At 40.1% G+C, this 72089-nt stretch overlaps 1 protein-coding gene across 5 annotated transcripts; it reads left to right on the top strand.

Moving 5' to 3' along the window:
• Positions 1-23648: 23648 nt before the first annotated feature.
• On the top strand, positions 23649-48787 carry LOC131245944 (protein-tyrosine sulfotransferase-like). Of its 5 annotated transcripts, none has more exons than XM_058245755.1 (13): positions 23649-23850; positions 28494-28610; positions 29560-29737; positions 29844-29915; positions 30612-30900; positions 34234-34377; positions 37775-37879; positions 37981-38128; positions 38877-38929; positions 39036-39104; positions 39275-39394; positions 46802-46936; positions 48325-48787. In XM_058245755.1, the coding sequence occupies exons 2-13, from the start codon at positions 28547-28549 to the stop codon at positions 48466-48468; spliced, it is 1521 nt and encodes a 506-aa protein (XP_058101738.1). In that variant the 5' UTR covers positions 23649-23850; positions 28494-28546; the 3' UTR covers positions 48469-48787. The 5 variants fall into 5 exon arrangements, with proteins under 5 accessions (XP_058101738.1, XP_058101740.1, XP_058101739.1 ...); XM_058245757.1 differs by having other exon boundaries at positions 38898-38929; XM_058245756.1 differs by having other exon boundaries at positions 28543-28610.
• The last annotated feature ends 23302 nt before the right edge of the window (positions 48788-72089 follow it).

A 72089-nucleotide genomic window follows, 5' to 3' on the forward strand; every position in this document is an offset into this window, starting at 1 on the left:
AGATCGACATTATCAGGCATCGACTTCTGGCAGCACAAAGCAGACAGAAGAGTTACGCCAATACGAGGCGGTGACCGCTAGAGTTTGAGGTTGGGGACCATGTGTTTCTTAAGGTTTTCCCAATAAAGGGAGTCCTTTGGTTTGGCAAGAAGGAGAAGCACACGCCATGATTCATTGGCCCATTCCAGATACTAGACCGAGTGGGTGTGGTAGCGTACCGCCTTGCTTTGCCCACACCACTCACTGGCGTGCATAACGTATTTCATGTATCTATGTTGAAGAATACATTTCTGACCCTTCCTATATTATCAAATGGGAGCAAGTACAGTTGAGTAAGGATGCTACTTATGTACTACGACCGACACATATTCTAAATCGAAAGGAACAGGTGCTGTATAGTAAGGTTATCCCGCTTGTGAAGATGCTATGGACACACCACACCGAGGAAGAGGATACTTGGGAAATAGAAGCTGAGGTCCGCAAGAACTACCCTCAGATTCTTGAGGAGTACGAAAAGGTACTAATTTCGAGGATGAAATTTTTCTTTAAGGGGGTAGATTGTAACGTTTCGAAAAAATCTGTACAAAGACTCGAGTACCACCTCAGGCAAAAATCACTAAGGACCGAATCCTTTAAAAATTAGACGAAAATTAATTAAGTATTAAACTGAATTGATTGGTGAATTAGCTCGAATCACTTTCTATACGATCTGCAAGACCCAAAACCATTAGAATCGCTGACTCTACATTACCCAAAAACCTAGAATCCATCTCAAAACCCAGTTGCTCTTGGGAGCACATTAAAGCTCCGTATCGGACCTGGACCGCTCGTCGAAAGTCCAATTACCGCTAAACTATATGATTATGACCACCTTCTAGGCTTAACAACCATCTCGGAAATCAAGTCCAAATAGTATCTAGAAACGTACAACTTGAGCCCGGAGCGAAGTGTGTGAGAAACCCGAATATCTTTAGAAAATGAACTTAAACTTAAGTGAATTAAGTCGTTCACTTACAGGCTAAATTTAAGGTTTCAGGCCGTCAAATTCTGACCTAACTACACCCTTAGATCAGGAAAATTTCCCTACACATGTCAGTGTACTTGTGGCCACGATCGAGAGACGATAACCGTTGAACTGAAACTGATCCTCTGTGGTCGATTTACAAATCTGATCGAACCGAAACTTTAACCTTACATAGATCCATTGTCAAAGAATTTTCTTCAAACCGTAGGTGAGCAATGGACCTCCAGATGAGCTCCGTTGGCCCGAAACAGACAACCTTTGGCTATAACCTAAGTATACCATGGCCTTGGGGCCATTGACATCAGTTCTGAGCCTATATAAGGGCCTTAACCCACGCCTCTCTCATTCCATACGAATTACCGAACCCTATGAGAGAGAAGAGAGAAAAGAGAAGGAGAAAGTGAGGAGAAGTGAGAGAGAGTTAGGGTTTGCTGCCGGGATTCGATCTCACTGCTCCACGTGCCAAATCATCCTGCCTGCATTGCTATACCGGCGATTTCGATTCCGTTTTTGGGTAAGAAATCCTAACCCTAATCTATTTTAGGTATCCAAATAGATAGATCCGTGAAATAGCTAACCTATTTCATGATATAGGTTGTCATTGTTCCATAGACAAAGGCATAGTATTCGAACTAAGTTCGTGCCGACTATAAACATTTAGGTTATGATTTTTGTAAGTGCTATGGTCTCATGCTCCCTTGATTGTCAAATTTTGTTGTGCCAAAACCTCTATCTGTGTCTTCTATTTGTATGTTGATATATATATATATAATCAAGACACTGCATCACAATGGTTCAAGACATGTACGATGCTCTGCTTCAAGAAATGTAAAGTCATGTACTTTAAGCGTCAATGTTCAAAGTTACATCGATAAGAAAAGTACATTTCAAGACTCAAGTACATTTCAAGACTCAAGTACAACTCAAGATGAAGTTTAAGTACAAGCTTTCGAAGATCTCAAGATCAAGCTACATCAAGATAGAGATCTCAAGCTTCATAAGGTTCAAAGGTCAACCTACATCTGAAAGGATGAAGTTCAATGTTCATACTTCATGTCCCAGGTATGATAGACCTTAGATTGACTTTAGGGTAGGTCATTTTGTATACATAATTTAAAATGAATCTATTTATATGAATTGGTCTATTCTAAGACTAGTCCTGGACCGTGTTCGACTAGTCTTAGCACTGGTTCCACCAGTCCAAGAAATTCCACGACCAGTCCTAAGTTGTTGAAGATTTTTGAAATATTTTGGTTACTTTACGACCAGTCCTGAGACTGTTCAACCGGTCATAGGGAGGTCACGACTCGACCTTCGACCAATCCTAGAACTACGACTCAAACTCCAACAACCAAACCTGGTTGTCTACGACCAGTCCTGGGTCAGCTACGACCGGTCGTAGGTGGTCCACGACCAGTTGTAGACTTCCTAAGACCAGTCGTAAAACGGTTTTTTAGATCGCGCTCAAAAATTTCAAAATGTCGTTGGTTCTAAGACCAGTCAAAGGGTTCCTAAGACCAGTCGTAGACGTGATCTTTTCATCTGTAAATTGAATACGAATTTCAGAGTTTTTCATCGATTAATTTCAAGAAAATTCAAGCCTCCACTCTGAGATAAGTTTGTTCATTTTAAGCTACGTTGTGCATATTTAATATTCTTTTTGTTAGCTTTTCTTATTTGATTTTATTCCTATATTCCAATCTTATTTGAAAAGAGGAATTGCTATATTCCTTCTTCTTGGAATCAAAATCAAATAGAGCTATACCCATTTGATTTAATTTAAAATCAATTAGAACTTAGAACCATTGTAAAGTCAGTATTGGACATTGAACGTTGATTCGAACATCTACTCTGATTGGTTCTACCGGGCTATTACAAAAAGGAGAAATCCAGGTATTTTACGTTTATGTAAAATTTCTATTCTTTTGATTTTTGTTTGAGATTCACCAGAAAAATCTCATTGTGTGGTTATCTAAGGAGAGCCAGAAAACTCAAAAAGTGTAGGTTTTTGGATTGTGTAAGCCCAAGTTAAAAAGACACAATTGTGAAGGTTTTAGGTAAACCTGTGAAACCTATTTTGTTAGCAAACGCTAATATCTCCTATGTGAGGATATTAGGAGTGGAGTAGCATTCTATGTGGCTGTTGTTAAACAGTTGGTGTACACACAGGTGAACCACTATAATTCTTTGTCTTGTGGTTTGAATGTTTGCTTAAATTTCTATCTTTTATCATTCAAGTTTGTGGGATGTATGTGTGGATGTGAATGTTGTAAAATTTACATTTCAAGCAAGTGTGTGGAATGTTTTAATAATTTAGATTTAAATTCCTGCAATTTATTTCAATTCCATGCTATTTATTTATTTCTCTACAGATTGAGTTTTTGATAGAAAGGACGTTCTACAAATAAGGTTGTCCTGCCATAAACCCTTAGTTTTTATGGTGTAAGGTTGTCCTTAGAACTGAATTCGTATCAACCTCTCAATAATTGTTTATTGAGGTTGATTTTATTTTAGCATTGTAAATTGATTTATTTTATTTGACTATCTATCTATTTTATTTCGCTGTTATAATTATAATTTGGCATCGTCCTATTCATCCCTCCCCCCCTCTAGGACGTATAGCTTGGCAGTTTCAGTTTCAAGGCTTTCAATGTCAGTTAATGATTTATAACTGATTTAATTGCTATCACATATGCTTAGATGTGATGTTTTTCATGTATTACATATATATATGAACTATGTGAAAATAAATGCATTCCATGTGTTTGTTTAAATGTTTGTACGAATATAAAATTGTGATTTGTGCTTGCCATGATTGTTGTTTGGGAATACATGATTGTTATACATGTGGCAACTCCCTTATGAAAGGATTTTCTAGAATATACGTTTTAACTGATTTATTACATGTATGTGATATGTGTAGTCTAAGTGTTTGATAAAATGCCTGAATGAGAAAATGCTTGTTGAAATGTATTTAATGAGGGTGTTAAGATAGGATTCTCAATTCTCTTATCTATAGTTACAGTTTCCCTCATGTAACCTATATCATTACTACGTGCTTTATGGTTGAAATGCCTGTGCATGATAACATGTATATTATGTGTTCGTTAAAATACTCAAATGAGATTTATATTTGGATTGGTTGTCACATGTTGTCTTTGACTATCACATGTGAATGTTATCACTTTGAAGTGTGATTGGGACTACGATGTAGTCTATGCAATCGGTAATGGTTTACGATCGGTGGCTGAACTGTTTTAGCCACGACGGATACGTTTGATGAATCTGAGTCATACGGTAATTATCGACAGTGGTTAGGCCACGAAGAGTGTGTATGCACTCCATGTCGATTAATTCAACGTACGCTCGTACCAGTCATGCTTGTCAAGTAACCCGATTGACCTAATGTATGTTCACCATGTATGGACGCTACTGCTTGAATCTAAGGTACCAACTTACCAGTGAAAAGCCCGTTTAACCTTGGTACCATGATCCGCTAAGACTCATGAGCCAGGCATGGTGGTATGGGACACCGTGGTCTAGCTGTCGGCCTACGCTGGGGTGACATGCCTTACCATAGTGTCCAGTGAGCAAACTAAACTCGTGACCCGAATACGGTGGTATGGGACACTGTATTCAAGTTGTCGGCCTAGGATCAGGTGACGAGCCTCTCGTAGTGACCTCGAGTATACACTAGGACTACGCTAAGGTGACGAGCCTTTCCGTAATAATTTCGAGTATAAACTAGGCCTGCACTGAGGTGATGAGCCTCTCCGTAGCAACTTGGAACTGCCATCGTATGCGACAAACTAGGATTGACGACCCTAGATGGATCATTGTTTGGGTCAATGATATAAAGAGAGGTACCTTAGCTTTCCAATCCTGCTATATGAATAGGTCTAATTAAGAACTTGGCTAATCACGCACATGCACCGCATTGCATGTGCCTTTGGCTTTGGAGTTGAGCACAGCGGGAGTGTTACTACCGCGATCGTGAGATGATGTCGCTGAGGGAGTGCAGGCGAGGGCATACATCATTAATACATATCATCCTTGCATTAACCAGAGTATTTAGGAATGCTTGTTGTATTGCTTTATCATTACTGCTTGATTGAATTGATAACATGTTAACCTTTGCCTTATAGCTCCACTGAGTTGATCACACACTCCCACTCTGGGATGGTGTTTTAAAACACCAACCAGGCTCTATTGTAGTTTCAGGTGATGTTGAGGCTTACGAGGTGGAGCCTGACTTCTACAACAACGAGGAGTTCTCCTACCTGCAACTCTCTAGCGGGTCTATGTAGACCTAGAGTTGCACCACCGGGGCTATAGGGAGATGGACTAGTTGAACATTACACCTTGTCATTTTGTAAATTTTGGAATCATACATGTACTTATTTTACCTGGTGACGTTCATACTCTGGGGACTTACGATCACTTATATGCTTTATATACTTATCACAGTCTTCCGCTTGCGTAATTAAACTGTCTCTAGAGTATGATATGCTGATTTGGTACAATTTCACTCATGTTTAATGCACTAATATGGACAACATTTAATCATCATTATCTATGTTGCACAAGTGATGCGTTGGAACTTGGGAGTTGAGCTTCTGCTTGACCCTTGATTTTCAGAGCGTTACAGGTGTTCACATATAATATGATTTTCAGGTGGTCCAGAGTTTATATGTTGCTTGTCTCTTCATCTTGTAGTGTTCAGTCGTAGCATGATTTTCGGGTGGAGCGGGTGTTCGCTTAGCAATTTTCTAGCTACCTTGCGGTGTTCATGTACGATATGATTTTCGGGTGAACTAGACGTTTTTATGTTGTTCTCTCTTCATCTTACAGTGTTCAGTCGTACCATGATTTTCGAGTGAAGCGGGTGTTCGCTTAGCGATTTCCTAGCCATGATGCGATGTTCACATACGATATGATTTTCGGGTGAAGTAGAGGTTTAAAGCTTTATTTTCTAGTCATTTTTATGGAGTTTGTAAGATTGATCATTTGACTATCTAGAAATGTCCCCTTTCATTGCAATTTCTATTACATTTCCTTAATGTTGAGATTATATTGACTAGCTTATTTCTGAATACATGATCATGATTTTAAATTGCGCTGTTTAATATGTTTGTTCTCATATATTGTGATTTATGCTGGATTATGGATGATGAGTGTGCAATCTTAGAGGGTACTCCTCACTGCGATAGCCATTGACGCTATCAAACCATAACAGTTGATGCAGGTGTAGAGTGAGCCGATGACGTTCACTGGGTCGTTAGAGCAGATCGGGTAGCTGAGGAGCTAGACGAGGTCCCTATGGCCCATGTTGAGCTTCATCATTAGACGCTAGATTTCTATCTTTATTTCATGAACTTTGTATTTGTGATTGTATAAATCCTGTATGGGTGCTACATTTGGATTATTATCATGGTTGGAATGTTTTAATACAATGCATGGTTTAATCTAGCTTCGTTTACTGTTAACTCTGATTAATGATAAGCGGTTCAAATTTACCCTGAATTTTATAGGCTAACACTCGGGTTTTTGAAGAACAAGTCATATACTCGGGTTCCAAAAACCTAGGCGTTACACCATCAATCTGACGAAAATGACTATAACTCCTCGTTACATGTCCGATTTGGGTGTTCTTATGTTCATTGTAAAAGAAATTTGATGAACTTTTAAATGGCTTTAGAATCATCTCATTTATACATTATTTGACTACCTAAAAGTCAGGCTAAGTGTTGGCCTCAGTGAATATTAAAAATCTACAATAAATGATGAACTTTGGTCCCACTTTTGGGCAATGAAATAGTATCAAAATAAGATGATCCCACTGTCATTTAAAATTTCATCAAATTACTTTTCTAACGAGCATAAGATCACCTAAATTGGACATATAACAAAGGAGTTATGGTCATTTTCATCAAATTGATGACCCATAGTGACCTAGATGAACACTGGGCAACTTTTAAGAAATAAAATAATGGCCAAATGATCTGATTCTAAAGTCATTTGAAAGTTTATTAAATTACATTTCCAACGAGTATAAGATCACCCAAATCAGACATGTAACGAGTAAGTTATGGTCGTTTTCGTCAGGCATATACCCCATAGTAAATATCTGCGATCACAGTGAAATATTAGCACTCCATAATGAATATCAACGGTCTGCTCTTAATATCAATAGTCCGCTCTTAATATCAATGGTCAATAGTGAATATCGATGATCTACATTGAATATCGGTGGTCCATAGTGAAAAATTCGATGATCCTTGGTGAATATGGGTGATTCGCAGTAAATATCGATAATCCACCATATAACATTCATCCATTATAACATACTTTCATCTTATCAATCTTCCATTACAAAAATTCATACATCATAATATTCCATTATAAAATTTATCAATTACAACATCATTTCATTATAAAAAGCCATCCATTATAGTATTTTTCCGCACCTATTCCCTTTCACAAACTCCCACCATTCATACCAGATAAAAAAAAAAACTTAAAAAAAAACCATAAAGGAAAGCAAGGAAGAAAGAAGAAGGAAGAAGGAAGGAAGGAAAAAAGAAGAAGGAAGGGAGCTAAAAAGCTCCATTCTCGTCTCCCACGAAAAGAAAAACCAAGGAAGAAGGAAATAACCAAATGACCCTCATGCGGAATGGCTCCACGTTTTGAATCTGTCAACATTTATGTGAGGTCCATTGGGTTGTATAAAAGAAAATTCATCCCGTCTACATGTATGAGATTTTAATTTCATGATGTCGGCCTATGTTTGGGGGAAAAACTGATCACAAATAGACAACACAGGAGAAAATAGTTCAAAACTAATGCATAACATTAGTGTAGATATTGGTCATAAATAGCTTCAAACGTATAACTGGAAAGCCCCTTTAGTGGGTTCATGACTATTCGATTAAAATAAATGGATCAGATCGACTAAGAGGTAGGCCAAATTTTAATTTTAGATGGGACTCGGTCCTTTTTGAAAAGGACCTTTCACTTCCCGAGGTAAGAGCCTACCATAATAGGTGCAGCTGTGGCAATGGGGTATTTTCATTATCTAAAAATTAAAAAGGTGGATTAAGAGTTAGAATTTCTTACTCCCATCCTCATCCGTGGGAGGCTTGATTCAAAGTATGCAAGGGTTTTAACAAAAAAAAGAAATGTACCCATCATAATGATCACAAATAAAATATCGGGATGGGAAAGAGTTCCATCAATCCCAGTTCTAGTTCTGGAAGCAGTGTGTAAGGCCCGTATCCTAGTCCGTACCGTTCCTCAGATTCCCACGATCCTTCCTGTCAAATTTCGGCAACCTACGATCTGTAGAAAATATTTGTGTGCGACCCTAAGTTGCATCCCGTAGATTTGAGTCGGCTCGACTCGAAACTTGTACCTTAGCGACCGCACCATCGCGCCGGTTCCAACGCCGTGTCTTACGCACCGATGCAATACACAGGCCAGGAGATGTAGGACCACGTTTATCTCGAAGAAATATCGCGCATTTGCAATTCCGAGAGAATCTCTACAACTTATCCCATCAATCAATCAAGTTTAGTCAAGTACTCAACCCATCACACCCATGCCTCACATGTCACCTCTCTTACACAACTCATGCCTCTCTTACACAAGCTACCCCCAAAGTCAACATTTCTCTTACACAACCCATACCTCTCTTACACAACCATCCCTCTCACCCATCCTTCTTACACACATCACTCCTCTCTTGTTTAACTCCATCTCATCTCATTCTCTACCATTTTCAAGCAATTAAGGAGCGAAAATCCCAAGGAGAGAAAGAACCCAAGATCAAGGCCCACTTCCTACCCCCAAATCTCACCATCCAACCCTTCAATCTTCATCATCCTCCATTAAAGGGTGAGCTTAGGAGTTTAGCATTCCAAGGAGCTAAAGAAGAGGACCTTAGGTGAGTGTTTTATAGGCATAAATTTTTGTTTTGATGATGGGCCAAGTGGGGCCTACTGATTGATGGTATGAATCTAACTTTGGACCCTAAGTGTGGCCGATGGCCTACCATGATTTATATGTTCATCTTATAATGGGGCCATTCTCCATGGACTCCATCATGATGTGTATTTTCCTAGTGTGAAAAGGTCATCTAGACCTTACATTCTTTGTAGATAAGGGATCTCTACCATTGATTTTGATTAGTGGGCCCACATGTAATGGGAACCACTTGATGTATGTATTGTAATTACTAGAGGAGCTCATAGTGGTGGAGCTCCTCTGCTACACGTCTCTTTCTCCCTCCCTCTCTCTCTTTATTCCATGATTGATGGCCTACTTGATGAGTGTATGAGTTTCGTCCACGCTCTCCATTTAAGCGGGCCAACCCGCTGTCCATATGGGTCCACCTTGCTGCCCATTTTCGGGCAGGGCTGGACGAAGGAAAATCATAAATATCAACTTATTTCGAAGTTTCTTGGGGGCCCACCATGAGGTGGCCAACTGATGGACGGATAGGATCACCCATGTGGACCCCACATGTATGTATGTATCCAGCATCCAGGTCGTCCGTCCAGTGCACCTGGATGCTGGAGCAGGACGGTGATATATATAAATATATATATATATATATATATGTATGTATGTATGTATGTATGTATATAGTGGGTGGGCCACACCACATGGACCCACCAGATGTAAATGTTTTATCCAAGATGTCCAGTCTCTGGACGTGGTCGTAGACCCCACCATGATGTATTATCCACGCCGTCCAGGGCCTAGACACTGCTGCTCGTTCAAAATATATAATAATAATAATAATAATATAAATATAAATATAAATATAAATATATGATGGGCCCCACATGGGACCCTCCGATTCGAACCGGATTGGCTGGTGTACCTCGCACCAGCTATGCAGCTACTGCATGACGTCAGCAAGCTCTGTGGGCTCACCCGCAATATAACTGTTGGAATGACGTCAGTAGGTTCTGTGGGCCCTGGCCATGAGGTATATGCTATATCTAAACCGTCCATCAGTGGGTCCCACCACTACTGGATTAACATCAACAGTTCTGTGGGTCCCGCATGATGTATGTGTTACATCCAACCATTCATTTGCTGGGTCACGCCAGCTATATAGCTGCTGTAGTGACGTCAACAAGTGTGGGCATGATCATGAGTTATGTGTTAAATCCAAACCGTCCATCCACTACTCGGGCTCGTCTTGAGGGTTGAGAAGAAAAATAAGACAGATCTATCTATCAGATGGACCAAACTGCAAAAACCAGTGGAGGATTGAATGCCTAACATTGAAAACTGTTTGGGATTCCAGAAGCTCTGGATCAATATGGAATTTGTTTCCTCTTAATTCAGGTCTTTGTAACCTTATGAACAGATTGAAAAATAAACGTTATGGTGGGCCCTGAGAATTTTAAACGGTGAAAATCATTATCTCCACTATTATTTGTGGTATGGTCCAGATGATCTTTCGATATGATTCATTTTTTTTGAGAAATGCTCTAAATGATCTCTAAAAATAAATAAATGATCTAGCTAGAATGGTGGGCCCACTTAAGTTCTATGAGGCCCAAGAGATGCGGCCCATTGTGATGTATATTAGGCTCGTGTGAGAGGCCCATTGTGATGTATATTAGCCCCATGTGAGAGGCCAATTGTGACGTATATTAGGCCCATATGACGAGGCCTTTGTGATTGTTTATGAGGCCCAATGTATGTGTGAGGCTCGTTATGTGTGCAAGACACACCATGATGTATGTGTGACATACACACCGTTCATCCATTTCCAGGGCCGTGGGCCCCATTGTCTTGGGAGACCCACCATGATGTGTGTGTTATACGCCCAATTATGGGCTGCCTCATGAGGCCCGCATTGATGCATGTACTATACACGCTGCCCATCCTTTAAAAAAAAAAATAGTGTAAGGGCCGAGGGCCTCGTTGTGATTTCGACTTCAATCCCAAATGGGCCGCACCTTAGGAGCAATGGTGGTTAAAGGCCCACCGTTGCAAACTCCCTAGGGCCCATTATTAAGTCCACTTCCACCCTTACCCAGTGGGCTAACCCAAATCATTGGGCCCCCATCAATGATTGTATTAGCCTTTCCTTATTGGGCTAACCCAAACCGTTGGGCCCCATTTATACCTTGAATAGGTTATGACAGTCTAACATGGGTCGTACCATAAAGACTACTTCATGCCTAATGGGGTGTATTGTTCCACTCCTACTCCTTGTATGTGATATATCGGTTAAGACCGATTATTGGCTGTTACATATGATAATCTTGCTAGTTTATTTAATCTAGTAGGACACACTAAGAACATGCTTAGTATTACATCATAATACATACCCATATGCATCATTTGTATGTTTGTTGTGAGGAATGGTTGATCATAGCATACGCCGTTTGTAAGACCCGTATCCTAGTCCGTTCTGTTCCGTCGAATCCCGCGATCCTTCCTGTCGAATTTCGGCAACCTGTGACGTATAATTGACGTTGCGATTGACCCTAAGTCGTATGCTGTACATTTGAGTCGGCTTAAATCAAGACTTGTACCATTGCGGCCGCACCGTCGCCGTGGTTCCGACACCGCGTCTCTCGCACCGATCCGATACCCTGGCAGGAAGATGTGAGCCGGCGTTTATTTCGAAGAAAACGCCGCGCGTTTGTAATCCCAAGAGAATCTCTACAATATGTCAAATCAATCCCATCAATCAATCCCATCCATCACCTCATGTCAAGTACAAGCAACCCATGCTTTCTCTCTCCAAAGTCAACCTTTTCTCACCCTCTCTCTTACACACCCATGCTAGTCAAGTACACATCACCTCACCCATCACTCACATCCATCACTCTCTCTCTTTACATCCCATCTCCCTCTCTCCCTCTCTCTCTCATTTTCTCAACTCAATTCCAAGCAACAAGTGAGCTCACGTCCAAGCTTCTCCATGTGAGAGAAATGTGATTTTGGTGGCCCACTTTCCCATCCCAAATCCTCCATCCTAGCCTTTCACTTCTCATCTTCCACCATCAAAGTGAAGCTTAAGGAGACCGGCATTTCAACGGACCGAGAAGATTGACCGGTGGGTGCTTCTATAGGCTAGATTTTCATGTTCTTATGATGGGCCAAGTGAGGCCTACCGATCAATGGTATGGATCTCACTTTGGACCCTTGATGTGGCTAATGGCCCACCTTGATGCTTAAGATCATTCCATGATGGGGCCATTCTCCATGGACCCCATCATGATGTTTATTTTCTTACATGAATGTGGTCATCTAGACCTTCTAGTTTGGTGGAGAAAGGATCTCCACCGTTGATTTTCAATTTGGTGGGCCCATATGCAATGGGACCCACTTGATGTATGATTGGATGCTTGAAACGGAGGGCCCATAGTGCCGGGGTCCCTCCATCACACGTGTATATGTCTCTCTCTCTCTCCCTCCCTTTCTTTTATTCTTCTTTTCTTGTGATGTTGGTGTGATTGTGTGGCCCGCCCGAATAGACCCCACCATAAGGCTTGTATTTTATCCTAAACCATCTATAGGTGGGACCCACCTTATATGTATTATATCCACAACACTCATCATTTGGTGGCCCACCTAAATAGGGCCCACCTTATGTGTGTGAAAGGCCCAACCGTCCAGCGTCCAGGGACGCTGGACGTCCACGTGAAAACACAAATATAAGCTTGGTTCACAAGCTTCTTGGTGGCCAACTCATATAGGCCTCATCTTGATGTATGCTTCAAATCCAAGCCGTCCATCTCATTTTTCAGATTATTTTAGGCGTTGAGCCAAAAAATGGGACTGATCTAACTTTCTAGCGGGCCACACCTTTGAAAATAGTAATTTCCACCGTTGAAAATCACCTTAGTTTTTTCTACATGCCCAAAAATGCCCAATATTGGACTTGATAGATTTGTTAGGCATGGTAGAATCCATTGGCGGACCCGGATTCAGCAGATGTGGGCCCTACCTTTGAAAAACCATAAAAAAAATAAGTTTTTCAAAAAAAAAAAATACATGCAAACAGCAGCATGTCTGCTGCTGCTGTCAGACGCCAGCGCGCCAGCGGGCGGGCGGACAGCACCGTCCCACGGCCCTAACGTGGGTCCCACCCTGATGTGTATTTGCCATCAAACCCGTTCATATGGTGGGCCACCTCTATCAGTGGGCCCCCTTCAAATTTCAGCCTCATCCAAGACCCAGGTGGCCCACATCGTAGGAAACAATGGGACTGAACGTTTGTAAGACCCGTGTCCTAATCCGTACCATTCTGTTAGCTTCTGCGGTCCTTCCGGTCAAATTTCGGCAACCTTCGCACCGAATTCGGTGTTTGCGCACGATCCTAAGCCAGGTCCCGCGCACCGACGTCGGCTCGATCTGAAACTTATGTCTTGACGATCGCGTCGTCGCCGCGGTTCCAACGCCGTGACTTGCGCACCGAACCGATACCCAGGTAAGAAGATGCCGATCAGCGTTTATTCCGAAGAAACACCGCGCGTTGCGGATTTCGAGGGAATCTCTACGCAATAAGTCCCATCAATCATCATTAAATGCAACCTTATCTCAAGTACAACAACCCATACCTCTTTCTTCACAAAGTCAACTCTCTCTCTCTTCACCCATCCCTCCTTTACTCACTTTTCAAACAAACCCATGCCCCATTAATTACACCCATCACTCCATCACCTCATATCACTCCCATCCTCTCATTTTCTCATATCTCTCCAAGCAACCCCAAGCCCCAAACGTCCAAGCCTCCTCTCCCTCTCAAGTGTGGTCCACCTTCCATCTTCCATCTACACCCTCCCATCTCTCATCCACACCATTAATCCCCCATCAACCTCCATTAAAAGTGAAGGTAAGGAGCTAAGGAATCCAAGGGAGCAAGGAGAAGAAAGATTAGGTGGGTGTTTTGCCATTATTTTAAATTATAGGGCCCACTTGTTGGTGGGACCCATTTGGATGTATGTGATTTAATCAAGAGGGCCCATAGTGGCGGGGTTCCTCTATCTCACCGTGTATCTCTCTCTTTATCTCTCTCTCATTCTTTCCTTGTAATGTTGTGGATCCCACCGATATGTGTTACATCTCCCCCGTCCATCTAAATCAGACGGTGTGGCCCACTCTATTATAGGTGATGATCCACACCCCCCCCTATTGTTGGGATGGGTCCAATGCATTTTTTTATATGTATATATATATATATATATATGTATGTTATATATTATATATTATATGTATATAATATATAATATAATATGTACTTATATATATATACAATATAAGATAAATATTAAATGTATATGTATATATATATATATTGGTGGGCCACATTCACGTGGGACCCACCACATTTCTGTGAATATTTACAAACCGTCCAGCGTCCCTGGACGCTGGACGTTGCAACAATGATCCTTAAAAAAAAAAAAAGAGAAGAAAGGAGTGGTGGGCCACTCATGCAGGCCCCACCTTGATGTATATGTAAGATCCGAGCCGTCCATGTTGTTCCTCAACTCATTTTAGGCGTTGAGCCGAAAAATGAAGTTGATCCCATTTTCTGGCGGGCCGTACCATAGGAAACAGTATCCCTACCTTTGATTTGCTCCCTGATGCTCCTGTACATCTGAAAAAGGTCAATATTGGACTCTATGGGTTGGTATCAAGCCACAGAGACCAATGGACGGAGTGGATCGTACTAAAGCGGGCCCCACCTAGGAAAAACTGCAGAAAAACTGTTTTTTTTAAAAAAAAAAAGGGAAGAAGCAAGCAGCAGTGCTGCTGCTACTGCCAGCGCACGTACAGGCGCTGCCTGCGCTGGCCACCCACGGGCGGACGGGCTGGGGGTTCACGGCCCAGCTGTGGGCCCCATCTTGATGTGTCTCGACAATCAACACCGTGCGTTTGATGAGTACCCTCAGTCCACGCGTCCACGTCAAAAATCAGCCTTATGCGGAACGCAGGTGGGCCACACCATCTGAAATCATATGAAGACATGTCTAAACATATAGAAGTACTTGGTGGGGCCTACCTGAGTTTTAGATGTCGTTGAAACTTGGTCTGTACGGTCATTTAGATGGGACCCACACAATGGATGGGCTGGATTGTGAATCACACCTCGGTGGGCCCCAAAACAAAAAAAAAAAAAAAATAATAATAATAATAATTTAAAACAGCAGCAGCAGCGCTGCTGCTGCTGCAGTGACGGGCGGCCAAGAGGCAGGGACCCCACCCTGATGTATATTCTGTATCCACATCGCCCATTTGGTGGGCCACTATTTGACCTGGACCCTCCTCAAAAATCAGGCCAATCCAACGCTCGGGCGGCCCACATCACAAGAAACAGTGTGAATTGAACTCTACCATTGAAACCCCTTTCTGGGTCCACAGAAGTTCCAGATCAAGCTGAAATTTGCTGTTCCCCTTCTCCCTGGCCCGTGTGACCTTATGAACGGAGCGGATGGAAGATAAACGCTATGGAGGGCCTCGCATGGGACCCTTCCCTGCTGCACGTGAATGTGCAAGTGTGTGCACGTGTGTATGCATGTGGGTGTGTGTGCACGTGTGTGAGTGTGTGTGTGTGGGCATACATACATATCTATATATGTATATACATATATATGTGTATATATATATAATATTATATTATTATTATATATACTATTGTATATGTTTACATATAATAATATTATATAATATATATATATATATATATATATATGATGGTGGGCCTATATGGGCCCCACTATGATGCAAGTGTTACATCCAAGTTGTTCAACCATATGGCCGTTGTTGAGGCCCACCTGGATGTGTATTCGTGGCTATTATTGAGGCCCACCTTGGTATATACATAAGGCCCATGTGATTCGACCCATTTAACATATGTAAAGGCCCATGGGTTATGGCCCATTGCAATGTACATAAGGCCCACTAATGCGGCCCACTTGACTTATATAAGGCCCATATGAGATGGCCCATTTGATGTATCTGAGCACTATGGGTCGAGGCCCAATGAGATGTATATTAGTCCATTGCGATGTGTGATTTCCTATGGTTTGTGTAATGGTGCTTTACGGCGGGCTAAGCCTTGGGAACAATGTTGGTTTGACGTCCACATTGTAAAGACAATGTCGGTTAAATGTCCGCATCATGATTCTCCCTAAGGCCCATTAATAGGCCCATACCTGTAGTATATAGGCCGTCCAGGCCCTTCTTCATTTTGATCAAAGCCCATCACCACATAACATGTTTAGTATAGATTCATGATTCATGATCATTCGCATCATATGTATGCCTCGATGTGAGGAGTGACCGATCACCATATGCCTTTGGGCAAACTGTTTATGGGCTCCCTGATAGGCGAGTTGCCCCATATGAGTGCATGGTACATACAGATTGTTTGAGTGATAGTGTGACTCATGCACTTGCATTTGTGTGATTGTAGTTACTATATGCCCTAGCGACATCGGGGCCATAGCCTCACTGAGACACATCGTGGATGGTGGGTTGAATACCTAAAATGTTTGGTTACAGCATACGGGCGCTATAGATGTCCCCGGGTGAAAGTCCCTAAACCCGATGGTACCGGAGGATGACTCCAACGTCGAGACCGAGTGGATATACGAGCGCATGAAGGCCGAATACCGGGAGGCCGTGTCTCCCACTGTGTTGTGGTCGGTTGGAAAGGGGTGTGGCCTTACTCGCCCGAGGGTAGGGGGCAATACTAAGCTGAGTTTGACCAGCTCGTGAATGGGTTCGCTATCGACATGCCAGATAGGTATTGGAAGACTATTGGCCAGGCAGATAGTGAGGTTTCTTACGCTCACTTGGACTGTGCTGCTAGGAGAGCGACAGTGCCACTTGGAGTGTATTGAACCCCGGTGATTATCCAGAATGAGAACTGTACTGATACATGTTGAGAATTGGCATGCTTGAGTTGCATCTCGCATCGCATGGCTGTGTATGGCCGATAGCATTCATATCTTGCACCGCATAGCCTCGGTACGGCTGATTGCATTCATGTGCTCATTACCATGTTTCCACATCACTCTGACCTTGCATTTTGAGTACGTTTATATTGCGCACACACTTACACCACCCTCTAAGCTTTCCATAAGCTTATGCACGATTGATGCGTGCAGGTGACGTCAGGACGCAGTCGCAGCCATAGTCTCGCTGTAGTTGGAGCGTGCAGCTGAGCTTCTGGAGTTTGCTTCTTTTGTTACATTGTATTTTCCTTTTCTATCGCATTGTACTCAAAAGTTTTTTTATCTTAGTGGATTTTGTGGTGGTGTTCTTGTGGTTATTGTTTGTGGGTTATGCTTTTGTTATGCTCATTATGAATCAGACTGATGATTTGAAATCCTCCTTGTAGTATCCCAGGATCGGAACCTGGTGAATGGGTGCCGGGATCCGAAAATGGGGTTCTACGGAGGCTGTCGGCGCCGGATTCGGCGATCGGGAATTTTGTGAGCCCGGTTTCCGAGTTCGGGGCGTGACAACGTTTGCCTTTGAAAACTTCTTCTGGGCCACAGAAGTTTTGGATCAATCTGAAATTTGTTCTTACCCTTCATCCAGGTCCATGCCACCTTATCAACCGTTTGGATGGAAAGCAAACGTTATGGTGGGCCCCACGTGGGACCCACAGTGATGTATGCATTTTATTCACACCGTCCCCAGCACAGGACGGTGGAACCCACCGTGTATGTGTTCTCTCCAGGCCGTCCACGGCAGTGGACGGTGAGCTCCACCATGATTTATGTGGTTATCCACACTGTCCACTCTCTGGACAATGGACCCCACCATGATCTATATGTTTTATCCGCACCGTCCACCCCGGATGGTGGGACCCACCCCTATAGCTGCCCTGTGTGTGTGCATGCGTGTGTGTGTATATTACATTGTATATATATTAAATATATTAAATATATTATATTTTATAACATACCTGATGGTGGGCCTTCATGTGGACTTCCACCATGATGCATGTGCTGCATCCAAGCTGTCCAATCATTTTGAAAGTCCATTTTAAGGCTTGAGACTAAAAATAAGATAGATCTATAGTTCAAATGGACCCCCACCTTGGTATATATCTAGGGCCCATATGATTAGGCCCATTTGGTATGCATAAGGCCCATGTGATTAGGCCATCTTGATGTATTTGTGGCCCATATTTATGGCCCGTTGTTGAGGACCACTTTGATGTACATAAGGCCCATGTTACAAGGCCCATTGTGATGTCTTCAAAGGCCCATGGGATATGGCCCATTGCAATGTACATAAGGCCCGTTGGTGGGGGCCCATTAATGCGGCCCATTTGATGAATGTAAGGCCCATTTGATACGGCCCATTTGATGTATCTAAGGCCCATGGGTCGAGGCCCAACGGGATGTCCTTAGGGTCCATTGCAATGTGTGATTCCATATGGTTTGTGTAATGGTATTTTATGGCGAGCCATGCCTTGGAAGCGATGTTGGTTTGACGTCCACATTGTAAATACAATGTTGGTTAAATGTCCGCATTGTAACTCTCCTTAAGGCCCATTGATAGGCCCATACTTGTTGATAGTTCATTACTTTATAACATGCTTAGTGCACTTCTATGATTCATGCCCATACGCATCATATGTATGCTTGAGATGAGGAATGTTTGATCATAGCATAAGTCGTTGGGCTGAGACATTTACGGGACTCTTTATGAGACGGAGTACCCCACATGATCGCGTGGTACGCGCAGGATTGCTGCATGATTGTACGGTGTGACTCATGCATCTCGCATATGTGTGACTTGATCACTGCACGCCCTAGCGACATCAGGGCCGTGGCTCCACAGACACATCGTGGATGGCCGTATCGGATACCGGAAATGCTTGGTTCTAGCACTGTGGGCACTTAGGATGTCCTTGGGTGAAAGTCCCAGAACCTTTTTGGTACCAGGAGATGCTCCAACGTCTAGACCGAGTGGATACACGAGCGCCCGAGTGCCGAATACCAGTAGGCCGCGTCTCCCACTGTTTCGTGGTCGGTTGGAAGGGGGTGTGGCCTTATCCGCCCGAGTGAGGGGGCTATAAGCTAGGCTGAGTTTGACCAGCTCGCAAATGAGTCCGCTATCGACGAGCCGGGTAGATATTGGCAGACTACTGGTCAGGCGGATAGTGTGGTCTCTTCCACTTGCTTGACTGTGCAGCTAGGGAGGAGACAGTCAGTGTGAGGTGTATTAGACCCCGGTGATATCCAGAGAGGAACTGTACTGATATGTGTACTTGATGAGGACTGACATGCTTGCTTCGCATCTCGCATATGACATTTGGCTACATAGGCCTTGCATCGCATGGCCTTGGTATGGCCGATAGCATTCATGTCTTGCATCATATAGCTTTGGTACAGCTGATAACATTCATGGACTTATCGCATATTTCCGCATTACTCTGATACTGTACACTTGGCGCTGACCTTGCACACACACACTTACACCACCCTCTAAGCTTTTGTAAGCTTATGCACGACCGTTGCGTGCAGGTAGTGTTGGACAGCAGCAGCACTGAGGCAGGAGTGCACACCAGTTTATTTTGAAGCTTTTGACCACCCTGTATTTCCCTTTCCGCATTGTACTTAAAGATTTTGATTTAGTGGATATGTGGTGATGTTGTTTTGTGACTCAGTTATGCTTGTGGTTATGCTCTATTACAAAAAATTTTTTTTTTTTTACTGAAAATCCTCCTTGTAGGATCCCAGGATCGGAATCTGGCATGAGAGTGCCAGAATCCGAGAATGGGGCACTACGGAGGCTGTCGGCACCGGATTCGGCGATCGAAAATTTTGTGAGCCCGTTTTTCGAGTTTGGGGTGTGACACCGTTGGGCTGAGACATTTATGGGACTCCTTATGAGATGAAGTACCCCACATGATCGCGCGGTACGCACAGGAGTGATGCATGACTAAATGGTATGACTCATGCATTTTGCATTCCATGTGACGTGATTCACCGTGCGCCCTAGCGACATCAGGACTGTGGCGTCCACAGGCATATCGTGGATGGTTAGATTGGATACCGGAAATATTGGTTCTAGCACTGTAGGCACATAGGATGTCCTTGGGTGAGAGTCTCAGAATCTTTTTTATATAAGGAGATGCCCAACGTCTAGACCGAGTGGATACACGAGCGCACGAGTGTTGAATACCAGTAGGTCGCATTGCCCACTATGTCGTGGTCGGTTGGAAGGGGGTGTGGCCTTATCCGCTAGAGTGAGGAGGGTTGTAAGGTGGGCTGAGTTTGACCAGCTCGCAAATGAGTCCACTATCGATGAGCCAGGTAGGTATTGACAGACTACTGGTCAGGCGGATAGCATGGTCTCTTCCATTCGCTGGGCTGTGCGGCTAGGGAGGCGGCAGTCAGTGTGGAGTGTATTAGACCCCAGTAATATCCCAGAGACGAATCGTACTAATATATGTACTTGATACGAAGATTGACATGCTTGCATGAATCTTGCATATGACATTTGGCTACGTATGCCTTGCATCGCATAGCCTTGGTATGACTGATAGCATTCATGGACTTATCGGCATTTTCGTTTACTCTGATATTGTATGCTTGGTACATGCATTGCGCACACACGCACACCCCCTCTAAGCTTTTGTAAGCTTATGTACGACCGTTGTTTGCAGGTGACGTTGGATCGCAGCAGCATTGAGGCAAGAGCACATATCAGATCATTTTGGAGTTTTTTGATTATCTTGTATTTTCCTTTCCTCATTGTACTCAAAGTTTTTGATATAGTGGATATGTGGTGATGTTGTTTTGTGACTTGGTTATGCTTGTGATTATGCTCCTTGACAAAAAAAAAAAAAATCATACTGAAAATTTTCCTTGTAGGATCCCAGGATTAGAATTTGACGTATGAGCGCCAGGAGCCGAAAATGAGGTACTACGGAGGTTGTCGATGCTGGATTTGGCGATCGAGAATTCTGTGAGCCCGGTTTCCGAGTTTGGGGCGTGACACAGTGAGTTTCTCGTAGGACCGTGGCAAGCAAGGGGAAGCAATACACAATTAGTTAAGGATGGGAGCTGCTGCTTAAATGAGTTGAGCGTTGAACTAAACGTCGATGTTTCTCCTTCATCCTCTCGGTATGCTGAGGCGACGACTATCTTAATTAGAAGCTTTGGATGAACATCGATTGCGTGCTTTACAAGATTTGGACATTTCTAAAGACTTCAGCTCAAATCAAGGTGACAGGATTCGAACCTATGATCCCCTGTACCCAAAACAGATGTGCTGACCAGATTGCGCTACACCTCGTGCGCGGAGTCGATGAACCAACCGATGAGCAGCAAAACCCCATGCAGGAGGAGGACTTTTGATATGAAAGTGGTATATTAATTATATTAAAAAAGGGTTATGACAAAGTGTGATGGATGATATACACGCACTTGAATTTATATAACTGGAATATAATTAATTCAAAATGGACCGGTCAAATCATGTAATTCAATGCAGGTAGCTCGTAAGTTTAAAATAATATTAAATTATTATAATGACTGTCTACTAGATATCAACTAATGGACTACAGCGTCTAAACTCCACTATCTGGACGGTTTAAACTCCACTATCTGAGCGCATGCGTATAATACATCATTCTCTGGCAGAAAGAAAGGGGAGTGTTAATTTAATTGATACTCCGGCTGACGATGATGCTTGATATACAGACACTTAGAAAATTGTAAGCATGCATACAGTAGCTCAAATTAAACGGGCTAAATTGTAGAAACCACTGTTTATAAGTCCAAACCCCAAAATTATTTTGGTGGGACAATTATAACCTCTGATTGGTGGATGATAAAATAATTTTCATTTTTAACTGTCTAATAAATGTCCCTCCCTCTTATAGTTGGATAATCAAATAATTTTAATTTTTGTTGCATGACACATCTAAAGGGGAAGCCACAAGTGGCATGGCTACATTTGAATTACTTGTTTGGAGCATATCAGAATTAATAAGTTCTAGGAGCCTGCGTATTCATCCATAACACCCTTGTAGAGTATTTAGCCCTCTAGGGTGGATTCGATAGTGACTCTTCAATCACATCTCACCGGACGCGGATTTCCTCGGAAAGCCTTTTGCAGGAAGTTCCCACGTAAGGATGCAATGTGGGGTCTACCATGGTATTTATGAAAAATCCAATGAATTTATCAATTTTCCGTGCTCATTTTTTAAGACATGAGATAAAAAATAAGGATGACCGAAAGCTCAAGTGGGCATAGGTGATCAAACAATCAGGAAAGGAATGCCTACTGTTAAAACTTTCCTAAACTCTAACTCATTGTTTATATGTCATCTAATTCATTTATAAGGTCATGTTTATAAGGTCATTTTCATTGTGATTAAGTCAAATTAACAAAAACTTAAATTGATACAAAATTTTTGCAGCTATATAAATGTTCCAACGGTGGTAGCTAAATACCCATGGTTTCCTTTTATGGCCCATTCCAATTTTGGATCCACCTTATTTTTGGTTGAGCATTCGTAAAATGAGTTCACAAAGGCTTTGGCGGGGAATGAATGTCCACTGCTAGCAGGTGTTGGAAAAGGCTGCAGCCCTACAACAGTGTATGTGTTTTATCTACACGGTACATCCATTTTTAAAGATCATTTTATAGCGGAAGATAAAAATGAGAAATATATGAATCTCAAGTAAACCCTACAATAAGAAATATTGGTGATTAAACGCCTACCATTGAAAACTTAAGTGCTACAAAATTCTTCAACAGTGTTGATATTTGTATTTCCCTTCATCCATTAATCAGGTTCGTATGATCTGATCAATATATTGAATCTTATATAAACATTCTAGCGGCTTTTAGTATGCTTTTAGTGGTAAGCTTGTAATCAAAATTATTTCATGAGATTTCGGATCTGCCCCCTTTTTTTTTTTTGTTTGGGTGGGGGGGATTTATGATGGGGTTATAAAGATTTTCCAACACTGACCAGTACCGAGCTCGGTACTGGAGGGATCACTACCGAAGCCGGAGGAAAGAAAAGTGCCAACGGGGCACATTAGTGGCTTCCGGAAACGGATTGGCTACTCCCCCTGACACCAGCCCCGGAGCTTATGGTCGGTGCTCTGTGGGCCCCACCATGATGTATGTGTTTCATCCATTCCGTTCATCCATTTTAAAATATCATTTTATATCTTTTTCCGAAAAATAAGAGGGATATATATCTCAAATGGATCACACCACAGGAAAAAAAAATAGTGATTGGATATCCATCATTTAAATCCTCCTAAGGCCTGATGTACTGTTTATTTGAAATCCAATCCGTTTATTAGGTCATAAAGACCCAGATGAATGGAGCAAACAAAGATCAACTTGATCCAATACTTTTATGGCCCCCAAAAAGTTTTTAATGGTCGAAGTTCATTCAACACTGTTTCCTGTAATGTGGTCCATTTGAGACTGGGATATACTCATTTTTTGTACATTACCATAAATTGATCTATAAAAATAGATAGACGGAATGGATGAAACACATACATCATGATGGGCCCACAGCGCACCGACCACCAGCTCCGGGGCTGGTGTCAGGGGGAGTAGCCAATCCGTTTCCGTGGCTTCCGGCGTTTTACTCGGCATTTGAGCCAAAGGGCAAAGTCCCATTCCTTTGTTTCTCAAAAAAGTCCTGTTTTCTTCCCAGCCTCTCCCAGAGGGAGAGAGAAGCTTCTAACGGCGGTTTCGGTGGTCCTGCACCCGACCTCGATTCTGTCTGCTGCAATTCAAACATCTCCCGAGAATTTATGAGCACGATATCTCGGCCTTCGAGATAGGTAAGGAAAAAAACCCATTAAATCTAGTTTTTGCTTTTCGTATTTTATGATGCTCGAATTTTGCTGTTTTTGTGTTTCGCGCCGTGATTTTGGAGAAGTTGTGTGAGGGTTTTTGCGAGATTTTTGTTATCTTTTGGATGCTTTTGGCTGCACTAGTGGAATGAATCGCAAACATTCAGTTTAAACAAAGGAAATACCAAAACAGGATTTTTCTTTTCCTAGTTTTTGTGAGGAGGATGTAGCCATCAAAGCACCTGTTATGTTTTGGGAATTTCTTGTTTCTTTGAGAAAAAAAAAGATTAGATACTCTGGCAGAGTGTGATGAACGATATGCAGGCATTTATAAATTACTTGGAAATTGCTTAGGTTGTAATGCAGGGGCATTTTCACACCGGGCTCGAGTGGGGTAGCCTGTGGGATGCGGGGACACACTCGGGGTGGGTAACCCATGTGATTTGGGGCCCATGGGGGAGGTCTCGTGTTCGAGACTCCTCACCGGGGGTGATTAATGCGCATTTCACACCAGACTGAGTGGGGTAGCCCGTGGGATGCAGGGACACACACAGGGTGGGTGGCCCATGTGATTTGGGGCCCACGAGGGGGGTTTGGCCGAGGTCCTAACCCATGAGATGTGGGGCCTAGGCTATGAGATAAAGGTATTAATTCGCCATACTCTAACAGTTCGAGCTTTTAGAGCAAGTGGTTAATTGTCCTGCATCAAATTGGTATCAGAGTGGGTGGTCTCGTGTTTGAGACTCCTCACCGGGGGTGATTAATGCAGGAGCATTTTTACACCGGGCTCGAGTGGGGTATCCCGTGGGATGCGGGGACACACTCGGGGTGGGTGATCTATGTGATTTGGGGCCCACGGAGAGGTCTCGTGTTCGAGACTCCTCACCGGGGGTGATTAATGTGCATTTCATACCAGGCTTGAGTAGGGTAGCCCATGGGATGCGGGGACACACTCGGGGTGGGCGGCCCATGTGATTTGGGGACCACGAGGGGGGTTTGGCCGAGGTCTTAACATATGAGATGTGGGACCTGGGCTATGAGATAAAGGGATTAATTCGTCGGTTAATTGTCCTACATCAGGTTGCATACAACTAAGTCCAATTAAACTGTCCAGATTATGGTTCCCAGTTCATATATATCACGAACCAAAAATTACACTTAATTGATTATATGACTATAGGAATGGCCCGGCCAGTTAGAAAAATGAAAAATATCAAAAGGTACTATCATCAAACAAGTGTCCATAAATCAGAGGTTAGGATTGCTCATCCAATCTGATTTTGGGGACTGTGACATACAACAATGGGTTCCATGGACCACAATTTGGTCGGTTTAATTTGAGTTCATTTATGCCATGTTTACATTTTCAAGTGCCTGTGTACCAAGCGTCATATGCTACTTGAGTAGCATGTAACACCCCCCCCCCCCCGCCCTTTTTTTTTTTTTTTTTTTTTTCATATTTGTTTTTGGATGCTCAGTCTTCTAGTCTTCAAAGTAGCATATGGACGATCGGAACTATTCACAAGGTTGGTCTTGCCATGAGTAGGTGGTTGGTTAAGTATGAGTGGCCACCAATGGTCCTCGCATTAGGTCTTCAGCATATTAAATCATAGAATGGTCATAGTTTACATGCAGGCCCATTTTTCAATTAGTTGATCATCGTTATAGAAAGATTGCTGCTGTGGCCTATCCATGCTGGGTCAAACATCTTGAAGTGAGTCTTACACCAATCCGTATAGCCCAATTGGCGGGTCCAATTTCACTTTAGCAGTTCAACATTGCCTTTTACCCTTGTTTTTGTGTTGGATGAGAATCATGAAGGAACTTGGCCTTGTTCTTGGAATTGCCTTTCTGGGATGCCATTTGGATGCAAGAAACTTGTGCTCGTCATTGGCTGTTTGGGGCAGATAAGCTGTCAATGATTGGTTTATGGGAACCAAGAAAAATGGGGTTAGTCTGTCACCAAATGTTGGAATAAGCCAAGGATAGCACCATAATTATCGTAGCCTTATTTCAACTAATCGGGGTTGGCTACATGAATCCTTTTACGCCATTCCACTCTATCAAGGGCCATGACATTGCCCTAGCATGAGTTTGAAATGTCATATTGTTGGGATTCATGTTGGAAGATAAGGCATAAATTTGACGCCGGCTGCCAAGTTGAGGCAACCCTCCCCCTTTATCCAATCTAGAGACCAGCAATGAGAGCATCCCATAGGTGCAATGTAATAGACTATTACATAGGTTGATTACAACCAAGCTCTATCTAATAGTCTATTACATAGGTTGATCACAATCAATGAGTTAAACTAAGGATAGCATGTCTTGTGAAACCCTAAACCAAGGAGAGCATTTATTGGGAAAAAAGGTGTGATAAACGTGAGGAAAGATTAGTCCTACATTGGTTGACGTAGGAATGCAATGTTCTGTGCATGTGTTACAAAATGTGCCAAATGTGCTAGTGTTTTGTGCACATTTGTCACGAGATTAGTCGAACCATTGATGTTCAAGCACCCTATTGGTGCCACATGTGCCATCATCAATCTTCTAGCACTTACATGTGCCACGTGTCAGTGTACACATGCATCACAAGGGCTACATGTGCCACCATCCATGACAACATAACCTAGATAGCCTATCTGAGACAACATGACCTGAGTAGTTTCATAACACAACTTTGCTTGCATCTAGACCGCCCCTTGTCAGGCTTGGGCCAGCAAAATGGGCCTGGGCTGTGGTTTTGTAACTAATTCTATCAAGGCCCAGACTAGGCTGGTTAATGGCTGTCATGAGGTGGGGCAGCAAGGTATCAATAACAGTAATGATGGCTGTAACGGCCAGCTTTATGGCCGTTATGCCCCCTGTAACAGTCATTACAGTCCTGCAACCATCGATTTTTTCTTTTTTTAAAAGGAAAAATGTATCGGTCCATTGTGGGCACATATTGGTCGATTGTGGCTCTGTATCAGCCTGTTATGGGCCTCTTTTCTCCCTTTCAAATTGGGTGCTGTAGCCCCATATTATGTAATGGTCACCATTGTTACTGTTATGGTTGTAACGTAACCGTTTTTTAATACCAAAGTGGACAGGGGCTACTTTTTAGGCCCATAGTCTGGACCTGTTCATGGGCACAACAAATAACTAGCTGGAATTGGGCTGATGCTGACTCTTGCCCAAACTTGTCTCATTTCCAGTTTTCCACATTCATAGTGGGTGGAATTTTGAGGGAATTTGGTTAGTAGTGGCCTTTTCTTTTCTTTTGTTTTCTATTCTTTTTTTTTTTTTTTTTTTTGAAGTGTTTTTCTTTAATATTTATATTTTCTTTGTTTAGTTTTGTTCGATTCAGAAATCTTTTATCTTGTATTGTGAACTTGGGGCTTTGAGGTTTTTGTGTCTTGTGCTGGAAATTTTCAAGGAGTTTGGTGGATTTTTTACCTCCTTTTTTTTGTCTTGGAAATTGGGTTGTCTTTTTTTATGATTAATGCATTGGGTTTTGCCTTGACTGGTTTTCTGATGCTTGAGTGTCTTAGGTTAGACTTTTAAGGGAATTTGATTAGGATATTGGTAGGTATTTGTATTTTTCGGAAATGGGTTCTATTATTTCTTTTTCCCCTTTTCATGTGAGAACTGATCTGCCCTTGAAAATGAGAAGTGATCTCCTAAACCAGTTGTATGGTCCAATGCATTTTCCATGCCTTCAGAAATTTTCTTCTGCTTTTGCCCTTGAAAATATTTCGAAGGTAAAAAATGCTTGTAAATGGGTCGTAGTTTAGTTTAGCCTATGCCTGATTTTATGTGAACAATTTCTTTTGATTTTGATTTTTATTTATTTATTTATTCTTCCACTGTTTGAATGAAATTGTTGTTGTGTACTAGATTTTGTGGATTTTTTTACTGTTCTGGGATTTAGGTTTTTCTTTTCATCCTTGTGTCATTTGGTTTTTGGTGACTCGGTAGTTTCTTGTTTTGTTTTTTCTTATTCTGGTTCTGATGCTTGAATTAGTGTCTTTTTTTTTGGACAGAGATAAGAACAAATATTTTAGCATTCATTAGAATCCTGGAGGAGTTCGATTTGGGTTTGGGTGGGTGTTTGTTTTTAATATATATATATATATATATATATATATATTGAAGACACAGGGTGTCCCCACCTCTTTTTTGAAGTGAGACTAATACCTGCGGATACATGCAATCACCCACAACCACATGTATCGGGTAAGCCAAGGAGGGGAATTGAACCCTCACCTATAGGGAGCAAACCTATGGTGAAGATCATTCGCCCAAACCTTGTTGGAAATTGGATTTTCTATTTCATGCCGGTTTCGTTGGGCTTTGTTTGATTTTGTATCATTTGATGCTTGGATTGTGGCATTTCAATGTTTATGATTTTTTTTTTTTTTTAATTTTAATTATTATTATTTTTATTTATTTATTTATTATTTTTTTTAAGGCTGGAAATTCGAAGGGCTTGGGTTGCTGTTGTACTGATTTTTTTGTTTTTGAAATTTGGTTTTCTTTACTTTTTGGTTACTGTTGTACTTGGAAATTTGAAGGATTTTGGCTAGGGTTTTGGTGTCTTACTTTTGTATGTCTCATGTAACTCATTTCCTTTTTATATACGTCTTTTGTAGGTTTATTTGATGTGAAATTCATTTGATTTTGGTTCTTTGTTGGAAGTAGTTGGATGGGAAGGCAGAAGATGGCTTATGCTTGTAAATTCAGCATGTTACTGATGCTTGTTGCTGTGGGTATGTATGCATGTGTACAGTCTTTCTATTCCTTGTCTTTTGTGGGACTGCAGAGGATGAATCTTTGGTTGTCCTTTTTTCTGTCTCCATTTGTTGGATATGTATAACAACTGGTTGTCAAATAATGTTGTAAGTTGGTGCTTGTAGCCCGGATGAAGTGATTTTTCTTTTCTTTTGTTTATAGATTTACTAAGCAAAAGAATGCCTAATCTCAACATCTGGGTATATTTGTAAATTAGTTGTAATGTTGGGTCAAGTTGTTTTTTCCCTGCTTTCCTTTTTCTATGGTTTGTAGAAAAAAGATGTTTCTTGTTTTGTATACGCTTTCTTTCCCCTTTTCTGTCACAACATTTTTTGTTTTCTTAGTGACAAAAAACTATATGTTGAAGCCGTTTCATAAAAAAAAAACTGTATGTTGAAAGATCAATATATATATATATATATATATATATATATATATATATATATATATATATATATATATATAATGATGTTCCTTGCTGCGTATAAGCTTTCTTTTCCCTTTTCTGTCACTACATATTTTTCTTTCATAGTGACAAAAAACTGTGTTGAAGGATCAGTTGCTGATCAATGTATCTATATCTATATCTATATCTATCTATATTTGTGTGTGTGTGTGTTGCAGATCAGTCAAAACCTCAAAACTCTTCTTTTTTGCTCTTTGCCTGGCTGTTTACTGGTAACAGTAGACATTCTGCTATCTGGACATTGTAACTTGTACATATCAGGGGAGAGTTCTATTATTTACAATCTGGATGAATTTTCACCAAATGGTGGTTTTGAATGGATACAGCAGTTCATCCCTGACATTATTTCGTGATCTTAGCCTTTGCCGATTGTACTTCTAAGATAACAGGGGATCTAAAAAACTAATAATGTCACGATGATGAAGGGATTGACAAATACTGGAATTTCTTATGCTGCACAGCATCTGCATTGACAATTGAAAGTTCTACCAAAGATGATCTTCTGCAATGTGAAAGCATTGTTAAGAACTGGGCAGCTTCATCGCTCATCGATGGAGTCCAAGGAGACAAACTAAAACTACGCGACTTGCTATTCTTTCTCCATGTTCCAAGAACTGGAGGACGCACCTATTTCCAGTGGCAAGTGCTTCCCCATTCAATATTCAAAATGATATTTTCTGTCATTTTTGTTGAACTTTCCACCAGCTATAATTTACTGACCACGGGGTATTTTTGGTTCCGACAGCTTTTTGAGAAAACTATACACCAGTGATCTTGAATGTCCCCGTTCCTATGACAAACTACGCTTCGATCCGAGGTAATTATCTCCATCATATGGTCTTTAGTTTTAAAAAGACATGGCAGTGGTTACAAAGCAGTAAAATGCAGAAATTTTTGAAGGTTTAACTAGGCATGACAGTGGTTACAAAGTGGTAAAATGCAGAACATTTTTGAGGCTTCGCACTAGTCTCTGTCTTGAATATGAGCTATTGCTAACTTTACCACAGTGACTAATAGACTTCATAGCCGTTTCATAGGTTGGGAACAATTTTTTTTTTTCTTTCTTTATATATATATATATATGTATATATATATATATATGTATATGTATATATGTATATATATATATATATGTATATGTATATGTATATATATTATCAGCTCATAGGATGGGAACATCACAGTAAGGAAATTTCAAGTCTTTTAGGACAATACGAAATATACATTGTTTGCTCAAGCATTTGCTCAGCCCAATAAACTGTTCACATGGGGGGTCACCTTCTATTGAGTCAATTTGTTCATTTGGTGGACACCATGGTGGATGGGTGATACCTCAGAAACATCTCGTCATTGGTGAGCCTGATGTCTGGTCAGGAAGGTGGGTGCTGCTTTGTACTCTTCATGTCCTTAAGCTCTGTAATCAGCGTCCTTTTTTCCATTCAGTTTACCATAATGAGGTTACAAACAGCTGTTCTTATAAGGAATGAAGGACTAACTTTGGGTTCATTTGCAGCCAACCAAACTGCAGATTGATGGCTACTCATGATGATTATAGTATAATGTCCAAATTGCCCAAGGAGAGCACTTCAGTGGTTACAATACTAAGAAATCCAGTCGATCGTGTCTTTAGTACATATGAGTTCTCTGTGGAAGTTGCAGCTAGGTTTTTAATACATCCGAATTTAACATCGGCAACACAAATTACTGGGCGATTACGCCCTAAAGCTCGTGGAGTTAGTACTTTGGATATTTGGCCATGGAAGTACTTGGTTCCTTGGATGAGGGAGGACCTTTTCGGCCGGGTATAATTTTTCTCAGTTATTCTATGCTGTCAGTATTTCTTAATTTCTGCATAATAGTGTGAGGAGAGTTTCTCTCTCCTAGTCTTACATTTCTTATTACCATTTACTTCCATTTTTGCTTCAATGTGGTTGAACATTCCTGGAATGGGCCTCTATCTAACGTCTAGAGCTAAACTGGAATTCCTGCTTCATATGGCAGTTTATTTGAAGTAGATTTCCTCTTATTGATTTTCATCTCTAATTTCATATAAAACAGTCTTGTAAGGCTGGTTGAAAACCTGGCCAAATACTAAGAGCTTGGCTTGGAAATCTGTCTTTCGATTGGTGAACTCAACCTGGCCAAGTCAGCGAAAACCTCCTGGTTTTACACAACACAAATGTAGGAGAATGCTAACATCCCCACCTTCATGGGGATTTTAACAACATGAAGAGTTATCTTATAAAAGTACATCTGCACTTCATCCACCTGGCTGTAATTATATTAGAAACATCCTCATTATCTTTCTTTCTTTTCTTTGTTTTTGTTCTTTGCTCTTCTTTTTTTTTTTTTTTCCTGGAGAATTGAAACATCGTCATCTTCCTTTCCTCTTGAATAAAAGAGCCTAGTTAACAAAACTAAAGTTGATTTCTAGTAAAAGAGCCTAGTTAACAAATCTTTGAGGAATCTCTTGACAATTGATTTCAACTAAAGCGTCATCTTTATAACTGTTCCAACTAAAGTTGCATTCCAAAGATTCCGTCTTGGTTCTGCTAATTTTTAAGTCTCTGGACTCTAGAACCTTCCTCTAAACCTCCAGTTTAGCATTTTCCGTATCTCGAGTCTTGTCAACCAACATCATACCATTGGCAAAGACATACGCCAATGGACCTCATCCTTGACTCTAGTGATTAATTTGTCTTTAACAAGTGAAAAAACATAAGAACTTAATGCTGACCTCTGATGAAGACTTACTGCAACTGGGAATGCATCCGTCTCCCCAGATGTTATTCTATTTCTTGTAACGACACCCCAATACATCTTTAATGTAGTTCCTTCTGGGACCAATTCCTCATTATTCAAATGTAACCTCTATAGGTATTGTATTGTAAACGTACTCCCAAATATATAAAATGATTGGTAGGTTTTCCTAGCGTGAAGTCCAACTGATTTTCTGATAGCTTAATTCCGTCTTGATCTTTGTTCCACCATCCTCTCCCAGTGCTTCATAGTTTGACCTGTAAGTTTGATTCCCCAATAGTTGGTGCAATCGTGTGTCTCCCTTTTTGTAAAGGTGTTACCATTCTTCTCCTCAACTCATCTGGCATTTTAGCTGTTTGCAGAACCTTATTTAGAAAGGCTAGTTATGAAATTGACCTGATTTCGTCTAGTATCTTCCCTGTTTCTATAGGTATATCATATATCCCCACAGCCTTTCCTTTCCTCATCCTTATTAAGGGTACCTTTGCTTTCGGATGGGCGGCTTTTGATCGAATGGGCGGTCTATGTAGTGGGCCTAAAGGATGTTGATTTTCTTTTTCTTGGAGTCTAGTTGTTGATTGCCTCCTCGGCGATCTCTCTTTTCTCCCCTGCTTTGTATCCCTTTTCCTTTTTTTATATATATTCAGTGACTTAAAAAAAAAAAAAAAGGGTACCTTTGCTTTTGCCACCCGACTTGTAAGACATGCACATGCATTTCTGATCTTTAATGTCCCAAATCCAAATCCAAATTCGAAAAAAAAAAAAAAAAAAAAGAAGAGAAAAGAAAAGAAAAAAGAGATCTCTATGGGCCTATTGTTTTAAATACACGTAGCATTCACTTCTCTGAAGTGTGAGGCGTAAGTACACACTACTTTCAAATTTTTAATTAAGGTTGCACTTGGTTGCATCAACTGTCGTGAATTATCATGAAATTTCATCATGTTTGGTGCAACCAAACACAACCTAAAATAATAGGAAAAATAGGGCAATATTAAGTATCAAGATAAAGAAATAGTAGCAAAACTGGTACAATACTATTACTTGCATTATTTAATAAAATCATTGAAAAATTAACTAAAATTTATCAAAAATAGAAAAATGTAACAAATCATTGAAAACATTAAATGTTTTTAATGTTGTGGTGAGAAGTAACTTGTAATTTGAGCTATGTAGCGTGTAGCATACTATATGTATTGTGTAGTGTACGCAAATTATCATGTAGTGTAGACAAGCTATCGTGTAGCGTAGGCTACTGCGAGTGAAGCTATTTTCATGAGTTACATAGCATTAAGACTAAGCTATGCTATATAGTGTAGCTATTTAAAACACTGGTTGGGACAAAGCTTATATGATGATGATGATGAGTGAAAAATAACTTGTAGTGTAAGCTATGGAGTGTGTAGTGTAGGCTATAGAGTGCGTCACATATGCTAATTAGTGTTTAGATTAGGCTATGGTGACTTGAGCTATTTTAATGAGCTACGGAGCCTCAAGGCTAAGCTACAGTATGTAGCATAAGCTACACACTATGTAGTGTTGTAGCCTTGTAGGCTATTTAAAACACTGCAAGGGTTTCAAGTTCCTCCTAGTCCTATCTTCCCCATGCTTGCATATTCATTCAACAAACTTTAAAAGTAGCCTCTCCATCTCTCCCTAATTTTACCATCTTTCACCAAGGCACTCTGGTCCTCACCCTTGATATGGGATAGCCTTTTCAGTTCAAACTTCTGACACAATGCAAAAATAAAATAAAACAGCCTTTTTTTGCTCTTGACTTAATTTAAGTGCAAGTTGGCAAGTTCTAAACATGGAACCAGTCTAGATCTTTAATCTAATTATCTCCAAGGATGAGCTGGGTTGACATATCATTTTTCTACCTGGGGAATGTGTTATGATATCAAAGGGAAGTTGTAAATACTGTGTTCATGTTTTAAAAATTGAATCATCTCCCCGTGGCTCTCTCTCTCTCTCTCAAAAAAAAAAAGAAAAAAAGAAAAAAAAAAAGAAAAAAAGAAAAAAAATTCAATTCACCGAAGTTCAGTATTGAAAATTTGAAAGAGTCATTTATCAAATGCCAACTTATTTGTATATGAGAATGCATAATTTTCATGGATTGTGGAGCCATGGTGGCTATGTAGTTTCGAGAGTCATACTTTTGGATGTATACTATGCATTCATAGTGTATACTGTATGGTACTAATTTTGCTATTTTAATTCACAATGAACGCACAGAATTGGTTCTCTTTCTTCTTTCTTCTTTGTTCTTTTACTATTATTTTTATTTTATTTTAATGTTGTTCTTTTATCTAGTTGTAGTCATGGAAATTTCTTATTTGAGGTATAGTGATAGACATTTTGGCTTAGTGTACTGGCAGCGGGAAGCGAGGAAACTTGGGAAAGTTATGGGCATTAGAAAAAGAAGCTACTCATACGACATGGAAGACATTGTTATTCCATTACCTGCGTTCGTCAATGATCCCCTTGCTCATGAGATCATTCACAATGGAGCCACTTTTCAGGTCTTGTTTTAGCCTGTTTATTGTCATATTATGGTAGGGAGCTGCCATTTTAATTTTCACTGAGAGCTTGGATTAAGATTGAATTGCTTCTAAGAACTTGAGAAATTTCTGGCACTTTCTACTTTTTAGTAGAGCATCTAAGAAATTTGAGATTCTAAAGCATGCACAGTACCCATAAATTCATGCAACTGTGTATGTGACAAGGATAACCATATATACATGCAAAGCTTCAGTGGGACTGACACCGACAACTGGCAGTGTCCCAATTGAAATCTTTGCCTGGATGGGGGCATGCAAGGAAGTTGCAGAATTCAGAGACGGGTGGGTCCGTTGCTTGTAAAAGAATCGCCGTGTTCAACACAAGTTGTTCCAGTCACGTAGCCAATACAACAATTCTATCTGTTAAAAAAACTGCACTGCGTTTTTGTTTTCTTGTTGTCTCATATTACTGATGTAATGGTATATGGTTGGATGGTGGTTCTATTTGTCCGAATGCGATTCTATATTTTACATTCATCTGAACTTTTAATTATACGACAATGCATATTTTGATACTGCCAACTGTTCAGACATTTTGGACTGTTTTGTGTTGGATGGGATTGTTTTACCTATTAAAACCATAACTGGCCATAGGTTCCTTCGACATTACCTCTTTGATACTTGATTTAAATCCTTGAAAACTAGATCCATGTTTGGTTGCAGCCCAGAGTGGGACATGATCAAAATATCAATTGGTGGACTGGGTCCATGATTCTGTCCCATAATATTTGTGGACCACACATGATCCATATGATCAACTGATCAGACTGGTAGGTGCCTCAAGGTGGTATGTACAGATAACGGAACCCAAAACATGGTACACTTGATAGTGGACCCCACATGTGTCCGATCAGATTGTGGGCCCCACTAATCCATGCAAGTGCTTTGGTTTGGTGTAGATAGTTGTTTCTATATTCCAACAATCCAAAATAGGTTGCCTGTGGTTGTCGTTTGTAGTTTCTATACTCGGGAAATAGAGTTGCTTCTAGTTAATAGGGTTCTTTATTTAATAGGATTTGGAGATTAGGTCAAATTTATTATAAGTAATTGAATTGAGAAATAGGGCTATCAATACCTTGAGAAACCTTTGTGACCTGCCATTGGTTACGTGGGGTTTGCATTGATTTGCAAGTTGTAATTGATATTGATTTGTCCAATCAGATTGTGGGCCCTACTAATCCATGCAAGTGCTCTAGTTTGGTGTAGTTAGTTGCTTCTATATTCCAACAATCCAAAATAGGTTGCCTGTGGTTGTCGTTTGTAGTTTCTATACTCGGGAAATAGAGTTGCTTCTAGTTAATTGGGTTCTCTATTTAATAGGATTTGGAGATTAGGTCAAATTTATTATAAGAATTTGAATCGAGAAATAGGGCTATCAATACCTTGAGAAGCCTTTGTGACTTGCCATTTGTTACGTGGGGTTTGCATTGATTTGTAAATTGTAATTGATGTTGATTTGTATAGGCATTCGCAGTACATTCATCAATGTTGTCAAATCGCATATGCGATCGTGTGCAATCGCATATGCCCGTGCGCATATGCGAGCTAAGCGGGCGGGGCTAGTGCCACGGCAGGCAAGGCATCGTCGGGGCGAATTAGGCGGCGGACAGGGACGCCGTTCTAAGCCGGCAGGGCATCGTCAGGGCAAATTAGGCGGCGGACAGGGATGCCGTGCTAAGCGGGCGGGGCTAGTGCCACGGCAGGCAAGGCATCGTCGGGGCGAAAAATATTTTTCTTTAATTTTTTTTCGAAAAATTAAAAAAATAGGGAAAAAAATTAAGAAAAAAATGTTTAAAAAATATAAGAAAGCAGGGGAAACTATCCTATGTTAATAGATAACTAATTTTACATATTAAAAATAATTTGAGTGAAATAAAATCAATTAAACAATGAATTAAAACATCAAGTCATCAACATTCAATAATATAGTTAACAATTAACACTTAATAAGTAAGAACTAAGAAATAACAAGTAACTAACATTAACAACAAAATGAACAAGCTATTTATTTATTATTGATTGTGGAAAATGGAAATATTATTTATAAATTACAAGTCATACACTAAATCACTAACAAAATAATACTAAATGCTATAACATTGATCTATTTGCCATTGTGGCATTTGATCACCACCATCGTCATCATCGGAGTCATCTTCTTCTTCTACATATACCACATAGCTATTGATTTGGAGAGATTTCAAGCTCTACATCCTTCCAATCTTCAATTCTTTTGATGCATTTGAGCTCAAAACCAAGAGTGAATTGGATTACAGCCTGCTTAGGTGACAATTAGCCCAAATCTATAGGTCCCCCCGACCTATGTAGAGATCCCTATAGAGATGAGGGACTCTTGAATGGGCTTCAACAGCTGTCTAGTATTGATTGCTATGGGAAATGACATCAAAGATTGTTATAGGCACTTGCACATGTTAACTTCCTAATTTTAATAAAAGTCTTAACCTTCTTGCTTGGTTAACAAGTTTTAAGCAAAAAGAAGGAAACTAAGGGCCTGTTTGGCATTGTTTATTTTAACGTTTCTGGGCAATTTTGATTCTCAAAATCACTTTAGTGGTTAATGTGTTTGGTTAGCACTTTCCATTATTGCAGATTAAAAAACTATTAATGAAAAAAAAACAGCATTATTTTCCCGCACTGCTTTATGAGGTGTTTCTGGACGGCATTTTTGCACTAAACAGGTGGGAGGCCATTTGAGGTGGTGAAACACGTGCCATCTGGCATGCTGCTTATGAACACGTCATATGCCAAAAATCAGGGTAGCACACTCACCAAGTGAGCCGCACATGTACATTGAATCTGGACTGTTAGACTTCTTTTGCGGCTAGCTGTTTTCTCATATAAGTTTGATTTGCCTGATCATTCAACCCACATTATTTTTGGCCTATGGCATGCTCATGGTGCACTCTATCTTATTAATGGTCTGGATCTATGCAAGGTGTTCCGTATCGATAACTGTGGCCGTAACAGTCACCACCGTTACTGATATGGAGTATTGGCATGACGGCCAATATGAGCGGTGTAACAGTCGATTTCAACTCCCTTCATTTCAGTTTGCCTACTTGTGAAGATAATCTAGTTCTGCACTCCATCTATGCTGCTGGAAATTGCTGCTGCCGCTACTGTTTGATCGGATTTGGTGTCTCACTATGACATCCAAATGGTCCAACTTTTTTCTGCGAATAATTTGTTGTGCTTTCATTTCTTCTTGATGCAAAAGTACCAGATATCTGGGTCTCCAATTCGAGATGGTCCTGCCATGTTTGCTTTACTCATGCCCTAATGTCCACAAAGTGAATGATGGTATTGTTATGTTTTTGGGTCTGCTGGGCATTAACAGGTGGCAGGGTTGACGAACAACTCTTGTTTAGCAGAATCACACAAAGTGCGTCACTGTGTGAGGAAGCATCCTGTACTTGGCCAACATGTGCTTGATGTTGCAAAGGTATTAAAAATGGGACTTTGAAATGATGAATATGCTGTGCCATGCTCCAGCCTTTTATTTTACTTAAGATTTATGGCTGTCAGCTATTGTAAATCCTGCAGAAGAGATTGGACAACATGTTATATGTTGGGCTTACTGAGGAACACAAGGAGTCCGCGGCGATGTTTGCAAATGTGGTTGGTGTGCAGGTGCTTTCCTTGTTGGAAGCCTTGAATTCTCGTACCAATCAAGCAGTTAACAACAGAACAGGTAAAGTTGGTGCAAATTCATTCTGTTGTTTTCACCTTGAACCTTGAAAGTGCAAAAATATAATGGTGAGAACTTACTCTGTGATGTACATATGTGCATGCATCCATGAATGCCAAATGACCTACCAATGTTCAAAAACTCACTGACTCCCACCCACTGTTTTTTCCTTTTATGAAATTGTCCTTTTTCCCCACTTCCTACACTTGTCTTACTCTAAACTCAAAACTTAGGAGACCGAGTTTCTGAATCTTGACATATACAATGTGAATCTGTGGAGCCAATTTTCGGTTCTGGATAGAAACTGGGATTGATGGTGTTATTAAATGGTTGACAACACACATGCACAGTTGTAATAATGACCATATGTACGAACATGGCACCTTTGTTGATGATCTGGTATGTAATCAGATGGGCCATGCTGTGTAGATGGCCTGGCCCAAAAATTCAGTTAGTCAACTCATTAGGTGGGCCACACATGCATAGAATCAATTGATTGTTTACAAAAGTTGCCAATGGTCTGCATTCGATCGATGCCTCTGGCTCTGCCTGATGAATAAACCTGCCTGAATTTTGTGCCTAGTCATTTACACTGTGAGACCTTCCTGGTGCACAGCTTGGATGTCGCACACAGTTATCAGGTTGGCACGTGGGGTTCTTTGTAGTGCACATGGGTCCAGCAAATCACTTAATATATACAGTCATTCCCGGCTGCAAAACAAAATTCCCTAAACATCTGCTTCTTTCACAGAGTTGACCTCTTCTTTTCCAGAGTCTGAGCACGATAGTTCAAATCAGCTGCGGGTAAGCTGAGATGGATTCGGATTTTCTCAATTCAGTGAACATATTTTGCAGCGCTTTGATATCCTGAATATTGCAATCACATTTACCGATATGTTTTTCATGATAGGACAGCATCGATGGACAAAAGTTGAGAGAAACTCCTTCAGTCAAAAAAATTGAAACTGCTGATGAAAATGTAAGACCATTTTAATATTATTAGGAGTTCATTAAAGCTTTTGATTTTTATAATCAGATTTTGAGAATAGCTTCTGGTCATTTATTTTGTGTCTTCCATAGAAGAAGGTTTTTTTTTTTTACCCCCCCCCCCCTTTTCTTTTGCTGATCTGAAATCTTCTCACATGGTAGACAACAGTTGTAAAACTGATGGAAGCTTATGAAGCCTGTATTTCTAGTTTACGAAAATCTCAAGCGTCACGACGGGTCTCTTCTTTGAAGAGAATTTCTCCTGCAAACTTTAGTAAGGAGGTAAGTATACAAAAGCTTCCCTAAAGAAGTTACATGTTGATGTACACCCCTTTTTCATGTCTTTTTCTTTTATGGAGCCACCATTTACACCCGTGCTTGTGATGCACACAACCCTTTTATTCTACTTTGGTATTGTAGTAGTCTATCTTTTGTACTATTCTTGTAACCAAAGGAAAAGGGTTTCTTGTGTGCATTAAAATGAGTAGTGTGAAGATCAGTTGGGAGGGAGGGAGGGATAAGAGGGTATCACAGAGAGTGGATTGACTTACATTTTCCTTGAGGGAGGAAGGGATAATATAAGTGGAAAGTGCAGGATGTTTGCAGGTTTATGGTGGGAAGCTTGGGATTTCCCTGTGGAAAGTGCAGGATTTTGCTGGGTTTATGGTGTGAAGCTTGGGATTTCCCCATCATCTTTGGCTTTGCCTACCCTTGTTCTTTTAAAACATTTACTACGACATTAAATATTATTTATGTCATTATTGAATATCTAATTGACTTGAGTAAGGACTCATCCCAGTCTCTGGGTTGACCCAACCTTCCTGAACATGCAGTGAAGCTGAGTTCTGAGGTTTTTGAACCATGTTACGGACAGCATGTGCTGGTGTTTGGCACAGTCATGACTTGTTAGGTAGGACAGAAAATCTGTAAAATGGACATCGAAACTTGCACATGGCAGCATGGTTATAGACAATATATAAAAAGATGAGAACTTGCACATGTCGGCATGGTTATAGACAATATGTAAAAATGAGAAAATTTCCTGGGAACTGGTTCTCATGAGAACCCGTGAGAACCCTTTGAGAACTCATCCCATGTAATGTGTCCACCACACCCAATCTGTCCACTAGATGTGTCACCTCATGAAACCCCTGGGCCTAGAAATCAGCCTGATCCAAAAATCAGGTGGGCCACAACAAAGTGGGAGGGGAAACCCATCCTTCATTTTCATCGTGGTCCACCCGAGTTGCAAAAGAGCGTGATTTTTTTGGCTGACACTTCAACTAAGCTAGATGAAGGGTCTGTATTGCTTGGATTGCATATACACATCACGTGAGATGAGTTCTTGAAGGGTTCTCATTGGCAATGTTCGTAGTATCCGTATCATTACAAGTATTGCTGGCTGGGGATATGAAAACATGTATTGGTATCGCCAATACCGAGAAATGTATCGCTGATTGAGGGAAACATTGGGAAAATGGTGGAATTTTTCAGTGAAGCTTCAGGAGATTCTTAAATATACGTACTTACATATTTAGGAATAACAAAATTATAAAAATGATGGATACATAATAAGTTTCATTTAATTGGTGTCTAAAAGCATGTGTTGTTGTAAAAAATCAGTGCACGAGTAACCAAAATGAGTTTATATAGTACAAATGCATGTACCAAACAATAACTAAGATATCTAAAAAGTAAAGGAACTAAAAAACATACTTACCCAGCCTTTTCTCATGCCCACATGGAGTTACGTGATGGCTCGAAGTTGTCATCTCCATCCCTACTTGGTCTGCCATGATACTGTTGCTCAATGTGTCCGTAGTATCGTACCTAGGTTATCAACTGTTTGTACCAATGGAGGTACTCTCTCATGTATCTTTGATACTCCTCGAACTGTACGAGTATGCTCCCGAGAGAACAAACTTGAATCGAACCCCGACTCCCAGATAGTAATGTGTTTAGTCTAGTGTTTCAAATAGCGCCCGTAGCGTAGCGTGGCCGTAGCGCTACATAGCGTCCCAAATAGCGTAAATCACCTGTAGTATACGCTACAGGGGTCGTAGCGTAAGCTACAGCTACGTAGCGTAAGCTACAATGTATTTTTTTACTATTTTATTTTTTAATTATTTTTTTCATGTTTTCTTTGTTTCTAATATTGAGAAATGTGACACTTGTATTATACTTGATACTTTTAGCTTATGAGATTTTTATTTCTTTTCATAATTGTGACTTGTGGTTTCAATTAGACATTATTAATTAAAGTGGTTTGCTTAGAAAGTTGTTGATGTGATAATTATTTGATTTGGCTTATATATGTGGATTGGCTTTTGATAAATGATAACTAATAACCTTTTTGAATATGCTTATAATTGATAAAATGAATCATCTTTTAGGCACTTTTATATTTTTTTTCCTTTATATATATATATTTTAATTTTTATATATTATTTATTATATTTGTCCTATTTTTAAATTAAAAAATAGAAGTATCGTGTAGCTTACTTTACACGCTACGTAGTTATGCTACACGCTATAAAGGGCTGAGCGATACGCATCACACTACTGCTATTTAAAACACTGGTCCAGTCATATGATAGGTGCCTTATATATATATATATATATATATATATATATATATATATATATATATATATATATATATATATATAGACACACACACACACACACACGCACGCACGCATACCCCCACACACTCACGCCGTAGTGGGATTTCACCACCTATGGATACTCGAACCCTTGACCGGGTGTTGAAACTCCTTAGTGTCTACCACCTGAGCAAGAGTAAGGATCCATATGATAAGTGCCTTGAATATCTCCACCCACATGAGTAACTTGAAGTTCTATTTGTTGGCTGTGCATGTCCGTAGTTGGATGACTGTGCCCATAGCCTTGTGATCTTCCATGTGCATAAGGTGGAATGGAAGTGGAGCTCCCTTGCTTTGAATTAATATCCATGGATGATAAGCTTTGTGCAAGTGACTCCTCATTGCTGCCTGGTACCTTCTTCTTATCGTCCTGACGTTGGAAATACTGATTGGGCGTTGCTGCCATGAGGATCATGGACGAGATCTATGGTCTTCGTCTTGAGTGGCATTGTTAAAGTGACCCTCCTCAGTGAACTGGCTAATAGATCGCTCACTCTAACCCGTCGTTTACCCCTCACCGTTGCAGCCTTTATCCCCTTTGCTACTGCCTCCACCGATGCTGTTGTTGCCCACCAATTCCACCAGACTAGCTTCCATCCCCTCCCTTACCACCGCCATGATCATTTTCATCCTCACCGCCACCGTCTGATTCATCTGTTACTGGTGATTGCGAGCACCCAGACATGTGAGTGGGGAGATGCAGCCCGTTTCCCCTCTTTCATCAGGCATAAGCTTGTACATGGATCCCATTGAATGCTATGTCTCTATCTACAGCCTTAAGGATCTTGTAAATCAGTTGCATGATTTTAACAACATCATGAACTCTATCGCAAAAAAGAATCACTAAGTGTTGTCTTGCATCTCTCTCATCTCTGATGTAGCCGCAGGGCCCCTAGCCTTTCTTTAGCTCAGGCCTGTTACTACGAAGGGAGCCACCCCATCGTAGTGTGTTAAGCCTGCAATTCAATGGTTTTCTTCAATGATGGAGTTATTTAAGAAAGAGTGTTGATTCACAGGTTGGGTCTGTCTTTCGGTTCCACACGGAATGTCCCTGAGATCTAAACAATCTCCTTCACCATGCCTTGTGCCTGTATAAGCTGTTGAGTGCGATGAAGCTCGTGACATTTCATGTCGCAACTAGTCGAATGATATCCTCCTGACATTCCTTGCACATCATGGCTTACAACCATGAGGGCCTGTTTGGCCAGGCAGATCCCACGGTATTAGGAGGGATGGGATCGACAATATCCTGGGATAGGCATGACGAGCCAAACAGATCTGGTGAACTTGTCCCCAGATATGAGCAATCCCATGGATCTTAAGACAATCCATTGACATCACCATCATTACCTTAAAATTGATCCTATCCCTTGGTTGGATGGATAGGAAGGTAAAATCCCGGGATATGCACGGCGTGCCAAACAGACCCAGTGAACTTGTCCCGGTATATAAGCAATCCCATGGATCTTAAGACAATCCACTGACACTGCCATCATTACCTTAAAATTGATCCCATCCCTCCTAATACCATGGGATTTGCCCGGCCAAACAGGCCCTGAGTGACCATATATGAAATTCTTCACCCTCACCACCTCAATGGTGTTCTTGATAATCTCTCTCTACACCACCGACTTGAGCAATGCAGCAAGCTATGCAAGGGGTCCAATAAAACTATACTTCTTCCCTGCCTTGGCGAATGCACTATCATTGTCCGTCACAACTTGTGCCACATTCTTTAAGCTCACCTCTTTGATTACTTCCTTAAAAAATGATCGTTTATATGGTGGACACATCAATAGATTTGAGAAAGACTGATTGCCCTCTATAATACACTATGAGGTTGATAATGGGTAACTTCATGGGTCTCGTTCACCCATTACACAAATCGTTATACTGTTTGTCTCGAAGTTCGACCTTAGTTCATTTATCCAAGCCTACATCTCCTCATGAGTTGCGATTGAGGCAGACCCAAGATCTCCAACATGGTGCATGGTGTCAATCATATTATGAAAGTGGGGGTTAACTGCTGCATTTGCTAGTATGTGGCTGAAATGAACTACCTGGCTATGGTGCTTTGCATAATCTCCCTCATTATCCACTTGCTTCATGTCTTTTGAGTCTCCTGCATCTGTAATATGCATACTCTGGGTGCACTATAGGCCATGCCTTCCTGAACTTTACTACTTCCCACACCCCCTACTGCTGCCCTTACTTCCTCTACTACTCCCACTAACCTCCCATTTAGAGGCCCTAAATGACGGCCTAGTCTCCTCTACTCTAAATTTCTTTCTATTCTGCTTAGCAACACAGTTCTTAGGAAATGACAGTATATTGTCATAATCATCAACTAGCTCCTCATCATCGGTCCCTCTCCCATTCCTTCTGCTGCTGCTGCTTTTGTCTTCCCCTCGCTTAACACCTTTCTAATCTCTGCTCTCACCTCCTTTGGAACACTTGGGCAGTCCTTCACGTTCTTATTTCCCCTTGCCAAGTGCTCCTTTAATCTAGACACTCCCTCACTCCTGGATATGTGACCACAGTAATTGCAAACTGTTCCAAATCTATTCCCCTCCACTAGCTGTCCATGTTTCCACTCGATGTCCCTCACTCCATTGCTCGACGACATTTTACGTCCTCTACCAGTGCGCAAATACAACAAATAATATCATCCATTAGAACACAATAATCACTTGCATCTTTTAAAGCAAAGAACAAGTTATACATTCATCCATCCATCCATACATGCATACGCACGTGCATGATCCATCCATCTAACCATTCATCCAACCTTGCAGGCATGCATACGATTTGTCAATGTCATTAGATACAATGCGCTGGCAGCCTCAGCTTGGTTGGATGGGAGTTGATGGTCGAGGGAGCAGGGAAGATGACGGTTATTCGCTATAGGCTCACCCCTATCAGGCCGTCGGTACGGCGTATACATGATTGGTCCATGATGGTTTTAGCGACGGTTAAGATTGTCTAATGATCCATTCATCCAACCTTGCAGGCATGCATAGATGTCTAATGATCCATCCATCCAACCATGCAACATGCATATATGTCTAACTATACATACATCCATCCAACCAGGCATCCACTTGAGCATGCATGTGTGTCTAACCATCCATCCATCCATGGATGCTGACATACATACATACCCACATGCATGATGATCCATCCATCCATCCATGCAATCATCCACCCATTCATCAATTGATCCATACATACAATGACACATACATATGTACACACATGCATGTTCCTTCCATCCATCCACACACACTTAGACGCATAAGTACACATGCATAATCCATCCACCCATCCAACTAACCATGCATGCATACATACATCATTGATCCATCCATCCATGCATGCATACATACATACATACATCATTGATCCATCCATCCATCCATACTTGCATACATATACACACATACATATGCATTTCATCGTACAACCATGAGCCATGCATCCATAAAAAAATTTTGAAATAAGTTTTTCTTTTTCTTTATTTTATTTTATTTTATTTGTGCGTGTGTGTGTGTATTAGAAAAAGACTGATTTTCCACCGACAAATGCAACCCGTTGATCATAAACATGGACCATAAAGAAGAAATATCAAAACCAAATAGAAATTGTAAAAAAATAAAAATTTGAAATATATTTTTAAATTTTTTGTAAATATAAATAATTAATTTTTCTTTTTTTCCAAAAAAATGAGAGATCAACAGGAATTGATAGACCTGCCCCTCATCATCAAACTAAAAATTGGGGCCCTAATTACTTATTTTTGGCAAGAAAATGAGAAAAAAAATAGAAATTTCCCCAAACTTCCCCATTTCGATCCTATAATCTTTTCATTTTGCGCTCAAATCTATGTCAATGCATAGACATGGATTTCAAGAAAATTTAAGAAAAAACACATTATATTGCAAATTTTTGTACCTTGTTGATTCTGGCCCACCGAGCTTTTGGTCTGCGATTTTGTCCCCCAAATGGGAGGTTTGATCCATCAAGAAGGAAGCCGAGTTGCCGAAATCCACTCCCACATATATCTGTAATTGTTTTTTGAAAAAAAGTCATTTTTCCTTTATTTTATTTTAAAAAAAAATATTTGTTTTCTCAAGTTTCTACAATTTATGCATGTACGCTGTCTTAAGAGAGATTTGGACTTGTATCGGTGATAATATTGCTGATACAAGTGACTCCAGGTATTTATGCGAAGGAGATTTTTGCAATGTTTTCAATTAGCCAATGTGTCAATACATATTACTGACCCCCAGAATTTTTAAGAGTTTGTGTTATCAGCATCGCTTAGTACTTGGAACATTGGGTCACCGGTTCTCATGAGAACTAATTCCTAGGAGAAATTTTTCATATAAAGATATTAATTTAGCACATTAAAATTGCAAAAATTTATAGAGCTAGGCACTTTTACAGCTGCATAGTTTGGTGGAGACATTTGTTTGGTAATACTTGGACTATTGCATTACCAGAGAGAAAATTTTCTCTATCAAACAAGGTGGCTATCTGGATTGATTTCCTTCATATAAATAAGAACCAAAACGCACAGAAAGCTTTTTCCATGATAAATATATTAATTTAGCACATTAAAATTGTAAAAAATTATAGAGGTAGGCACTTTTACAGCTGCATAGTATGGTGGAGACATTTGTTTGGTAATACTTGCATTATTGCATTACCAGAGAGAAAATTTTCTCTATCAAACAAGGTGGCTATCTGAATTGATTTCCTTCATATAAATAAGACCCAAAAAGCACAGAAAGCTTTTTGGATGATACCCGTTACATATTTGTCCGACACAGCAATTACAGGGTGTCCTTGTCAGATGGAGATTAAGGGGCAGTTATGATAGCCAGAAAACATGAGCATTTTAGGCATTTGACATCGTCTGCTTCTGTCTTGAAAGTTTGGTACGTTGGTGACGAGACTAGCGGCATTCCTTTTGTTGGTGATTACGTTGCAACTGACTGGTTAAAACTTTGGGAAATTTCAGGCCCGGCTTCAGGTTCCTGAAACACTTCTCCAGCAAATACTTTTGCTAAACAGCCTTGATGTGGAACTTTATAAGCATGCTCAGAACATCTTTGCACAGCAGCGGAAACATTTTATGCAGAAATTGGATACAGTGGTTAGTTCTGAATTCCTTGAAGCTATATTATTCAGTTTCCCAATCTATTGAAAAGACCTCTACCTAGTTCTTTGCAAGAAAAAAAGAACGCTGTAGGTTTCAGAAATGGAAATGCTCCAATTTTCTTAGAGCACCATAAGTTACAGTGCTCCTAGATGCATTGGGTAACTCAAACAGTCCAATAGATCGATGCCAACAATCCTTTTTAAGTCTAGAACACAAATCTAATGCATGCTCCAATTTTCTTAGACCACCATAAGTTACAGTGCTCCCATTTTTTGTAGGCATCCTTTTTTCCAGCCCATGGGATGGGATGGGTTAGGATTGCCTGACAGAAGTGGCGTTTTAGAATCATAAGCAATCCATGATGGGAACTATCAGATGGATCCAATCGTTGATTAAACCTATATTTATACTAATGATCTTGGCTGTTCATATTAGAGGCCATTGATTGGATGGTTAAGATCATTAGATTGGTATGATATTTGCATGGTATCCCACGGAATGTTTCTTAGACCTAATGGAGAATTCAGATTAATTGATTGGACTGTTTAAGTGTCCTAATGATACTAAGAAAACTGTGACTTATGGCACTCTGAGAATCATTGGAGCATCTCTCTTCACTCTCAAGAATAACCAAATTTTGTTGAGTCTAGCTGATTGAACTTTGAAAGGTGATTTTCCCCCTTATTGGAATGATAACTTGAAATTAATATAATGTACTGAAAAATTAGCTATGTATTGGTGTATAGACAGTGACGCAGATATAAATAATTTCTAGGGTGGCCAATGGTCTGAACCTGGGCTGAGCAAAATAAAAATTTCGATGGCCCCAGCCCATTCAACTCAAAATCTGGGCATGAAACAAAGCTGGCTCAGCCAATATATTCTATTAGAGGATGTTCTTGATGTGATCATAAAAGAAATGAAAGGGAAAAGGAACCAGTTAAGATTCTATTAGAGGACATCTAGACTCTTCTCATCCCTTGGGCCTGCCCTACTATAGGTGGGCATACTCTGAAACCAAAAATCACACTGGTTAGGCGATCCTAGCCACTGATGGAAGCACTTTTGAGAATAACAAATGGACATTTCCAAAGAATGAAGTCCATAACTGACGATCCACAGATGTCAGAGGAAATCCCTCTGATATGCTGTAGTAACTTGTCTAGGTCACTGAGGGTTCCTATCCATGGCTCAGTGGTAGACGAGTGTTTCAACACTGAGGTTATTGGGTTAGAGTCTTCATGTGGTGTGTCCAAAAAAACAGACTCACCTAGGTCACTGAAAATACCAGCATGTCCTGAGAAGTCCTAGGTGCCATATATTCTCTTATGGTATCTTATTTTATGCTTTTTTTTTTCTTTTTCTTTTTTTTTTTTTTTCAGGAAATACAAGAAAGCATGCCTAGCAACTCATCTGGGCACTACGCACAGAAAGCTTTTTGGTTAGCTGTAACAACTGTATTCGTTGTGCTCATCATCGTTCTGTTTGTAACTTCAAGGAGGAGAACTTCAAAACTTAAGGTGTGATGAATGTGATTCGTCATGAGTAGAGAGAGTGGTGTAACGTGCACCTGGGCCAAGTTCCTACATCTGCATCATATTTCTATCTTTAGACATCCATTTTTAAAGACAGGAGTGTATGCAAAAGGGCGGTTGATGGAAGGAGGAGAAATTTTTTGGGCAGATTTTTGGCAAGGCAAGTTTTGCTTATTGTCATGCAAGCATTGGACCGAAAAGAGATGTGTGAAGTCTGGAATGGTTTTGGGCGTTTCTGCACCTGTTGGTTGTATTATATTTGAGAAACATATATAAAAACTGTGAGGCCCATCAGGGTGAGAGATCAGAAGAGGCAATTTGTGGGCAAGATTGCCTGTTTGGAGGGGATCAAGACCAGTGATCAGTGACAACATTGAAAATGCCATGTTCCAAAATCAGGTAAGGTCTTTAATCAGGTGGGCCAGATGTGTGCATAGGATATTGACCATTATTCGCTCTTCTCCGTGGTGTCCTTTTTTTGTATGCATGCTTGCTCACCAGATTTAAGGGATCAGCCTGACTTTTTAAGCCTGGTCATTTTAAGGTGGGGTCCCCCGTTTATGAATGGCATGGATCCTGTGCAGGTGTGCCATGTGGGTGCGTTTGACATGAGTCACCTCTACAATTTCTCCTTGTATGCCACCCTGGCACCTTTCAACATATGGCACGCACATGCACACATGCTTATATGGCATGGGCAGCTTTCTGTGTTCAAACGGCTGGATCACTACAAGGTTGGTCATTTGTCAGTGACTGAATGGTGGGGATCACCTGCCCATTGCCTTGTAGTAGAGGTGCATGGCACCACAATTTTATTACATCTGATTATTTTTGATACGTTGTTCAGGGCATGTGGCAAACACAATTATCTACAAGACATAACCAATGATTCTTTATCTTGGATTATTGGGTAAAAGTCTTAACGTTTTCACCACAGGAATTACAATGGGCTCCACGTCGTGTGTCGATGACATTCGCTCGGAGCTTCATGCACTTCCAAGCTTGGCCATTGGCACAAAAAAAAAAGAAGAGATTGTGCTGGGTCCCACCCCATGCTTCAGAATGGCCTGGTTTCGAGGCGTACCATCATCCAGTGCAGGTGTTTGGTGTCAATGAATTGGATGGCATATTCACATTGTGGGCGCCCTCTCTCAATTGTTCCCTATGGTGTCACCCACCTATGTCCTGGATTGGCCTGATTTTTTTTTTTTCGACCCATGCCTGAACATGGGAGAGTGCACGATTGAGTGGATGTCATCAATTCGCCATGTCAGACCATGTTCAACCATTTGCATTTGTGGGGCCCATTTTCAGCTATTTGCATCCAACTGCATGGTTGCTGCAAGGGAGATTCACATTCTATTAAAAAACAACAAAAAACACCTTAATATAGATGGACCATGCCCTAACTAATCCCTAACTAACGTTGTAGGTTGAGAAGATAAGTAGGGATGGTCCATCTATAATTAGGTGTGCGGGGTTTTGATAGAATGTGGATCTCCATTCTAATTAATCTCGTAGGTAAAGTAAAAGGAAAAAAAAACCAATTAATTTGGATAAGGCTTAGATGATGATGATGAGGTTAAGATCTTAGCCAAACAATATTGGGCCCTTTTCCTCTGTTCATTGTGGACTGTTGATGCGTTATTTTCTTGACTTTAAAGAAATACTTTAAGAATTAAGAAAATAAAAAATAAAAAAATCAATCTATACATGGGATATATGTTAAGAGATCTTAAGAGACGTGTGTTAGGGAAGGGCTTTTATGTTAGTTCGCACCATTTAAAAAATGGTTGTAGCTCTTCAAACGTATACATCGACAGTTATATGACAATCTAGAACGTCTACATCTATTATGGTGGATGGAAAATAGCAATTTTTTTTTTTTTCACGGAGGAGATAATATCAACCATCTCATTTTTCTCTTTGAATTTGGACACAATTTACTTTTAACAATTATTTGATAGCCATTTATTGGATGGTTAGGATTTCTTGATCAATGTAGGATGGGAGCATTTTGCGGCCCATCTAGCATCTAAACCCCGTGGGCCACACGTGAAAATTAAGCTGAACCAAAACTCCGGTGGGCTACAGCTTGGGAAATAATGTAAAACCAAGGTAAAAACCTTCAAATTCGAGTGTGGTCGACCATCTAAGTTTTCGATCAGCCTGATATTTTAGACTTCCCTTTACCCTTGTGGGGCGTGTCTAATAGAAGGGTGGATGGCATTTACTCACTACAATGGGTCCAACATGATTTGATATATTTCTACGGCGACTATCGACCCTCATTGTTCGCTTTATTGTGGCCCACGTGAGTTACCGTTTGGCCTGATTTCTGGGCTCATGGCCAAACAAGGGGTGCACGTTTGACGGGCGAGTTGGACTTTCGTCACACATCATGGTGGGCCACGCAACCATAATCCAATTGTCTTATAAATTAACTCATTGTTGTACACGAGGGTAATAGATCCGAAGAAATGATGAGGTGTGTCCCACCTCGAATGGGCCCTGTCAGATCAATTGGACAAGCAGTGAAGACTTGTGATACTCGAGGCAAACATGCAAAGGCTTTATAACCAATTATCATCCAAGTCCTAATTGGATGAGCCATACCCCGAAATTCACACCGAGTGGACAATCCTTTGGTTTATAGCTAATATATAGAAAATGGACATGAGTTTTGTTACATGACTCATTTAAGGCCTCATTTAAGTGATAAATCAAAAGGAAGATTAATTAGATCTCTTTGATATGAAGTCTAAAAGAGAGATATTCAAGGGCAAAACATAGGATTCATTTGCATAAAAAAACCCATCAACTTGCCTAAGAATCGAATGCCTATTTTATATAAAAAAAGGTTTTCAACGGTTAAAACGGCTAGTTAACGGTTCTGTCGATAAGATCAAAATGTTCTTCGATAGGATTGAGTTATCCTTCGATTCTATTGAGAAACTCCATGAAATTTCTATTTAATTGCTGAACTATTTCTTTGATTATATCGAGCTTCTATTGAGTTGCATCGACAACTTATGGATAGGATCAAGAACCAATCGAAAACTATTATTTGGGCTATGTATTTTACAATAGCTTTTTCACCTCTATTGCCTATCTAATCGTATTCTAATAAGTGACTAAAATGATTACCTATGAGATGATTCATGTAGAGGTGGGTTGTTTTGGTTTTTAAGCTGGTTTAGGACTAGGTTTACCAAGGCATCTCATGCTTTACCTATTGTCTTTATCCTTGATGCTTCAAGTCTTCAAGTCTTTGGTATTTAATGTCTTCTTATGGAGGTTCAACTTACTCAAGACACCCTATCTCACATCATTGACAAAATTGAGGCACTAATAGCATCGAGATCAAGGCAAATGGGTCACGATCTTGTCAATCCCGTCAATCACTTTTGGATTGCATTGATGGCCTTTTCAGGTTTTACTTTTGGGCTTTTAAGGTCATGTGGGCAACTCGAGAGTAGCTTTGTCATAATGCTGGATGATTTGTCATCTTTAAAACCTTGTCAATTATGAAAGGAAACAGATCAACTAGCCCTTTAATTGGTCGATCTGGCCCGTTGGTTGCTTCAGGAATTGCCTTGAGTCGTACCTCATTGTAACACCCTGTACTTTTCAGTACTCAAGCGTTTCCCTATAATATAACTTAATATAAATACAAACCTAACTTATTTGAACATTTACCTTCATTCTAGTTTAAATCTAACCGTAGAAAGTAATCCCCAACCATAAATCAAGCTTTCCATCCCTTATTATTTAAGATAGACCGTCTCATCGTTAGAGAAACCTATTTTAGAATTTTGGTCGCATTGGTAGACAATTCTAATCAACCATCTTAGATTTAAAACCTTGAATCACGCCACCGTTCAACATGTCCATAACATCCTATAGAGTGATTAACCACCTGACATACTAATAAGATAATTTAGGGTTTTAAATCAATCCGACCATTGATTTATAGAGCAAACATTGTAGTTGAGTGTACAACTACAAAGATGCACATTCGCTAAAAAATAATTTAATTGAATGATTAGAGAGAAATATACACCATATTTTGTGAACTAAATTACTTAAAAATCGTGTGGAATCATTCAGATTAACATATGAAGCCAACTCGACTACTATATTGTCAAAGATTGACAGAAATCATCGATTAAAGCCCAAGCATTGCTTGGTGTGGCCCACTTGAGCTTTAGATCAGCTCCACTTTTGGAATCATAGCCCTATACAGATCAAGGGACCAAATGGTCAGTGTGGATTTATCAAAATGTTACTATGGACCCCACCATGGGGTTGCGGGTACATATGTGACTACACACTAGCGGTGCACCCGACCAAGGGTTTGGTCAAAATGGGTTTGACCCGTGAATTCCCGCGAGGGAAGGGATCTCTCCCTCTTTCCTTCGTTTTTCTGCCAGCAATTGGACAACTGTTTGAAGTTTCAATTGTGGCCCACCAAATTGGGCCCATTTCCATGATCCAACCGTCCATCGTGTGTGTACCTAAAAAATGACCTAGACCCCATTGTTTACACAAGCCTGTGCACAAGTGCATGTGTACAACGACAGGTGCAACTAGGTGTGTGTTCTTAAGAGTTTCCGAAAACGAAAAATTTCTGCTTCTCCTAGCCACACTGGCAATTCGCGTGAGCCTAACTCCCAAAATCTCAGCCCTCTAATTCGAAAAATCCTATCCACTCCTTCCATGCGTAAGGATTAGGTTTTTAGTTGAAGACTGACACCAGGCTTCCTTCCCATTGGATGTTCCTAGAGACTAGATGCCACGATCAAATCCTGACCGCTTATTATTCATCTAAGGGTTGTGAGGAAGCTAGGATTGCTATTAAAAATGGAGAGAAAATGCCTCTTCTCTTGTCTTTTACAAAAAAAACCCTAGAAATCGGCCATCACCTTCCAAACTAGAACTCACTACCCAAATCTCCCCCAAGCTTTGAAAAATCTTACCTATAAGCTTCCTAAGGTCCATAAGAATTGTCTTAAGGGATTGGATTGGAGGGAGGAGCCATGATTTCAAAGACGGTATTAATGGTTGTCTTTTTCTTCCCCGTTTGAGCCGCACGTTGAGGAGTTGAGTCCAACCTCATTTTGGTCAGGCAATGAGTTGGAAAAGAGAGAAGAAAGAGGAGAAAAGAGAGAAGGAGAAGAAAGAGAGGGAGAGCTCGGGAGCGGGCAATCGTTGCTCATGGTGGGTACTGCATCGCTCGGACCCGTTGCTGAGTCATGATGTTGAGTCGGGAGCTCGACTCAGCATGCTTGTTGATTCTGGACTATGTCCAGAACTCCACAAAACATCAAGGAGAACAAAGAATCTTAATTTACCGGACAATAGCTTCACAATCATGGGGATCTTTCTCTCTTGATTTTGCTTTCAATGAATGGAAAAAGCTGAGGAAAGACCTCTAGTTATAGGCTAAAAAATGGTTCCTTCGACTAGTTTAAGGTCAGCCTCAACTGGTCCTGGGAGTAACTAAATTTCAAAAATTCTAGTGTGATCGGATAAAATCGACCCTCGATTGGTCGAGTGGCCTGCTCGACTGGTTGAGTGTGGCACTCGACTGGTCGCGTGTGGCCTAAAATGATTGCTGGACTTCGAGTCGAGCCCTGCTCAACTGGTCGAGCCAGGTCCCATGACTGGTTGAGTAGGGGGCTCGAGTGGTCGTGACCCTACCAGAAAAATTCTGAAAAATTGTAATAAATCCTGGACTGGTTGAGAAAAACTCCTGGACTGGTCAAGCCAGTGTCTGACTAGTCGAACATTGACTAGGACTAGTCAAAGTAAAACCTAAAATAAGTATAATAACCCATATTAAATGTGCAATATGAATGACCTAAACCTAAGCTCTTTCTAGGGTCATTTATACCTGAAATATTGAACATTGAACTTATAGCTTCGATAGCTTCGGTAGATAGTATACTTGAAGTACTTGAAGCTTGATCTTGTATACTTGAAACTTGATCTTGTATACTTGAAACTTGATCTTGATCTTGACCATGTAATGCACTTGGACTTGATCTTGCATTTGAAGTAGCACTTGCACTTGGTCTAATACTTGAACTTGAACTAGTACTTGTAGTTGAACATGCACTTTGACTTGAAGTAGAACTTGCACTTGAAGTTGAAGTAGCATTTGATGTTGATGTTGTACTTGAAGTTGATGAAACACTTGAAGTTGATGTAGATAGAGCAATCTTCATGACTTGTAGCTCATCATCGTATGAAGGTGAACTTTCCATCTATGAACAAGTTCATCATTCCAAAGTGGTTTGTCACTACGAAATTTGATAATACAGGGTGCTAGATATATAACATAGCACTTACATATGTATTTGATAGGGACATCTCGTGCACATGCATGCCCTCCTTATGCACGTACGTAAGGAGGAGGGCCCCACCTTTGATCTGGATTGATGACGACATCCATGGAGGGCCTCCTAGTTAGAAGACTGTGTTTTGGTTCCTTAGGGTGGACCCGATCATTATGTGGATCCCGTCATTAGATCTCATGATAGTGGCCTACTACCCTAGGTGACCTAGGACTTTGAGTTTTTCTTATTACCGTTATTAAGAACATCATGAATGAGTTAGATTGCATTGATTAATTGTTATTTTTGATTACTTCGTCTTTAAGTAATAGTATGTGCACATGGCGCAACTTTTAGGGTATAGGTTTTTTATAAATAAGCAACCCCTTGCAGGGTTTTTTCATTGAAGGTGATTAATAAAATTTTACATTTTCCTGCTTCTCTAATTATCTGAGTTGTGGAAACCTAATTAGGTGTGAAACCCTCCCTTCTTCGAAGAGCTGACTACTGTGGTGCGAAGCCACACCCATCCCAAATTACCCCCATCTCCTACCTTCCATATTCATCATCTTCTACAGCCATCCTCTCATTAAATCTACCCACCTTTGTAGCTAATCTTTCCCCTATAGCAGATTTCCAGAATCTGGCCCTACAGGAGGGCTGCAACTTCGGCGGAGCATCATGTTCAAATCGATTATCCGTTTGGCCTGAAATTTGGTGGGAAGGTGGCCCATCCTTGGCTGACTAGGCCCTAACTAGCCGATTTCAGAGTAGTGGGCCCCACACATGTGCGAGCTACCATCCATGCACGTGTGTCAGGCTGGTTTGCTGTCCACACGTGCGGGCTGATCATAGGTTCCCTCTCGTCTCTATTTCACTCATCTTTCGCCTTATTTCCATAACCCTAACTCTAGATCATTTAAATATCCAAGTTCTATTCCATTTTTTAAACCTTAGATCTTTCTGTATTAAAACGTGAGAATCCGTTGGATTGAGAAATAATTCTTTGCATGTGTGGATGAATCTACTATCCTTTGAGTATTGTTTGGTCTATAATTTTTAATTGATTCAGCCCTGACATGTGTAGGCTTGGACCCTTGTAGATTCCCCTTGTTGAATGCTTGAATTTATGTGGGATGTGGACTTATTATGATTGTTTCTAAATTATTATAATCTAAAGCCTGAAATCTTGCACATCATATCTAATTTTCATGTCCTGCATCAAATGTGGTATCAAAGCCAGGTTCTTGTAGGGGAATGCATTGCGTGTTTAGGGTTTAGTTTGTTTATGTCTATTATGCATCAAGTCCCATCATATAGAGCTGGTTAGAGGTCTATAAATCTTGATATAAGCTGTTGAAATTTCTATTATCAGAAAGTTAGTAATTCGTATTATTGAAATTTTCTGTTATCCCTTTATTTTGACAGCTATATTACTGAATTTTGGTAGCGTTGTGTAGTTTTCCTCATATAGAGTCTCATAGGATCATTTAGTCCCATTTAGACGCATATAATCGTATTAGAAGGTCTTTTAGTTTGTTAGTGGTTGTATGCCCACACGTATGGGTCGTGGTTTTAGCTTACACCCTACACTAAACATGGAGCAATTACAAGAATCAATGAACAAAATGACCCAACAGTTTGAGTCTTTGGGTAAGTGCTTGGAACAATGTATTGACCAATGTTTTAAACAACTTGATGTGTGCATTACCCAACTAGAGACCTCCGCCAGGGCAAACCCCACCATTGGGGAAGATACCCAATCTCAGGCAGCTAGTTAGGAGGATAGACTATGGAATGGAGGTGGCCAAAGAATTGGTTATGGGCGTACACCTGTGCACCTACCCCATGAGGGACATCAAGAACACTATGACCCCGATGCGTAACTTCTCAAAGGAGTTAGAGTAGATGCCCCTACATTTGATGGTCACTTGGACCCTAAAGCTTTTCTAGATTGGTTAGTAGACATGGACCACTATTTTAAGTGGTACAACATGCACGGCCTTGTGGCTAGAGAGAGTACACTAGAGGCTAGTGTAGAGTTACCCACTGAGGCCATTCCGGTAGTGGATGAGTTTTGTAATGTCTTTCCCGATGATCTACCAGACGAGCTTCTCCCTATGAGGGATATACAACACGTCATTGATTTAGTCCCTGGGGCGACTCTACCAAACTTGTCTGAAGTGGTCAATAGGAGTCTGGAAAATTTGATCAAGTGTTTAGTGGGGGAGCAAACCAGGATGTGGGATACTACACTACCTATCACCGAGTTTGCATTTAATAGTTTGTCAATAGATCCACAGGCTTAAGTCCTTTTGAAGTCGTTACTGGTTGTAAACCTAGGAAGCATATTGATCTTGTCCCCATGTCCCTCTCCCATAGGCTATCAGAGTCTACAGAGTCCTTTGCACGTAACATTCATTCATTGTATCAAGAAATCAGGGAAAGATCAATACTAGTAATGAACATTACAAAATTTCTGCTGACCAACATAAGCGATTCAATGAATTTAATGTAGGGGACTTTATGATAGTTCACATCAGGCCAAAGTGGTACCCTCAGGGAGCCGTTCGTAAATTACACAGGCGTAGTGCTGGACCATTCAAAATTATTAAACGAAACAGTCTCAATGCATGTGGTAGATCTTTCACCTTCCATGGGAATTAGTTCCATATTTAATGTGGATGATCGAGTTGCATTTCAGGGGACCACTGATACATTGTCCAGCCTGTCACCTAACCATCCTGATTCCCCAGACCTTTCCCTTGATCCATGGCCCCCTCCCGACCCATCTTCCCAGCCTCTACCTCTCATACCTACCCTTCCCACACCCAGAGAGGAGATAGAGGATATTCTAGACCATCAGATAATATCGACGTCAGACGACGGATTTTAAAAGTTCCTAGTCAAGTGGAAGTCACGCCCAGCTTCAGACAGTATGTGGCTCACTGAGGAGGAGCTTCAGAGACTTGATCTTGACATCTTAGAGTGGTTCGGGAGTTTTGTTTCACTAGTGGAGAAATCTTCGTAGCCGGAGAGAGTTAATGGGGATATTTCACACACACGCATGCCCCCCTTACGCACATACGTAAGGAGGATGGCCCCACCTTCGATCTGGATCGATGACGACATCCATGAAGGGCCTTCTAGTTAGAGGACTGTGTTTTGGCTTGGGGTGGACCTGATCATCATGTGGATCTCATAATCGTGACCCACTACCCTAAGTGACCTAGGACTTTGAGTTTTGCTTATTACTGTTATTAGGAACATCTTGAATAATTTAGATTGCAATGATTACTTATTATTTTTGATTACTTCGTCTTTAAGTAATAGTATGTGCACATGGCGTGGCTTTTGGGGTATAGGTTTTTCTTATAAATAAACAACCCCTTGTACGGTTTTTTCATTGAAGATGGTTAATAAAATTTTATATTTTTCTGCTTCTCTAATTCTCTAAGTTGTGGAAATCTAATTGGGTGTGAAACCCTCCCTTCTTCGAAGGGCTAACTACTGTGGTGCGAAGCCACTCCCATCCCAAATCACCCTCATCTCTTACCCTCCGTATTCATCATCTCTTATAGCCATCCCCTCATCAAATCCACCAATGTTTGTAACTAATCTTTCCCCTACAGAAGATTTTGAGAATCTGTCCCTGCAGGAGGGCCGAAACTTCGGTGGAGCATCAAGTTCAAACCGATCATCCGTTTGACCTAAAATTTGGAGGGAAGGTAGCCCATCCTTGGTTGACCAGTTCATAGCTAGCTAATTTCAGATTAGTGGGCCCAACACATATGTGGGTTGCCATCCACACACTTACATCAGGTCGGTTTGCTGTTCACACGTGTGAGCAGATCACAGGTTCCCTCTCGTCTCTATTTCACTCCTCTTTCGCCTTATTTCCATAACCCTAACCCTAGATTATCTCAAATCCTCAAGTTCTATTTCGCTATTGAAACCCTAGATTTTTTCGAATTGAAATGTGAGAATCCCTTGGATTGGAAAATAATCCTTTGCATGTGTGGATGAATCAACTATCCTTTGAGCATTGTTCGGTCTATAATTTTTAATTAATTCAGCCCTAACATGTGTAGGCTTGGACCCTTGTAGATTTTCCTTGTTGAATGCTTGACTTTATATGAGATGTGGAATTATTGTGAATGTATCTAAATTATTATGTGAAATTGCGGTAATGACCGCTTTAGTAGAAGTGAGAATATGCCAAGATGTCCTAGAGCGGGATGAATAGGAATTTTTAAAATTTTACGATGATTAAAACCTATCAACCCTATCCTGAACTAATATGCAATATCAGAATTTCTTCAATGTAACTCTAATGGCTTCCAAGCCAAATAGAGGATCCAATCATAAGACTATTCAAAACATAAACAAGATGTAAAACATAGTTCATGATGGATGTGGCTGTGTGTGGATGTGATTCTAATTAGTTCATGTAAACATATATTATGAGAACATTCAGAGAAATCACACAAGCAGTAAAAGTAAATAGCAATCCCAAACACAGTCATTTTTATAGTGGTTCGACTACGTGTCTACTCCACTTCTGGCGGATGCACTCAACCCTTGAGTGTACTGAATCTCACTAACAGAGGTTTCAAATTAGGTTCACCTCAAACCAGTAGAACCTACACAAGGCTAACTCTAGGACCTACACAAGGTACCTAACATGTCTCCACGAGACATAAGTTTATGCCCCACACAGGAGCAAGGGTCAACACACAACACCCAGATTTATGCCACACAGGCCAAGGATCAACACAAGGAACCTAGAGTTTATGCCCTACACAAGAGCAAAGGTCAACGCACATCACCTATGTTTTAGGCCACACAGGCCAAGGATCTACACAAGGAATCTAGAGTTTATGCTTCCATGAGCAAGGGTCAACACACAACACCCACATGTATTTTCCCGTCGGAGGCCTCCTATGAGGACTTGAAAGGGGTGAGAATCATCTGTGACCCATTCCTACACAAAGGAATGATCAGCAGAGTCTCTGGACTCTAATGACTTACAGATAAGTAGATGAGCCTCATTTAGCACGTTGATGAAGATCTCTTCCTTTGATGATGAAGACTCTTTAGCTCCCTTGATTCGCAACACTTATGATGCTCCAATGTAAGGCGATAGGTTGGGTCAAGGTTATGTTGGAATCCTACTCTATTAAATATTTTTCTATATTAGAAATAGAGTGATCCCAAGCATCTATGCATTCAAGGTATCCTAGCTCAATGATTTACCATTAAGGTGGTAGCTGGAGGATCCTTGAATGCGGAAGTTCATTCACCAATCCACTCTATTGAGTATCAATGATGAGGGTGGATTGAGGAATGAACTCCCATGAGAGAAAAAGACTTAGGGTAGGTGATCTGAATTAAACACTCAAAAGCTCTATCTATTTTCTCTACAAGCACCCTCAGGCAAACTCTCGTTAAATAGGCAAAAAGTTCCAACAGAAATAAAACAGTCATATTTTTAATAGAGTTCAATATCATCAAGCAGGATTCGATATCATCAAGCGTATACTCTCGATAGCATTGATTATTTGCTCGATGGCACAAACTCAATTTGTCAAACGCTTTTGAACCATTTTGCCACTAGATCGAGGAAATCGAGCAGGCTTCGATGTCATAGGATTTCGAACTCTGATAACATCGACCCACGGATTGATCCTCGACATTTGAAAACCTGAGAGCAGCCTTACCTTTGATACTTAACAAGCATCGATATGATCGAGTATCCCTCGATATCATCTTATTTTGAATATCGATGATATCGATACCAGTTTTGATTCATCGAACCTATCAAGGAATTTTCCTATAAACTTGTTAGACAGTTTTGTGTCCCAATTTGATGCCATCAACTTGGTCTCGATATGATCAATGTTTGAATATCAATATCATCAAGTGATTCTCGATACTTTGAACATTTTGAAAGATTTTACTTGAAAGCTTGTTGGATAGATTTGTGTCCCAGTTCGATATCATCGAAGATTCGTTGATATCATCGAGATTTGAATTTTGAGGATATCGAGGCTCTCTTTGAGATATTGAAAATCACATGATTTACCTTAACTGCATTTTGGACACAAACTGACCAGATGTCGATTTTATTGAGCTGTCTTGATGAACTCGAGATTCAAAAGTCGATGATATCGAACCTGCCATCGATTCATCATTAATTTAGTCCAGGATTCATTGTGGTTACTAGACATTTGAAGTCCTCATTTCGATAACATCGAGTGAGTTTCGAGGACATAGATAACAGAGTTCGATTTCATCGAACCACTCTTTGATAAATCGTCAAAGGCAAAAAATTTAGAGATTTTCCTGATTTTGCAAAACTGTTTTCACACCTTAAACCCTAAGTTGTTCTATCCATTTTTAAGGGTTTTATATACTTGGTATTTTGGGTCATGGGATGTGAGGCTAAGTTTACCTTTGACGAGTTCAGGCACACATCCTGTTGAGGCATACGCTTGAATGATGTTTCTATGGGGCTCACTTGTCTTGCTGACTCAACACTCACGCTAATTGACAAACTAGGGCACTTTCAATCTCCCCCTTGGTCAATTACACCTGAAATACTAGAACAACATCTAGACCAACACTGTAAATTGTGTGTATATAACTCTTTACACAATTTTACAATGCTACTGCAAGTTGAAATACACCAATATGTAGCTGCTCCCCCTGTCTTCATGTAGCCGCTCCCCCTAACACCTGTACCACCATTAACAAATAGATACACATAATTTTCTCCATGGTGGATTTGTTCTCCCCCTTTTTGTTAGTCATTGACAAAGGGCAATATCTCAATATTAGTTGACTGAAGTTGTATCATAAAGATAGGGGAGAATCAATAGAGATCCAGATATTTCAATACATACTAGATACATCTCTAAAATGCATAATCAGTAAGAAGCAGATGTATAACAGATAACGACATCTCTATTCGCATGGAAACCATTCATGCAGACCAGGTCAAAGGAGAGCTGTGATTTTAACAGAAAATAGAAGTGTAGCTTTAAACTACAGAAATCACAATCCAATTCGCAATCGTTAAGGAATATGCAGGAGAGAGCAGTCACAGTTTATACTAGCATTCCATAGAAATTAATGCATAATTGAGAGCAGAGAGACATGGCAGCAAAGATATATGAATTATTAAACAGCCATAAAAAAAATATCCAAAATAAGAACTGGCCAAGCTTGGCAGTATGACATCATCCATCCCAAACCAACACAACCAAATTTCTAGCTCAACCATGGGACGACAAAAATACAAGTATTTTCCTCATGTAGAGGATATCCATAAACCACAAAAGGAACTGTTAGACTTTTCATGTTATGTAGCCATCGCATACACTCATAAGATCGTAGGGCATTCAAAAAGATATCCATGCCTATACGCCGAGATGAGTATCTGGTGTATGTGACGGCACGTAGGCTATTATGGTGGAGGGGCTAATGAAGATGGTGTGGTATCGTCTTGTCGGCATGTCATTAGATTAACCAGTTGCTGCACCGTTTGCTGCACCCCAGCCACCAATCTTTCCAGGACAGTGAATCGTTCATTCATCATCTCCTTCATCTGAGTTACTTCTCACAACGTCGTCCCGATCCTATCTTGATGTAATTTGAATCTTTTAGTCTGCACAGGGTTGGATGGAGGCGGAACTTGCTGCGACTTGAGTGGGTCTCCTTCGGCCTGTGCTGCTCCTTCGGCTTATGCAGCTCCTTCACCCATTTCACCTTCTTCATGAATCCCCTCCTCGGGTTGATCTTCTGGATATCAATGAAACTTTAGATCCATCTTCCTAATATATTTTTTTTTGAAATGTTGAAGGGGTAGCTCCCGATCATTTGTCAATGGAAGACCGATCTTATCACTTAGCACATGAATAATCCAAGAGAAGGGTAGATGGACATCTCTAGAAGTGTGAATGGCATACACCAACTGGTGAATTATTAGAGTGGGAAGACATATCTTGATCTTAGTTGCCACACAGTACACAATCATGACCATAAATCCTAAGGTCAGATCGGTTTGTACCTCTAGGGTACACGTTTGTGGTGAATATGCCATGTAGAACTCAATACTTGGGTTCTATAAATTTTTCCTTTAATGCATTACCCTGGTACCAAGGAATATCCCTACCATGGCAAAGAAATGACGTGATCTTAAATCGAGTCACTAGATTTTTAAGATCCAGATCAGAGAGACCAACTGGAGATAGTGAGACAAAAAATACTTGCAATAGATTCTAGGGTGATTTCTACATCGGTATCCCCAATAGAGACAGTGATGGAAGGAGGTTCTACGACATGAGAATGGCTAGAAGCAAAGAAGCTATAGGTTCTTTCATAATGACATGGACCACCAAAATCGAGCATAGACAACCAATCTATTGTAGCTAACAGAGGTTCCAAGTTAAGGGTATTAGGCAATCCCTGTCAATTTTTCGTTCATGTACCAACTTTCTTCCAGTATATTTTGCCAGAATAGGGTCTACCTCAGCAGGAGTAGAAATAGGTGCGACACGTTGAGACCCACCATGCGATGTTTGTCTGGTACTTCGCTGGCGTGTTGGGGTCCCTTGATTAGAAGCCTTTGCCCTATCTTTAGGTGCAAGGATTTTATGTCTGGAGGATCTTAAGGATTCCCTAATAACAGGAGTTTTTCCTTTATCCTTCCCCATTGAACGTTCACAGTTTTAGAATGAGGAGACGGAGAGTGAGATCTGATAGAAGATTGAAGGAATGATCTTCTAGAGAGAACTTCTCACTAAAAAAAACAAGAAATACCCATTGACACAAGATGCAATCTTGAGAAATTAATAGAATAGACAAGGAATTACCAGATTTTGGTGATCTTGGAAGGTGCACAAATGAAGAAACATGCAGAATAGCTAAGGAAGACAAGCAGTAGAGAGAGAAATGAGCTTTGAGTGAAGAAATGAAATTTTCCCGCTCGTTCGCATTTTATCGGGCGATAACCTTCGATATCATCGAACTTTGTTTCGATGATATCGGTATACCCCAATTGATGTTATCAATAATAAGTCTGAGGGCAGACCAATTGACCCGATGTTTTAGATTCTTGAGAGGTCATCGATGGGATCAATTCTGTATCGATGATATCGATGACTCGTTTGATTCAACGATTCACTTATCGAGAAGAAGTATGGGACATGCTATCTCTAGTTTTCGATAATCTTCCATATATGTATATCTTCGAATATTTTCATGTCAGCTTTAGTATACAATCAAAATCTTTACAAAAAGTTGTAATCATCAAACTTATAAACATTAATAATGTTTATGCACAAAAAGAAGTTCCTGAGGTATAGAAACGACTGATATATCATGATAATCATAAAAAAAATACATCATTTTCATGTATTCATCCAGACTTAGATGCTATTGACTAGACATGTTTTCTAAGCTCAGTTGTTATTAAGCATATGGATTAACCTTTCCATTGCCTTTGATGACATAACAGTGGTCACTGGTGCGAAGACCCTCCATAACGAATTTTCCTGATAAGTCCAGGATCTTGCACTTTAGTTTGTCAAAGGTAACCACATCTTTGTTGTCACATATTTGAGAGATGCTTAAAAGATTGTGAGTCAATCCTTTTATGTAAAAAGCATTGTCATTTTTGAGCATCTCCATTTCTTCTATGGTTCCACACTCTACTACCTCAGCGGTGCTTCCATCACCATAAGTGACTATCCCATCATCAAGATCTGAGTAATTTGAGAGAAGGGATTTGTCACCTGTGACATGTCTTGAGCACCCGCTGTTTAGGTACCATTTAGTACTATTGCTTGTTGAATGATTTGAGAGAGTAACAAGACAATTTATCTTTTCTTTCACTACCCATGTTGTGACAGGTTTTCTTGAGGATTGGTCAGAAACAAGTCTAAGTACATTAGGTAACTGAATCAGTTTTCCTTGTTTCATTAGATAATTTGTTTTTTAATTCAGGTTAGCCACTTCATTCAATAGCTCTTCCATTCTTTTGGTCATTCCGGGTGGAGATGGATGTGTTGTACCTTTTTCAATATTGTTTAGTGGACTCTTGGCATTTTGTATTGTTTTTCCGGTTTGTCAATATGATTCTGACCGAAATTAGATTGAGTCCACCTAGGAGCAATACATTCAAATTTAGAGTGGCCTGAGTCTCCACACGAATGACAGATAGAAGTAGATTTTATTTTGCTTCCTGATGCAGTTAATTTCTCAAACCATTGGTGCTGCATTCTTGGAACTTGGTTTGAATTTTTCATATCCTAATCCACTCTTGTCTTTTCCAGGTCTTCCCATCCCCAAGAGTTTTTCTAATTTTTCACTACTCTGGGAGAATTTGTAATTTAGTTCAACCGACTTCCTAGATTGTTCTGCATCATACCTGAGTGTGTGGTTTTCATTCTCAAGATGCATATTTTGATCTTCCAATAGTTCAATTTGTTTAGTCAATTTTAAGGATTCAAATTTGAGGGATAAATTGATTCTTTCCAGCTTATCATTTTCAGAGTGGTATTGCTAAAGATCATTGATTAGGTGAGTATTGATTTCTAGATTTTTATCTAGATCCATTTATAGCAATTTATTCTTGTTTTCACTAATCCTAAGTCTTTTAAGGATATTGATGCTATGTATGTAGAGTTGATTGTAGGCATCCTGTAATTTATCCTTTTCTTCTTCTTCTTTCTCTGTTTCCTCATCATCAGATGGAAATGATTCCGTGGCTTGAGGTTCTTTGATATTCTTAGTCTCTATGGGAATGTTGGAGGAAGTATATGTCATAAGGATTTTTAACGATTTTTGATCTCCATCATTCTCTGAGTCACTGCATTCTGAATTTGACTCTTCAGTATCATCCCAAGTGGCTGTCATCGCCTTTCCTTTGGTTTTTTTATTAGGACATTCAGTGGATAGGTGTCCAAACTTTCAAAAAGTGTAGCACTGTGGTTCTTTGGACTTTTTACCAGTTTTACCTGGATAGCTTGTTGTCCAACTGTTTTCCTTTAAATGGTCGGCCACGGTTTTTATGGAAGAATTTTTGAACCGTTGAGCCAGAAGAGCCACTTCCTTATCTTCATTCTCCCTTTCACTTTCATCCTCTTCATTAGTGAGCTTTGAAGTTTTGAGGATAATATTTTTGGGTTTAGGAGTTTGTTTGAAGTGTAGTTCAAATGTTTACGGGGAACCTACGAGTTCTTCTACTTTCATTTCATCCGTATTTCTACATTCTTTAATGGTCGTAACTTTTGAATTGAACCGTTCTGGTAGGGATCTTAGATTTTTCCTATAGATTTTTAGGACCAGAAATTTTCTCCTAATCCACCCATGGAGGGTCAGATGATGTTTAGTTTTGTGAAGAACTCCATGAAGGTCTCATGCTCTTCCATTCTGAGACTTTCAAACTGTGATGTTAGGAGTTGCGGTTTGGATCTTTTCACTGTGCTGGTTCCCTCATGCATTGTTACCAACAAGTCCCATACTTCTTTAGCTGTTCCACACATACTGATTTGATTGAAGACTTCTTGGGACATAGCATAATAGATAGCATTCATTGCTTTTGCTTCAGACGTTTGTTTTTCTTTATCGAATGCTGTCCACATTTCTTTGGATTTTGGTTTGGCGATAGTTGTGCCATTTTCAAGTACTATTTGTTTGGTTGGTGGCACAAAACTGAACATCATGATCACTCTCTAGGCAGTGAAGCCCTTAAGAGAGACCCGCTCTGATACCAATTGAAATTGCGGTAATGACCACTTTAGTAGAAGTGAGAATATGCCAAGATGTCCTAGAGGGGGGTGAATAGGACTTTTTAAAATTTTATGATAATTTAAAACCTATCAACCCTATCTTAAACTAATATGCAATATCAAAATTTCTTCAATGTAACTCTAATGGCTTCCAAGCCAAATAGAGGATCCAATCATAAGACTATTTAAAACATAAACAAGATGTAAAACATAGTTCATGATGGATGTGACTGTGTGTGAGATGTGATTCTAATTAGTTCATGTAAACATAATTTATGAGAACATTCAGAGAAATCACACAAGTATTAAAAGTAAATAGCAATCCCAAACACAGTCATTTTTATAGTGGTTCAACTACGTGTCTACTCCACTTCCGGTGGACGCACTTAACCCTTGAGTGTACCAGATTTCACTAACAGAGGTTTCAAATCAGGTTTACTTCAAACCAGTACAACCTACACAAGGCTGACTCTAGGAGCTATATAAGGTACCTAACATGTCTTCACGAGACACAAGTTTCTGCCCCACACAGGAGAAAGGGTCAACACACAACACCCAGATTTTAGGCCACACAGGCCATGGATCCACACAAGGAACCTAGAGTTTATGCCCTACATAAGAGTAAAGGTCAACACACAACACCTAGATTTTAGGTCGCACAGGCCAAGGATCCACACAAGGAACCTAAAGTTTATGCTTCCATGAGCAAGGGTCAACACACAACACCCACATGTATTCTTCCGTCGGAGGCCTCGTATGAGGACTTGAAAGGGGTGAGAATCACCTGTGACCCAATCCTACACAAAGGAATGATCAGCAGGGTTTCTGGACTCTAATGACTTACAGATAAGTAGATGAGCCCCATTTATCACGTTGATGAACATTCCCTCCTTTGTTGAAGAAGGATCTTCAGCTCCCTTGATCCGCAACACTTATGATGCTCCAATGTAAGGCGACGGGTTGGGTCAAGATTATGTTGGAATCCTACTCTATTAAATGTTTTCCTATATTATAAACAGAGTGATTCTAAGCATCTATGCATTCAAGGTATCCCAGCTCAATGGTTTGTTATTAAGGTGGTAGCTGGAGGATCCTTGAATGCGGAAGTTCATTCACCAATCCAGTCTATTGAGTATCAATGATGAGGGTGGATTGAGGAATGAACTCCGATGAGAGAAAAGGGCTTAGGGTAGGTGATCTGAATTAAACACTTAAAAGCTCTATCTATTTTCTCTACAAGCACCCTCAGGCAAGCTCTCATTAAATAGGCAAAAAGTTCCAATGGAAATAAAACAGTCATATTTTTTATAGAGTTCGATATCATCGAGTAGGATTTGATATCATTGAGCGTATACTCTCGATAGCATCGAATAGTCACTCGATGACACAAACTCAATCTGTCAAATGCTTTTGAACCTTTTTGTCACTACATCGACGAAATCGAGTAGGCTTCGATGTCATTGGATTTCGGACTCCGATAACATCGACCCATGGTTTGATTCCTTGACATATGAAAACCTGAGAGCAGCCTTACTTTTAATACTTAACAGGCATCAATATGATCGAGTATCCTTCGATATCATCTTGTTTTGAATATCGATGATATCGATACCAGTTTCGATTCATCGAACTTTTCAAGGAATTTTCCTATAAACTTGTTGGACAGTTTTGTGTCCCAATTCAATGCCATCAACCTGGTCTTGATATGATCGATCTTTGAATATCGATATCATCGAGTGATTCTCGATACTTCGAACATTTTGAAAGATTTTACTTGAAAGTTTGCTGGATAGATTTGTGTCCTAGTCCGATATCATCGAAGATCCGTCGATATCATCAAGATTTGAATTTCAAGGATATCGAGGCTCTCTTCGAGATATCGAAAATCACTTGATTTTCCTTAACTACATTTTGGACACAAACTGACCAGATGTCGATTTTATCGAGCCGTCTCGATAAACTCGAGATTCGAAAGTCGATGATATCAGACCTGCCATCGATTTATCAATAATTTAGTTTAAGATTCATTGTGGTTGATGGACATCTGAAATTCTCATTTTGATAACATCGAGTGAGTTTTGACGACATTGATAACAGAGTTTGATTTCATTGAACCACTTATTGATAAATCGTCAAAGGTAGAAAAATTAGAGATTTTACTGATTTTGCAAAACAGTTTTCACACCTTAAACCCTAAGTTGTTCTATCCATTTTTAAGGGTTTTATATACCTGGTATTTTGGGTCATGGGATGTGAGGCTAAGTTTACCTTTGACGAGTTCAGGCACACATACTATTGAGGCAGACGCTTGAATGATCTTCCTATGGGGCTCACTTGTCTTGCTGACTCAACACTCACGCTAATTGACAAACTAGAGCACATTCATTATGGTTTAAAGCCTAAAATCTTGCACATCATATATAATTTTCATATCCTGCATCAATATCATTACATTGGGGACAATGTAGATTTTAGGTTGGGGGGTGTGGATACTCATCCATGTAAGTTTATATTTTAGGAATAGTAAAGTCTATTTTTTTTTCAAAAATTTCAATTTTTTTATATAGAAGAATGTGAACATGATATTATGCGAATTCCAAAGACAAAGTTAATACTTAGTCTAAGTTAATAGTAGTCAGAATTCTGATAACTGAAAATTATAGACTTGAGTTCGATTATCTAATCACTAGTTTAGAGCGAGTTGTAATTTGATGTACTAAATTCATAATACACCATAGCTAATTAGGTCATAAATATGATATGTGAATTAGAATAACAAATTTTGATTCAAACAAGGTTGAATGAACTTGTACCATTGGCATATGCTTAAAAGAGAGAATATTGAAGAAAGAAAAGTGATGAAAAGGAAAATTGATAAATGTAATGACCATAACAATCATGTCAGTAATCTGGAGTAAGTATACCTAAGTATCCAGTGCTGTTACCATTACAATTACAATACCTTATGTTATGAAGCAAACCTGGTGGGAATCTTCATCTAAGGGTGGTCTATAATAATGAGGATATGATGATAAAAGAAGAAAGGGCATGAAGGAAATGAGATAACTAGAGATTTTATGTTCTTGGGATGATTTAAAGGAGTTAGGATAGGGAACATGCATATTTCTCAAAGTTAGACTAGTGTCACCAAGCACCTAAGTACATTGGATCATAATTATTTAAATTTTAATTAGGTCTTTGAACTCAAGGATTTAATGGATCAGGAAATTGAGATTATAACTAACTTTAGACTTAGGAAAAGTGTTGCTTTGTTTTGGAATTCATATGATAAATGGAGGCATAATTATATAAATTTCTGAAATTTGAACTATTTTCTATGTTTTTAATGTTTGTGCATAATATTTTTGGAAACCCTCACAAGACTATAACTCGTCCACTAGGGAAAACCTAGGGGTTTAAAGGCTTGTTGCATATGCTAAATGCAATCGAGATTACCTGCGAAAGTGGTGTAGCAAGAATTTTTATTTTCATTTTGAATTAGTTTTTATTCTTTATTTGAAATTTTTCTTCGCTTATTTTGCTCGGGACTAGCAAAATGCTTGTTGGGGGTGTGTTGAGACTTATATATTGCATATATTCCCCCATTTATGTCTTGGTTTTATGAACATGATACTACTTAATGTTATGTTTTATGTATGTTTGTGTTGCAATATGTAGCTGAGAGCTTATATTAAAAAGAATGCTAAAAGCATGGATTTACTGCTCAAGAATCACCAAGGCAAAGGTGGAATCTTGGGAGACTAAGAATGGAGAATTCTCATGCCAAAGATCCAAGGAAACCAAGTGCAAAGGATGAAAAAAATATTGGAAAAAACACAAGTTAAACAGTAGAAAAACAGGACATTTCTTTGCCACCTAAGCTAATTTCGGTGCCACCCTCTAGGACATCTTGGCATATTCCCTATGGGATCGACCCTGTATTCACAGGATACTAGTTATGAACCTTTGCAGTTGGAGGCAAGCAAACAAAGGTCATAAAGAAGTAACTCGATGACGCTTCTGAAAGGGCGGCTCGATGGGAGGTCGACCACGAGAGGCTTCAGCATACCATGGAGGGGAAGCTCAAGGAGGTCCGAGTAGAGGCCCAAGAGGTTATCTCCTTGGCTCAAGCAGCTATTGTTAAAGAATTCAAGTCTTCTGAAGAGTACTTGGACAATAGGGATGCTTTGTACTGGATGGCGTTCGAGAAGTGCCTTGAAGAGATCAAGGGAATCTACCTCGAACTAGACCTCTTAGCCTTCGAGGAAGCTGGCTCTGAATATGAAGCCCCTGCAGAGGATATACCTGCCGAGCAACCCCCGAGGCTTAAGCACAAGTCTTTTTTTAATAATTTTTTATTTTTTATTTTTTTTGGACTTGATGTAATGCGCTCCTTGGAGCTTCATTAATATAATCTAAGTTTTCTCTTAACATCATGTTTGTATGCGAAATTTTCCTAAGTAGGAAGGTCGATCGTTCGACACTTTACTCATTCAGTCGTCGAAGATATGCCCCCCTTTTTTAGGGCCGATCAATTGGTTAGGGATTTTTTCTTCCTTGTACCAAGGGGAGCCCTAAGTAATCCTCCGTAAATTAGGCATATAAGTAGCGTGTGTGAAATGGCCTAGCTATACATCCTAGAGGGGGGGTGAATAGGACTATGCTAAATTATAATTATAACAGCGGAATAAAATAAAGCGATAGCCAAATAAAATAAATCAATTCACAATGTTGAAATAAAATCAACCCCAATTAGCTTCAAAAAGACTTCTTCCCCTTTTTGTCACAAAATGACAAAGGAAGAGCACAAGGATAATAATGATAATTAGGAGAGCAAAGTAAGCAAGAGATGAAATAAAGTTCATACATCCAAATATCAAAAACCAGTCAGGTCCAAAGACAAATAAAAATAGTCATACAAACTAAGATAAAATAAAATAGTATATGAGTTATTACAGACCAGCAAATAAAAACATTTAGTCAGATCCTGAAGGAGCAGGAATAGATGGATCAATTTTGTGCAAACCCTTAGTAATGCGCCGCATATACTTGCGCATATAAGCAAATTGAGAAGTTTGGGTTACACGTATTTCAGCCACCTGTTCCTCAAGAGAACGCAATCTCTCATCAAAGCCAGATGACACAAAGTCAGGATCATTTCTAGAATCAGATTCTATTTCATTAAATATATCATCCATATGAACATCGTTTGTGTAACGACCTTGGAATTTTTGTGCTAATCTTTCCTTAAGTAGTTGTTTTTGGGGTAATTAGCGCTCTACTTGATTGCTTGTGAAATTCGCATCAATCACTTTAAATTGTATCTGCATGGCTCTAAACGTGTAGATTAGTGAGCGCTACGTTACTCTGAAATCTGGGATCCATCGCTAAATCCAGTTGTTCTGGGGAATTTTTGGAAGATCTGGATCGGACCTAGACCGCGCGTCGAAAGTCCGATGGCGATGATCTTAGGCTGTTG

This window comes from Magnolia sinica, chromosome 5 (genome assembly GCF_029962835.1).
Source record: "Magnolia sinica isolate HGM2019 chromosome 5, MsV1, whole genome shotgun sequence".
NCBI classification, from domain to species: domain Eukaryota; kingdom Viridiplantae; phylum Streptophyta; class Magnoliopsida; order Magnoliales; family Magnoliaceae; genus Magnolia; species Magnolia sinica.

What these genes read in the sequence shown, in the direction of transcription:
- LOC131245944 (XM_058245755.1), top strand. Translation starts at nt 28,547, where the DNA reads ATGGGAAGGCAGAAGATGGCTTATGCTTGTAAATTCAGCATGTTACTG. An exon ending in AAACTACGCTTCGATCCGAG is followed by an intron (nt 29,916 to 30,611) that starts GTAATTATCTCC and finishes GTTCATTTGCAG; the next exon opens with CCAACCAAACTGCAGATTGA. An exon ending in AGCAGTTAACAACAGAACAG is followed by an intron (nt 38,129 to 38,876) that starts GTAAAGTTGGTG and finishes CTTCTTTCACAG; the next exon opens with AGTTGACCTCTTCTTTTCCA.